At 42.7% G+C, this 72,089-nt stretch overlaps 2 protein-coding genes across 4 annotated transcripts in view; both read left to right on the top strand.

The window, feature by feature from the left end:
* Positions 1 to 15,985, top strand: part of LOC310865776 (inactive phospholipase D5-like) — a gene marked incomplete at its 5' end in the record, with an annotated part of 107,127 nt that extends 91,142 nt beyond the window's left edge. Inside the window, 7 exons of the mRNA XM_083774982.1 lie at positions 3,039 to 3,147; positions 3,445 to 3,572; positions 4,820 to 5,017; positions 10,789 to 10,925; positions 11,367 to 11,532; positions 11,672 to 11,762; positions 14,257 to 15,985. Coding sequence (XP_083631108.1) covers positions 3,039 to 3,147; positions 3,445 to 3,572; positions 4,820 to 5,017; positions 10,789 to 10,925; positions 11,367 to 11,532; positions 11,672 to 11,762; positions 14,257 to 14,765 — 1,338 coding nt within the window. The 3' untranslated portion in view covers positions 14,766 to 15,985. The remainder of the gene's footprint in view (positions 1 to 3,038; positions 3,148 to 3,444; positions 3,573 to 4,819; positions 5,018 to 10,788; positions 10,926 to 11,366; positions 11,533 to 11,671; positions 11,763 to 14,256) is intronic.
* Positions 15,986 to 22,402: 6,417 nt separating this feature from the next.
* On the top strand, positions 22,403 to 45,004 carry cfap36 (cilia and flagella associated protein 36). 3 transcript variants are annotated; one of them, XM_083774738.1, is made up of 12 exons: positions 22,403 to 22,798; positions 24,519 to 24,583; positions 25,609 to 25,710; positions 29,506 to 29,620; positions 29,740 to 29,827; positions 35,423 to 35,582; positions 37,971 to 38,069; positions 39,524 to 39,647; positions 40,968 to 41,119; positions 41,408 to 41,572; positions 42,766 to 42,852; positions 44,266 to 45,004. In XM_083774738.1, exons 1-12 carry the CDS (start codon positions 22,684 to 22,686, stop codon positions 44,347 to 44,349), a joined length of 1,356 nt encoding a protein of 451 aa, XP_083630864.1. In that variant the 5' UTR covers positions 22,403 to 22,683; the 3' UTR covers positions 44,350 to 45,004. The 3 variants fall into 3 exon arrangements, with proteins under 3 accessions (XP_083630864.1, XP_083630866.1, XP_083630865.1); XM_083774740.1 differs by lacking the exon at positions 37,971 to 38,069; XM_083774739.1 differs by lacking the exon at positions 42,766 to 42,852 and having other exon boundaries at positions 44,266 to 45,000.
* The last annotated feature ends 27,085 nt before the right edge of the window (positions 45,005 to 72,089 follow it).

The following is a 72,089-nucleotide window of genomic DNA, read 5'->3' on the forward strand; positions in this document are numbered from 1 at the left end:
CATCCCTACAGTAAGCAATCGATAACTCCTCCGGTGCTCCTTTACCAGCTGCCAAAATACCAGTTTAGATTTAATTTGAGGTCAATGGCAGTGAGTTATATTTGGAATGGTATTTGGCTGGCTATTTACTACTTTTACTACGGTTTACCACTCAAATTGATCACTCTCTTCATGAAAACACATCGCACAAATGTGGAGGCATTCACAGCAGCCTTGCATGCATGCACGCGCACGCACACACACACACACACACACACACACACACACACACACACACACACACACACACACACACACACACACTTTATTGTATAGAGTAAGTGGCTGCCACAAGAGAGAGAGATCACATCTAATGGCCTCAGCCTGCAGCAACCTCTTCCCAAACAGATGGCTCCAAATAAGGGCCCACTGAGATGGGAACTGCACCAGAATATAGCATCTGTGTGTGGGTGCTCTACACACAGGACGGGGTCCCTACACTGTAAAGTCCTGATTGTTCATTTAACTCGAATGTACAGATGTACAAAAGTATAGTAAACTAGATAAAGTGCCCCTCGGGGCACATGTCTCCACCAGGGCAGGTCAGGTTGTGGCCTCCTGGTGGCGCTATAATAGGCCAATGTGAAAAGGGTGCCATTTCTTCTTACGCCTTGAATGGCAATTGGATGATTTCAGACATTTTGTTCCAAAAATGGGTTTTGCAAAAATCCACCTGTTGGTGGCGCTATAACAGGCCAATGTGAAAAGGGTGGGATATATTCCTCAGCCTAGTAGGAAAGTCTGTGAAAGGTTTCACGTAAATTGCATGCTGCGTTCATGATTTGAGGCTTTTTGTTCAGATTCAAGTGCAGGTTTCATAGTACACCCACGTCGCCACGGCATTTATAAAGTGATCGCAAACAGCTGATCCTTCCTTAATTTCGTTCTGACGTTAATAAATGTGACGGCTGAAATCTATCAGGCACGCGCTCATTTTTGCGACATGAACACCTGCCTTACGTCCTGGAAACCATGGTTACAGGAAAAAGAATGTTTCCCTCGCTGGACTTGCTGCCCCAGCTCTCTCATACACACAGACGAACGCACACGCAACTTGCAACTTGTTGTATCTTAAATAAATAAACCTGCATGAATTAAATAAAGCTGTCTGTTTCTCCTCTCGCTTCGCTTCCCTTGCTGCCTCCCTTGCTCCTCACCCCCCCGCACGCACATATTGCAATTTGCAAGCAACTTTCACTGTGTGTTGTTAGTTGTATATAAAAGTATTAAAATGTTTATTCATTTAATATACAACAAGATTAGTGAACGAAAACCTGAACCTGTGATTATGTGAAGCATTAATTAAATAACATTGCTCACGTCATTGGAATGAGTTTCAGCCCGTGACAAATGCTGTTTTGCAACTCTGCATCTCCTCCTCCGCTCCTGTTCTGTCTCTCTGTCACTGTCGTGACCTGCATGCACGTTTATGACATTACTGTATATTAGGCTGCATGCCTCGTAGCCTAAACCTTATGTGGTACTGGTGGTAGGCTGTAGTGGTGGAGGTCCGTGGACCGTGAATTAAGTTGGCACCCCGTGATTTCCATATGACGGGAAAAAAAAAGAAAAGATGCGGTACCCACTTTGCTGCCTCGGCACTGTCGGCATGTCACATTTAGTGGCATTCGAGTGCGTCAGGTTTATCCTTAATTAAAAGGACGAGACGTGAGAAAGACATGGCTGTAGACTTACTTATCTGCGAAAAGAAAAGCTAAAACTGCAGCACTGCAAATGCCTCTCGATATGTCATGGGGGGGTCGGGGGGGGCTACCGGTATGCGCTCATGCAACACAGTTTAAATGGCTTAAGCATGACTTGCAGCATTGTTTTTAATTGCGCGATTTTAATAAGCTTGCACACTTGGAAATATGATAATATCCTACCAATTTCATATGACATGCTTTTACAAAAAAAAAATCCACATGTAGGCTATTATTAGTTTTATACATTTTAGGAGTGAAAACATATGTTTAGATGCCTGTGACAGCCTCTCAGCTGGTCAAACAATGCTGCTCCGCTGTTCTACGACAGAAAAACAGGTGAGGACAAAGCGTACGCCAGCTCCCGAGCAGACGTGAGTTTTGAACGTTGTCAAGTTCAATTTCAAGCTTTGCCGGAAATGTTAAATGCCGAAAATGTCGGTAATTTCGGCGTGCACCCATATTTTGGCGTACGCACGGTTGATAAATGAGGGCCCTAGTCAGGGCCGGATTAACACCTCTGAGGGCCCCTGGGCACTGAAGCTCGAAGGGCCCCCCCCCTTCACCCGCTCGCAACATTTTTGCTGTTTTTTGGAGCCGTTTTGGGGCGGTTTTATGCCGTTATATTGGCCTATTTTCGCCCCCCCCCCCCCCCCCCCCCCCAGAGTGACAGCCAATCTAGCGCATTGTTGCTGCTTTACACACACAATTTGTACTTTTCAGCTGCCCTTCTCACCAACAAATGCAACAATAAAACACTAATCTTTTTAGACACCATTTATTTCATTCGGATTAGCAGGGACATTTTCTGTAATGCCCAAGGGCCCCTGGGCACGTGCCCAAAGTGCCCATATGGTAGATCCGGCCCTGGCCCTAGTGTGTAACGAGGATCTTTGGACAGAATCTGGAGGAGTAATGTGTTTTTCAAAAGTAGGCCTCCTTGTGGCGCTATAACAGGCTGTTCTGGAAAAATGTTCAGACACACGGACGGAGTGCAAAACATACTCTCTCCCTATGCCTTCGGCCTGATGGAGACAATTAACCTTTTACTATATAACCATGGCAGTGTTAGCAGTGCACCATTGCTCTATGCAGGTACTCACATTATAATATGACATGTAGCCTACGCATACATGTGACATATTCCAGGGAGCTATACCTATACTGTATGACATAAGAGCAAAATGGCCACTATGCAAAGATAATGAATGAGAAAGATGCATAGCAGATTCACAATGAATCTTTTGATAGCGAATGTAGTATGTGTGAGGACCTTCTCCTCCTGTGTTCCCACAGGGCAGAGCTCTGCTGGAAGAGCTCCAGGGACTGAAAGCGAGGGGAATCAACCTCAAGATCTCCAGTGGCATGATCGACTCAGCCGAACTCCGAACCCTCGACAGACACAGTCAGCTCTCACTCATACACACATCTAACATGCCCCTGCCGTGTGCGTGTGTGTGTGTGTGCGTGTGTGCGACTGTGCGTGCGTGCGTGCGTGTACACATGTGCACCCATGTTTTTGGCTTTCTGCAGCATACCTCTAACTTTGTAATCCCCCAAAATATAATGCAATGTTATTTTCCCTTTCTGTCACTGTCACTCTGGTGATGTGTAATTTTTCTGGTGCAAAGGCACTGTACGACAGCATCATTTTCTGTGTCTTTCTCTTCATCTCTGTCTTTGCTTATCGGGTTGTGTCCAGGCGCTGACGTACACTATGTGAACATGACGGCACTGACCAATGGACATCTCCACTCCTCTTTCTGGGTGGTGGACAGGAAACACCTGTACTTCGGCAGTGCTAGCATGGATTGGAGGTCCCTGGCCACGGTACCTAATGTGTACAGCACACACAAGCACACACACATGCATGCATGCACACACACACACGCACAGCAGAAAGGCACAGCCACACATACAGACAGACGCATTATACTTATATACAGTTAATAATGATTCTAGACAGCTGTTTGCTTCCGGGGCGGCTGTGGCTCAGGAGGTAGAGCAGGTCATCCAATGATCCTTGGGGTCGATGGTTCGAATCCTGGTTCCACCTTGCTGTCGAAGTGTCCTTGGGCAAGACACTGAACCCCACATTGCCTACAATGAGTCGGTGGGTGTGAGCTCGCCAACATTGGTGTGTGAATGTGGGAAGTGAGGACGCTGGCATCGACTGTCCGCTGCTTCACCTCCCAAAGTATGAATGAGCACTTGAAAAAGTGCTATAAAAATGTAATCAGTTTCATAATGTGTCCCCCAGGCTCCCCCATACAGAAATGGTTTGTTGAGAGGACTGAGGAAGAACTTGTCTGGCCTGCACAGAGCCATGATCTTGATAGACTGTACAGTGCCAATAGATTGAAATAGAGCCCATATCAGCCATACAGTAAGCAATCTAGAACTCCTCCTGTGCTTCTTTACATTTCATTCATTCCTTTGGAATTAATTGGAATGCTACATGTGAGCCACGCCTAATCACCTCATTAATGGTCTTATCGCTAAATAGAAGTGGACTATGGAGTTGGTCCTACTCCTTTGCTACTGTAACATTCTCCAATATTCTGGGATGGCCCTGTTGGAACATTGCTGCTGCAATTTGCTTTCATTCAGCCACAAGAGAGGTTACCATGACCGAGGGAGACGGCCTGTAATTGGATGACTGTCGGATGACTGTCGTGTGTGTGTGTGTGTGTGTGTGTGTGTGTGTGTGTGTGTGTGTGTGTGTGTGTGTGTGTGTGTGTGTGTGTGTGTGTGTGTGTGTGTGTGTGTGTGTGTGTGCGTGTGCGTGTGGGGGGGGGGTAGTCAAGATGGCTAAACATAAAAGCATTTTAAGACTATTTGTGCTGTCTGTATCATATTCATAATGACTCAGGGTATTACTGAGATGGAAAAGGCACGACTGAATTATTTAATATGCAATGGCGGTGATTGGGATGATGATGATAATGATTATGCTAATGATGTAGATATTGACGGGAAAAAAACATAACTGAACATGTTTTAATGTATTCGCTGTTATAATAATGATGATGATGTGCTAGACACTGACGGTGCTGCATGCCTGCATCCTTCCACAGAGGAAGGAACTGGGGGTTCTGGTGTACGACTGCAGCTGTCTGGCCCTGGACCTCCACAGAGTGTTCAGCCTCTACTGGGGCCTCGAGTACAGAGACTTCATCCCCTCCTTCTGGTCCAAGCGGGTCTTTGGCCTCTTCAACAGGGACTCGCCGCTGGAGATCACTCTCAACAGCACCAAGGCAGAGGCCTACGTCTCTGTGAGTGACTATACAGACAAAGTTTTAATAAAATGTTGGGGATGTCATTTTTTTTAACCCATTTAAGCCTGACGTCGAAAAGTCTTCTGAAAGAATATATATTCAAAGATTCGTGCCGCATTTTCACGATTTTTCAAAAAGATAGCAGACCTACAAGCTCGTAGCTATGAGCTTGTAGATCTGATATTTTTCAATAGCTAAAGTATAACATAATGCTTAGTTAAAACACAAAAAGGGGTTAAACATAGTTTATTGATTTTTCTTTACAACATAGTATTTTCAAAGCAATTATTCACATGTATTTTTCCCCCCACAACCACATGGCAGCACAAATACTAAACAAAATCTTCAAAGAAACATCAGGAAATGTCCATAAATACAAAGCAAATTAACAAAAAACTAAAAAGACACATTACATACAGTTAAACAAACAAATGCACAATGTCCCCATCACAGTTCCTTTCCAAATAAGCAAGGCAAGGCTGTTTTATTTGCATGGCATAAAACCATTAAAAAACCCCAACAATCAATACTAAGAACAAATCATGACTCATTAAAGGCCTATATAAAATCATGTAAGAAACCAACAGTTCCCATACTATGATAAGAAGTACTCTAAGAAACAATGGTAAAAATGGACCTCAATCATCTATAATAACTATGACTACCTGTCAGTGGGGAGTGTTGGCTGATGAATGAATATCAACATCCGAATATATTTTCGTCAGTAGTCGTTTATGTGTATGATCTATGGAATGAAAAAATACGGTGGTGTCCAGGAAGTTGACCTCTGTTGAATGATTGATGTGTTTGATGGTTATGGAAGCATGGTGTGTGTTCAAAAATTGTAGAAATGTGTCAAACTGTTGAAAGGCCAGAGCCCTATGATGTCATATAAAAATCTGAAATACATTGTAGTACATATGTGTATGTATTTGGTTAAAATGGGTAGGGTTTAAAAAAAGGCAAAAGCATGCTCTGTTGCACTGGCCTAAAAGTGGGTCCTTAAAAACTGCTTCAACTTCTGAGATGTATGTATGTATGTATGTATGTATGTATGTACAGTATTTAAAAGGGGGGCTTTTTTGTAAAATCCCAACCCGCAATACCTTCATATATTTAAAAAGAATACCAAAATAGGGTTACCAGTGAAGGGCAACATGCCTATTCGCTGGGGACTATGCAAGGCAGAGGCGTCCACCCCCCTGAGTCCAAGTTAGACTAGACCGCATACCATAAAAATCTGAAATACATTGTAGTACATATGTATGTATGTATGTATGTACAAAATAAATGTAATCAAATGCACCCTGGTTACATTTCTATTCTCTCAGTTAAATGAACACTCAGGATTGTACTGTGTAATGTTGGACCTCTGACTCCAGGTCCATCATTTAATAGCTGGCCTTAATTGGCTCAGTGCCATCACATTTCTCCTCCTCCTCCTTCTTCTTCTCCTCCTCCTCCTCCTCCACCCCACTAAGGTTTTTGAATAATTGTAGTGCAGTAAAAAGTACAATATTTGCCTTTGAGATGAAGTATTGAAAAATGGAAATAGGCTACTCCATAAAGTAATAGTAGACTACCTCAGAATTGTACTTGAGTAAAAGTACGTAGTTACCCCAGACCCATCTGCTGGGTCTGCTGTCGTCCAATTCGGCTGCTGTGGGGCCACTGCTTGTCCGACTGGCATTTGACGTGTGGCCGCAGACGATTGGGCGCCATCTGGACCACCACCCTCGTAAAAACGTCTGAAGAGCAGGTTCATGTCATTGGCCTCCCTGTCACTGTAGTGCTCGCTGAACTGTACCCAGTAATCACCTTGAATCTCCTTCACACCTCCCTGGTGTTATTCTGCTGTAAGCAATTTAGGCATTTAGCAGACAACCCTACCCAGCGCGACTTACAAGTGAGAAATCTAATTAAATAGCATGAACTCTAGTCAAGAAACAACAGTGTCACATAAGCAGAGCGACAGGAAAACATTTTTGCACTTTTACGGATGCACACATTTTCTTAGCAACTGTCAAAACATCATGATCTAATTCAAGTAGCATTCTTAATAGTACAGCAGATAATAGGAACGATCTTTCACTTGGTGATACAAGCGTGACATTTGGCATGAACATGCCTCTGGGTCACCTCTTTAACTTTTTTAACCGAGCCAACGAAAAATCCAATATGGCGGTCATTTTTCAAGATGGCCGCCAAATAAAAAAGGCCTTTTGTGGCGGTTCTGGACAACCATGGGTGCGGCCGACTCGAGACCGGGCACTGCACTCCCTGTGGGTGTGTGGAACGTGTGTGTCGAATTTGAAGTCGGTGGGGCGAACGGTTCTCGAGTTACGTGGATTACAGATGTACACACGCACACAAAATTCGTGCAATATAGCAGATCATTGGAACGGTTGTTCGCTTGGTGATACAAGCATGACATTTGTCATGAACCTTCCTTTGGGTCAGCTCTTTAACTTTTTTAACCGAGCCATCCAAGAATCCAATATGGCGGTGCTATTTCAAGATGGCCGCCACATCTAATTGTTAGCCTATGTCTACATTTCTTACAAATTTTAGGAAAAATTTCACCATTATCATTATTTTTTTGTTATTATTTTTAGTTTTCATACTGAAAATGGTAGCATGCTAATGCTAACTTAATGCTAACATTGTAGCATGCTAATGCTAACATAATAATGCTAACATGGTAATATGCTAGCATGCTAACATGATAATGCTAACATGCTAATTAGCGTTAGAAAATGGTAGCATTAGCATGCTACCATTTTCAGTATGAAAACAAAAAATAATGACAAAGAAATACAAAATTAATATAAAGAATAAAATAAATATATAAAAAAATTAAAAAAATTAATTAAATCTATCTATCTATAATGGTGAAATATTTCCTAAAATTTGTAAGAAATGTAGACATAGGCTAAGATTTAGATGTGGCGGCCATCTTGCATAGCACCGCCATATTGGATTCTTGGATGGCTCGGTTAAAAAAGTTAAAGAGGTGACCCAGAGCGAACAACCGTTCCAATGATCTGCTATATTGCACGAATTTTGTGTGCGTGTGTACATCTGTAATCCACGTAACCCGAGAACCGTTCGCCCCACCGACTTCAAATTCTACACACACGTTCCACACACCCACAGGGAGTGCAGTGCCCGGTCTCGAGTCGGCCGCACCCATGGTTGTCCAGAACTGCCACAAAAGGCCTTTTTTATTTGGCGGCCATCTTGAAAAATGACCGCCATATTGGATTTTTCACTGGCTCGGTTAAAAAAGTTAAAGAGGTGACCCAGAGGCATGTTCATGCCAAATTTCACGCTTGTATCACCAAGTGAAAGGTTCTCTCACAATATGGCTGTTAGCCGCTGTACTAGCATGCATGCAGGACATGCAAAACTTTGAGGCATTCTGTTCAACAAACTTTCAAAGACAATTAGGAATATGGATGGAATATGAAAAATCTGATAGATCTGTCTTGATCAAATTAATGACTGTAGAGATAATGTGTAATTGGTATGACAAAATCTGTAGGAGTAATTCAACGTAGGTTCAGGAGTGGAGACCACCCTCTGCTTATCATCCACACCCCGTTCTCAATCGCTTCCCTATCTACCACACCTGCCCTCACTCATTAGCGACTCCCCATTCACAATCACCCGTATCCACTAACCTGACTCCATTCACCACAGCCAATCCTTGCTGCAATCACCACAGTATAAATACACCTGTGATATCTCGGCCAGCTTGTTTGTTCTGCTTCACAACAGACCAAACATGAGTCTTGAGTACTGCTCTTGTAGATTGGCTATTTCTGCCATTCATTGCTTTCAATTTGTCGTCCTCCTCCACCCCAACCTCCTCCTTCCTCCTCGCTCTTCCTTCTGTCTCTATTCCTTGAGGAATCGTCGTCGTCAGCTCCTGAGACTTCGCCCCCACCCTGAGTCTTGCCCTAACCTTGGGTTCCTCATCCCGTTCCACATTCATCTCATTTCGTTTCAATATACTGTCACACTTAAGTAGAGGTGAAAGTACTAGTACTAGTGAAAAAACAATTATGCAGAAAATGGACCTGCTGATGGTGCTATAATAATAGGCTGTGTGAAAGATTTGGGACAGAGGTTCTTCCTTGGCCTCCATGCAGGGAGTGTGCCTGCAAAGTTTCATGATTGGTCCAACGGTGAACGGAGATTAGCTCTCAGCCTGCTCACAGAAATCTGCCTGTTATAGTGCCAATTTGAGGCCAGCTTGAAAAATGTAGGGTAGCCTAGTGGGAATGTGTTTGCAAAGTTTCACAGCAATTGGACATGATTTGAGGCCAGGGGCTATTTGGTTGCCTCACACATATGTTTTGTGCTCAGTCATGATGACATGAGCGTGACATCAGAGATCCAACTGCCAGCCAGCCGCCTGGCCGGTTTTCCCTTAAGCCAATTTTAATGTAGAATGTCATATGCCAAAGTGTATAGGGCTTAAGTGTGGTTACACTGACGAGTGAAATCCATAAAACACTAACAGTAAACAGTGACATTTCATGTTATGACAATATCGTAAGGCTGCAAATCAACTTCAAAGTCCTAACAAAACAACTTTCATATGATATCCACCATGTCAGACACATCCCATTGGGTCTGGGATATGCGTTCCTTAATATCCACAGACTAGAGTTTATGTTTTTAATACAGATTTTTTGTGCTGACATGATCTGGGTGTCTTGGTTTTTCATTAGGTGTACAGTATAAGCGGGATGTAAATCTGCACAACACCCTCTCAAGTATAGCAATCACTTCCAGTGGAGATGACAGCTAAGTGAGGGACAATTTCTCTTAAAGAGCATACGTTTTCTGTTTCTCATAATTATGTGCCTGCATATGAGATGAGACATCATTCTGCCTTGCGTGCAGAGGTTGTGAGCTACACTCGCCCCCCTTTTCACCTCCTCCCACAGGAATTTGGCGGAAGTAGTGGGATCTTGGCGGAAGTACCGCCCAAGAGGCCAATAGCAAGAGGGGCCAACTTTGCATTACTTCCTGTATCTGCGTGAGGTGGGCGGTAATATTATTAGGAGACGGGAAGAATGTTGGAGTCTATTCATTTCCAATGGGAGAGTGACCGTGAACACAGCTTATGATCCATTCCTTAACTCCATGGTCACTGAACTAAATACTGGACGCAATCATCACAAGGCACACAATATTTCCAAGATAGTCATACTAAAATGGCTTCTTTTAGCCAGACAAGGAGAAAATCTACTTTGTTATCGACCTTTCTTTATTCCAGCAACAAACTCTCCCGAGATTTGAGAGGAGTCCGGAAGAGTCTCTCTGTCCATCTGCATATAATGCACAATGCTCATCCACTTGTCAGCCTAGGAGGGGGGGGGGGGGGGGAGGGTGGTGGTAAGGTCGGGAGAGAAACAAACCACGCCTACTTTATTTAGGTTAGGACACCATTTGTAGGCTTTGTGTACCATTTTGCCTCTAGTGGCTCCAATGAAGTTCGAGTTTGCCCATCTTTATGAATTAATAAACAATCAGAACATTTAAAGACATACAAATATACACTTCTATGCAAAAGAAAAATAAATCTTCATATACACGGTAAATAAGGGAAAATGTGTACAGCATGGAAAAAGGGCGAGGGGGGACTTTTTTTTTACAGGGGTCAGCTTCGAATTGCAGCCGTCCGTAAGTGCATGCCTTTCCTCGAGGAGTGTATCCTCAGCATTTTGACCCTTTTTTCCATTTCATGTCAACAGAGCTCTCCAAGTGTTCTCATACCCAAAGACCGAAGCGCTGACCTGGAGGCCATTTCTAGGGTCATTCAGGAGGCCCGCCATTTCATCTACATCTCCATCACCGACTACCTGCCACTCCTCAGCAACAACCCTCACAGGTCAGAAACCCTTTTCTAGTGTTCTATTGTGAATTATAAATGCAAACCGTAACTTAAAAGGAAACTATGTAACTTTTAGGCGCCTCCCATGGTCGAATGTGGAATTAGATTTTCCAACTGACTTCAGTTCAGTCGACATGCACAAGCACACGCACAACTTCCTTGAAAAACATGGATTGCAACTTTAAAGGCCATACACTAGTTGCTTTAACCACTTAAACCACCCTGCATCCCGATTCTATGGGGAACGTGTTATGTTCACCACAAATAGCAGATTCACAAGCTCACGTTGCAACGTGTTGTGAGCTTGTTGAGCGGCTATTTCTAGCGAAGAGATTTGTGACGCGGGATTTGAGATTCATGGCCGTTCGAATGTGAGGTGATGAACTGTGAATCAACCACAGCCTTCAGGTTTGAACTGGTATCCGTCTCCCTGCCAAGGTACTGGTCTCGTATTGACGGTCTGCTGCGCGAGGCTCTAATCCTCAGGAAGGTGCGTGTCCGCCTGCTGGTCAGCTGCTGGGAACAGACTGACCCTCTTACCTTCAACTTTGTGTGGTCACTGCGCAGTCTGTGTATGGAGCAGAATAACTGCTCACTGGAAGCTGTGAGTGTCTGCATATCTATCTATCTATCCATCCATCCATCCATTCATCCATCCTTCTATGTCTGTCAGTCTGTCTAAATATATGTATGTATCAATTTTGTGTTTGTGCGTGTGTGCATGTGTGCATATGTGTGTGTAGAAGTTCTTCAGTCCCAGAAAGCAGGGGGATGGCAGCTTCCAGCAAATCAACCATAACAGGTTCATGGTGACAGACAGAGCTCTTTACCTAGGTGAGCTGTATTGTTTACTGTCTCTTTTCTCACCCACTTCCTGCAGGTCACAACTTGAGTGCATCGGGATAAATATCATTACTTGCGCAAGCAGAGCGCGCAAGTAATGTGATCGGCCTGGTCCATTTGTCGTGACAGCCGTTCCGCCATTTCAGGACCCCCCCAGAAAAACATCAAATCTGTGCCCGTATTGCTGGACCAATGATGACGAAATGACCATATTTCTTACGTCATCATTTAGAGCTAGTCATACACGTATTTCTTACGTCATCATTTAGAGCTAGTCATACACGTATGTGTATGACTAGCTCTAAATGATGACGTAAGAAATATGGTCATTTCGTCATCATTGGTCCAGCAATACGGGCACAGATTTGATGTTTTTCTGGGGGGGTCCTGAAATGGCGGAACGGCTGTCACGGTTTTTGGACCAGGCCGATCACAGAATACCGCTAATCAACTTACAACTACACACTTTATACAGTATAGAGTATAGAGTATATATGTATACATATATAGTATATGCCTATATACTATATATATACTATATATATTTCTTACGTCATCATTTAGCTCTAAATGATGACGTAAGAAATATGGTCATTTCGTCATCATTGGTCCAGCAATACGGGCACAGATTTGATGTTTTTCTGGGGGGGTCCTGAAATGGCGGAACGGCTGTCACGGTTTTTGGACCAGGCCGATCACAGAATACCGCTAATCAACTTACAACTACACACTTTATACAGTATAGAGTATAGAGTATATATGTATACATATATAGTATATGCCTATATACTATATATATTTCTTACGTCATCATTTAGAGCTAGTCATACGTATACTATATACATAATCAATAAAAAATAATTTACCAAATTGTGCCTGATCTGCTGGGACCAGAGTACGTGGTGTGTATGTAAGAAATATGGTCATTTCGTCATCATTGGTCCAGCAATCCGGGCACAGATTTGATGTATGACTAGCTCTAAATGATACACACCACGTACTCTGGTCCCAGCAGATCAGGCACAATTTGGTACATGCGCACTCTGCTTGCGCACTAGTTGGCCATTTATGGCCTACTAGTGTGCAACAAGCAAGTATGCACTCGACAGAGTGCAGTTCTAGTTATCATTGTATCCAACTGGGAGAAACAACAAAATGTCTAAGTGATCATTTCTTTCTGACATATCCTTATTTATTGACTGATATTATTATCGTATGTATTTACATGTACACAAAATATGCAAATGTGTATCACATTTGTGTCATGTTTTAATGTAAATAATTGTTATTTATTTTATTATCAGTAATAAAAAATAGCATGTATTAAATGAATAGTCATATTTCAACCGTTACTGGACCAAAGTGACCAGGTTCCATCCGTTGTTTTACAGCTGCAAATCAGTAGTGATGGCCCAGAGGTTCCCAACCACTGGTACTAGTACCACTGGTGGTACTTGAGCCCCTCTCTGGTGGTACTCTGGTGGTACGACTTTTTTGGGAGTCGCCCCAAAAAAGGGGAAAAAAGACAAAAGTGGAACGAAATATTTATATTACTAGTACTACAGGTAGTAGTTCTGACCAAGCAATTGGTTGTAGCTCTCCAGCCGTGCTGAAATGAGCACACCTAGCCGTTATTAGAAGATTTGAGAACGGATTAATCACATTAGAAATATCATCAGTTGTGCTGCTTAGTGATTAGACAGAGTTTTGTCAGATTAGCAGCATTATTGGCTTAGGAATGGAACAAAAACGGCAGGTCTACGCTCCTGTATTGTAACATCACTTATTATGGTGGTACTTGGAGAGACAAATATTTTCTGAGGTGGTACTTCAGTATAAAAAGGTTGGTAACCAATGGCCTAGACAATGTGGAGCCAATGTCGCTTACCACAAGTTTTTCTCAGTTGGGAATAAACAGGCCCAAAACTCCTGTAGTGTGAGCCTAGCTTAATTTGGTCACAGTTGTGTGCCCAGTCCAGGAATGCGCACATAGCACTCTCTCATGTGGACACCGACAGACACACGAAGAGGGCCTAAAATAAATCAGGTAAAAAACCTTTCTGATGGCTCACAGGCCACCGATGTGACAGCCCAGCAGGAGCTGTAGGCTGCCCTGATTGCCAAAAGGCCACTACTGTCCTCGTCATCACTATAATCAAATACTGTCAGACACCTGTACTTCTTTGGCTTCCTGTTGATTCGAGTTCCTTAACCCATTTAGATCTGAGGTCTATTGACTTTCCAAAAACTGTTGACACAGACAGACAGACAGACAGACAGACAGACACTTTAAACCTCCTGTCACCTGTTTATACAACTCTTTTTTTCTTTCTTGTCGTTTCCATCATTGAGGCATTATGTTTTTCACTTGTTTTGTTGTTTCCTAAAAGCAACTTAAACTTCAGAAAAGAAAGCTGTGTCTTAGACTGTGGTAACAGCTGACTTGGTCATTGTCTTACCTTTATTTGTTTTTTTATCCTTACAGGTAACCTTGACTGGGTAGGGAATGAATTCACCTTCAACGCGGGAGCTGGTCTTGTGATCAGCCAGCCAGAGGGCATAGAGGAGAAGAACTCCACAATAGTGGAGCAGATAAAGGCTGCATTTGAGAGGGACTGGTTTTCATGTTACACCCGCACCCTGCAATCCAATAAGGTCTGTAATAAGGTGCCTGTCTGCAAAAAACGCCACTTCAGCGGTCTGCTGCCAATCAAAACTAATCAACATGGCAACGGACCTGCTCCAATAAAAAACACACCACGGGACAATACCGATCTCCATGGCAACGAACAGGATCGAAGCAATATTAGTCCCTTGGATAGAGGTAGTGGACCAGTGCCAATAGGCAGCTACCAAGATAAAGAACCCAGTCACCTAGACAACAGACAGGTGCAAATCAAAATTAATTACCACAATGACAAAATGGCAGAACTGCTACCCAGCCAGTCTATTGAAAGCAGCGGCAGCAGAGAGCTGTCCACTGTGTCCCTGTGAAGTTGTGGGCTTTGCTTTTATCTTAATGTTTGGACATGGAGAATGACATTCGTCTGATGATGACAATGGACTTTCATTTCGTTCTTTGTAGCATTTTATTAATCTAATTTTATAGAAGACACAATGCTAAGAAAACATAATGTCTGATTCAGACCATATCTCCCGCAGAGAGACAAAGATGGACTCCTAGGAAGCCAAATCCTCCTGCTATTCTTGCACTTTTGGATTCAATAAAGAATTAATCCAAGCCTTTTTATTTTTTGATTGTTTAAACTGAAAGGTAGGACAAAGTTGAGGTAGATCTTAAAATGACAATGTATACTAGGAACTTCTTATGATGTTCAAGGGCGGCTGCTGATTATTCAGTCTTCTCTCAGTGAATTTGTCTTGACGACATGGAACAGATGAAGTTTATTGATTTCCTAAACATCAACAGATGCCTCTTTGTGGCAGTCATGATTTATAACCCTTTACAGACTGATCGACCCATGCCTCGTACAGTATGTGAGGAAAGGGAACTGATAAATGTCTTATGCCAAACTATGCCCTAGAGTAGCATAATATTATACAAGATGGACATGCATGTTCTGGTTCTTTACTGAAACCATTTTGTGTAAAGTTGCCCATACGGTACAGTTAATGGCTCTGCAGATAATTCAATCTCTGCTGTTAGTGACGAACACTGAGCACACTACTAATCATTTCTAATAGTCTTGAAGGCTGTTTAATGTCATCCTTTAATTCCCACCTGTTTGTAGTGCAGCTAAAGAGAGAGTTGTGGCTTTGTCTTATTTTAAAATCTGATCCAAAACAAGAAACTTCTTTCACTTCCAGTGAAAGAAGTCAGACCTTAACCTGTAGCTCCTGCCCTGACCCATAGTTTAAAACATACTGAACTGCCCATGAGCAGTGTGTTCTACACTACTGTCATTCAGTAGCCCTGCATGCGCTGAGCAAACATTCTATATTCTCGTTGGGCTGGTGACATAATCTACTATGGGACTAGATGTACTCGTGAGCTAGGGTGCTGTACAGAAAACATTTTTACTTCATGGTCATCATGCCTATCACACTTCCTTGTCTGACTTTTCACTTGTTTTGTGTGCTAACCCTCATGTTGTACTTGTACTGTGTTTAAGCTATGGTACACTAATGAGATGACATCCACAGCATAGCCTAGGTGTGGCAGCCACTCATCACAGTGTAAGATACCGGTAGATGCAATATTACTTTTCACTAATAGAATATTTATTATTATTCTGAAACGATCCTTATAGAAAATGTGTTTTTGTTCCAATGCCCACAGACAAATTGGGAGAAAAAAGGGCCACTAGATTGACATGTTAACTAACTATGGCATTCGTCTGAATGCGGTGTTGTGACTTATTGAACAGATGTTGTAATGAACAGTTAGAGGGAGGGGCCAGATGGTCTGCTTCTGGACAAGTCGATATACTGAAACTTTTAACAGCATCTGCCATTCACCTCAAGGACATGGGGGCTTATACCATAATAGGGTATTATAACAACAGTCACACAAGATTGAACATGTACTTATAAATACACCCAGAGGCATGAACAATGTTATTTAAAGCCATTGCTGTATGTTTCTCATGCCTCTGGACATCTTTTATGTGCATTTCAACAGTCTATGGGTCTTCTGAACCTGGTGCACACAGAGAAATAAGTGTTAAATAAGTGTCATTTTAAGTGTTACTTAAAATGACACGTTTTACAGTTAATCTGATATTCTAGGATTTACTGTGTATGCACCTGTGAATAACATTTAGTTATGCTTGAAAACCGTTTTGGTAAGGCCTGCAGCCAGCAATACCATGCACCAATGTAGCCTGTACCTGTATGTGCTACTGTACTTCTAGCATGTGGACAAGTTAGAGATAGGCCACTGTAGGGTATTCATATTTGTTTATTGGTGAAGAGTGCTTGCTCTGAACTGAACCGTTTGCTCTGTCATGAAAATGCAGGACTTTGACTTCTGTTTATCAGCCCTCACGTTTCTCCAGGCATGTTCTTTGCAATGCTTGTGTTCTTCATGTCAAATGCATTTATTGTAAAAGTGAGACACTTCATCTCTATGCATGTTTTCACAGTTTTATCTTAATCATCCGAAAGCACATATCATTTATAAAATGTATTGTGAGACAATGGGTAGTAACCCACAGAGCAATCTATCCAGGGCATTATTGTGATACAGGTCTCCCCCCGGGACAAATCAGATGCAACCTGCTGTCTAGACTGGGTTGGCATACAATGGGTCAGGACAAGATGTCAATAATAAGCACAGACAGGATGTATGTGGCCAAGGTACTGACTGAAAATCTATATTCTCCCTGTCAGACTACATTGTAATGTGAACTGTTCCGAATGGCTAACTCTTGCCACCTAGTGGATATCAAAATAAAGTGTTTTATTATTTTATCATGTTTTAAATTTGTATGATCTTTGGTGTAGCCTATATAGATGGGTCTGGAAGGGGGTGTGGAGACGACCCACAGTGTCATAAAATACTATCTTCAATTAAGCTAGACCCACCTTCCATTTCCATGACATACTTTGCATTATTGATACAATAGGGATCATCATTATTTTCCTTTCAAGATTGTTTAATTATTAGGCAATCATATAATGAATCTCAATCTGCTATATAGTACTATCACATAATAGAATATTCTACAACTTTCTTCAGTCGATATATGACATATGATTGAAGAGCCTTCTTTTGGTCTCTTTAAATGTCTCCTCAGTTTATAGTCATTGGTGCTGCAATAATGTTCAAAATAATGTTAAGTGTTACACTGATGTCAGAACCACTATAATAGCTAAGTACTACTAGCCTACCTATACTAATACTATGACTGCCACCTAGAGGGCACATGGGTAACATACAGCCTTTTCTTAATTCAGTTATATTAGTTATATTCTGAGACTATCCAGGCAACTAAATGTGCATGTTTACTATTTGAAATAGATCGTTACCTTCTTGAATCTTACTGATGTTGTCCAGGAAATATGGAAGCAGTATGACTGTTTACCTAGTGGGGGTGGGGAATATATTACTGAAAATGTTATTTCCACAGAACATAGGCCTATTTTGTAATAAATTTGCCTTCCACTTGTTCCACATGTGCACGGCGCACGCCCACCTGTATTTCCCTCTCGAGAGGATAAAGTCATTTAAGCCATTTTCATGAAACCCTAACTCTAATAGGCTACTGAGGAAAACATCACATATGGACTTCGGAGTTCTGCAGTATTCTGTAAAAGCTTTGTAAAGTGCCCTGCCTTTACAGCATTTTGTTGTTTTGGCATGACTATCGCTTGCATGTCTTGCCTTTATGAATTGTACACAGAAGAAGACATGATTATAAATAGAATAGTATATATTTCAAAAATACAAAAGGAATGTATATTTACTAGTGTCATTGTTGTTGCACTCGATCTGCAGAATTACCGAATCAGCACATTTTATTTTTTACTGTTAATAAAAACAAAATTATAATTTGTCTCCTGGTTTGGTTTGTTTTGTGTGTGTGTGTGTGTGTGTGTGTGTGTGTGTGTGTGTGTGTGTGTGTGTGTGTGTGTGTAGTCGCGGGATTGGCTTTATCAGACCAGAATTATGACAATGCCATTAAAATGCTTACCAGTCGTTTTGGACGCAAAGATCTAATAATGAATGCCCACATGAACAAACTGTTAAATCTGACTCCAGTTAAAAGGGCCACAGATGTGATTGCATTACGCAAACTGTATGATGACATTGAGATACAAGAAGCCTAGATTCAATGGGAGTTGTCTATGGACTTTGTATGATGTCATGTGTGTGGCTAAGTCTCTGAACTTTGTAAGACGTAAATGCTTCTGTACATCAACGTCAATTGCTAAATCAATGGCAAACGATGCGTTGAGTGCTTGTAGATAACGAACATTAAATTCCATAGACTTGGTTGGCAAAAACAATCATAACTGCCCTAAACAAACAACTCATTATTGGATCTTAAAACTATTTTATTGCCAGAATAAAAATGTAGATGAGAAATGCTGTGCAAATTGGTGTTGTTTAGGCGTGCATGGTAACAGTTTGTGTTGCGTGTGATTTCACACCAGGATATATAAGATGATGACTTGTGTTGATACTGACTGTTCACGTCGAAAGGGAGAGAGAGACTGGGAAACACAGAGTGAGACATACATACAGACAGACAGGGTGATGTTGCGTTGGACCATCTCCAAAGCAGGAGGACCAAAGCGAGTCCATCATGCTGCTGTAGCATTGAGGAACAAACTGTATTCCTTTGGAGGCTACTATGATGGAGAGAACAACATGGAACAGATGGATGTCCATGTTTTCAACACAATATCTTTATGCTGGGAGAAGTTACCTCCAGTGAGTCCTGGAAGAGGAGACGGTCACCTTGAGGTTCTATCCAGGCGCTTCAACCACACAGCTGTGCTGATAGAAGATAGTCTACATCTGTGGAGGCTGCTGGGGAGTGGAGTACTACAATGAGCTTTATGCATTTGATGTGGACGCCCACATGTGGTTGAAACCCAGCAGGGTTTCTGGAGCTGTTCCAGAGGTGAGGACTCAGCCTATGTCTTGGGGAAGGACATGTTTATCTATGGAGGATTCAAGATGACTGGAAGTACTAATGACATGTACAAGTTGGACACCAGCACAATGGTCTGGTCCTTAATTAACACCAGAGGAACTCTACCTCCTGTTTCATGGTGTCACTCTGCTACCATCATTGGGACAAAGATGTTTGTATTTGGGGGCTATATGGGGGGTCGGTACCACAACACCATCAAAGTGTTTGACACAGAAACCGACCTCTGGATGAGCACACCTTCTGCACAGCTTCTTCCAGAAAGACGCTGGGATCATTCAGCCTTTACCTACAATGGAGAGCTGAACATATTTGGTGGCTGCAACCAGAATCAGACCTTCAATAATCTATGGAAATTCAACCCAGAGACCTTCTCCTGGAAGAAGGTTGAGCCCAAATGGAAAGGTCCAGGTCCAATGGTTGGTATGTGCGGTTGCATGATGGGAGATCGTATCATCCTCTTTGGAGGTTACTCCAAACTTGGAGATATCCTACCAATAGACGACCTGTTCATCTTAGACTTGAGTCCTACTCTTAAGACGTTATGTAAGCTAGCAGTTATCCAGTACAGTCTGGATCAGACCGAACTCCCACACGACATCAGGTGGGAACTGGTAGCCATGACAACCAACAGTGTGCTCACTGCCAACAAGGTCACTAAAAGAAGGAAAAACAGAAAACATTGAGTCAACTAAACCAGACCCCATGTGACCAGTCTATGACATAGGCTTGGGCAATATACCGCAATATACCGCTTAACGCAATATTTGAAATCAATATCGGTAGTATCGCGGAGTATATAAATAATACTGAATACCGTCATAATACTAATATCGTAATTTTACCGTCATGTAAATATGGACGTTTTAATAAACGTCTACATTACTGTATGTGTGTGTCTGTGTGATGAATTTACGAGTATTTTATTTTAAACAACTATAATTTGCCTAATAACTTAGTGACCATGCATTGACTGTCACTGACGCTAAATTACGGCAACGAGGCGACAGCAGCATTGTCGGACCGCCTCCGCCCAGGAAAGCAAACAAAACATGGCGCCGGTGAGAGTAACAAGTCCTAGCAAGTTGGTTCGTAAAAAAACATCTGGAAATACTGCTGTTTGGCAGCATTTTGGGTTCCAGCCAAATGAAAAAGGCCGATAATCGTTATCGTTATCATTATCACACATACTTACAGACATATCTACACAAAACACATAACGTCATAGGGATGGATGCAGTGGAATTAGGAGTCCTAATTGGCAGAGACCAATATTGGAAAATGGTCACAGGAAAAATGGAGAGACTGGAAAGTGTATTTGGAAATCGAATCCCTTGGAATCCACATGAAAGAAATGCATTCTGAGAAGGAAGACATGGCAGTGTAACCCAATCCGTGCATTTCCACGGCTTCCCAAGCCGTGCATATCTGCTGTGAGTTTGCATATCTGCTATTTTCCAGCATAGGACCGTTGCACAGTGAAGTATAAACAAGGCTTTAGGATTTATAAGTCGTTTTTAGAATCCTCCTCCTCAGGAGCATATCCACGGATATCCCAAGCCGTGCATATCCACGGATATCCCAAGCCGTGCATATCCACGGATAGGCTATCCCAAGCCGTGCATGTGTGCATGCGTGTGCGTGTGTGTGTGAGACCCAGTCTATGGTGAGACCTCAACCATCATGATTAATATAAAGTAGGATCTCTACGCAATTACCAAAACCACTGACCACTACTTTAGAGGTCCTGAAATAAGATGGCAATGATAGGCCTATCTGTTTTTTTTTAGTTTTTTCAGGTTTGAGAAATTTTATTGAGGGATATTTGCTACATCATTTTTTATTACAGACAGCTATTATTCCTTGTGCAAACTCTCTCTCTAGAGTAGACCAGAGTAATATAATAAGAGAGTGGCGACACTAGCGTTGCCTCCCATTGTAACAATGGAATGCGGAAAAGCTCTTTCTATCTCAATGGGATAGTTCCAGCCATAGGAGCAATGTTGGCATTAACTATATAGCCCATAGGCACCCGCTTTGCGGTGAGTTCAAAGCGTGTCGCTAGAGCACCGAAGTCTGACATAACTTTCTGTGTCAGACTGTATCATATATGAGTGACTGACTGTTGCAAACGATGCAGAGACACCTCCCTAACAATAACGCAGAGACAGCTTGTTTATTTTTGGACCACAACGCTTATAGTAGACGATATTAAAGGACAACTTTAGTTTTTTTCAACCAAGGTTCATGTTTTAGGTTGTTATTAGAGAAAGTAAAAGATGAGTGTTAATTTTTCTTCATTTGCTGCTTTCTTTGGTTTTAGGGATTTTAGCGGTTTTTGACAGGGGGGCGGGGGCATTCGAGCATGGGGCTAAATATGTATTTCTTTACAAAATATTATGGCGATTTATTTTTTTATTATTTACTATAGTCCTAATAAACCCCAAGAAATTACATCTGGCCACAAAAGATCACAGGATCTACTGGATGTGAAGGTAGCCTAATGGGGGGAAGCCACACTGTGTGTCATAGGCTCAATATGTCAATTTGACACATTCAGTAGATCCTGTGATCTTTTGTGGTCGGATGTAATTTCTTGGAGTTTAGTAGGACTATATTAAATTAAAAATTAAAAAATCGCTATAAAATCTTGGAAAAAAATACATATTTAGCCCCATGCTCGAATGCCCCCGCCCCCCTGTCAAAAACCGCTAAAATCCCTAAAACGAAAGAAAGCAGCAAATTAAGAAAAAATAACACTCATCTTTTACTTTCTCTAATAACAACCTAAAACATGAACCATGGTTGAAAAAAACTAAAGTTGTCCTTTAAGATCACCCCATGTTATTCTCCATAGAGAAATTACTTCCGCGAACCAGGGGAATCGTCGGGATGAGCGAGTTACGTCAGGACTTCGGTGCTCTATTCTCCTACTCTACACTCTGGAGTAGACAAAGGGCTGCTGACGTCACAGTTGCCTTGGAGACCGATTAGGCGTCAGCAGCGGGCCGCGTTTTCGACACCCAGATCCACGACCGCGACTGCTTGCGTATTTCTGCCTCCCTGCGTGGAGTCACAACTGTAAACCGACTAGCCGAGAGTGTTGGAATTGCAGTAGCGGCTAGCTGCCATCAAATGTACAAATGAAGTAGTTTAAGAAAGTAGATCAGTTCGAACCAAATGTCTGTTTACTGGGACTGGAGCTGTGCATCATCGTCATTGGAGTGGAGGAGTGGGACGTGCCGCTGATCCAGTGTTGTTGTTGGTTCTAAGGTTCCACAGCAGCCAACATGGCTGAGCCTGAGGAGGATGACAGGGAGTGGGTGGTGGAGAGCATCGCTGGCTACCTCGGTAGTCCCGAGTGGGTCATCCCCGTCACAGATTTCATGGAAAACAAATGCACAGGTTAGTTAATTAATAGCCTTTTCACATGACGCTCGCACGTACATCATTGTGACAGACAGTCAATGTTTCAGCATTTTGATGACCATCATTATTCCCTTTGGACAGACATCCATGGTCTAATAAATGCGCCCCGGGTGATGGGTCCGATACAACCGGATTGTTTACTTGGATCGGCGCGTCGCATGCGAAAATAGACGATAGCCGATCTAAGCTCACGTTGGATTTTCGGTGCGCGACACCGCCATACGATACGACATGGTTTGGTAGCAGCTATCTTCAAAACTAAACGCCCCATAGCATAGGATAGGCTATGCATGTTTTTGCTAAATCAAAGAATACGACGATTAGCAGAAAAGGATGTGCTGTGTTGTGTGTCTGTTGACGTCTGTGACATGCATCATGGCGATGTACGTTACATGCTTACCGTATGTAAAATCATTTACATGGTATGGCGGCTAGCCTAACGCTAACTTGTGATTTGGTTATGTTTCCAGTCAGTTTCAGGTAACTTACATAACGATATCTATACTTGATTAGGAACACTGCAATCCATGCGAGTGTTTAGACATATAAGTATACAGTCGGTATTTAATCCTCATTTGCGAGTGCTTTGATTACACTTTAAGATCAGCCAAATTGAAAGGTGATTTGAAAGGTTTTGATTCACAGTAGCTACACGTCTGTGAGTTTAGGCAGTTAGCTCTAGAATGGCTGCAAATGCAGTCACTGTCAGTCAGCCATTGTGTGTATCCTATACTGTCAAAATGCATTTGTTGGATTTGCGCTGAATGTCTAACCATGACATTGGGAGTGGGAAACCTTGGTTTTGTAACTTTTCTATTAAAATATTGCTTGTTATGGACCCGAAACAATTACTAAATAAAATAAAACTTTAGCTGAATAACATGGATTGATACCCCGGGCCCAAATACATGTAGGCTATGCTATAGGTAGTCAGCAGTTATGATGAATTGAAAACGGTGGATCCTCTTGTAAACAAGTGTATTATGCTTTATGGTGTCGTCCACTCAGTTACGTTTTTGGAGGTGTGCTTGAAATGTAGCCTACTGTAATTCTGCAAACTGTTAATACATACTTCAATCAATCAATCAATCAATCAATCAATCAATCAAAAGCATAGTTACCTATAACGCAATATCGGGTAGCTGACGTGCCAACACTGGTTTTAATTATTTATTTGATGTGGGGGGTTTTTTCAGTAAGAATTGAGGCTTGAATACCTGCACGTATAGTGGCGTAAGCGTAATCTATTAAAGTTAATTAATAGGCCTATTAGCTATGATTCACTGTTTTGCAGTGTTGGGTCAGCTACATGTGCCCAACACTGCAGATAACAATGAATCATATAATAGCTATTTAGGCCTATCAATTCACTTTAATAGACCTATTGCTTTAATACTCTACTATACAGTATGTGCAGGTATTCGAGCCTCAATTGTTACTGAAAAATCACACCTGTGTGAACTCAACTGAGTGGTGCAACTCCCCTCTCCCCCTTCAAAAAACATAAAATAAATAATTAAAACCAGTGTTGGGCAAGTTAAGCTACATGTAGCTGACCCAACACTGCATGTTACAATCTATATGGTTGCAATATAACAAACATTTGTGATTTATGAGACAGAATGGATGCTGGGTGCATAGTATATTATATTAAATTGAATTTAATTATTGTTGCCCCCCCCCCCCCCTCTCACAGTTTTTGATGATGAAGATGAAAACAAATTGACATACACAGAAATTCATCAGCAGTACAAGCAGTTGGTGAGTACAATGCTGATGATACTCAATAAGTATACGTTCAAAGTAGTGATGGGCCATTATGTGCATATATCACAATACTTTCTTTTTAAAAGTGATATTATTGATATTGTTAAATGATGCCTGTAATGACGATTTCCTGTATCAGTACGGAGCTCAAAGGGCTGGTGTAAGTTTGGGGGAGGGAGTCGAATTCTTGCGCCCAGTGTATTTAGGGTACCTCTTTTTATATTGCTTGAAAGTATATTATTATATTATATTATTGTAGATCTTCTTTCTATTGCTTCTGACTTGGCACTTCTTCTGTCTTCTGAGCCATACTTTATAGGGTGACGTGACGTCGTGGCCTGACGTCACGCCACCGACCGTTTCCGAGACAACAATGTCATTTTCAATATTTTAGAAAGTTTTGGAAAGTATAGAATAAGGCTTAAGTGATCAGAACCAGGAAGGAACACTTATACACTACACTTATATTACGATATTCCAACTCCCAGACGATATCTAGTCTCATATCACAATATTGATATACTATCAATATATTGATATACTATCAATATATTACCCAGTCTTACAGTAAATAGGGCTGTCACCATTATTTCATTTTACTTGTCACTCAAATAATTGCGTTGCTGTTGTTGAACATTTGGAACATTGTAAAAATTACATTTCTGTTTGGCTTTTGGGCTTTCTAAACAAAAGGTGCACAGGGCAGATATGGCAAAAACTTACAAATGTAATAACTTTAAATATAATACTATAAAAAAGATATCTGGAAATAGTTTTGAACTTGTAGATCTGCTATTTCAACTATTATCTTTTTATATATATTTTTACATGGAAATCTTATGACGATTATGCTAAATATTATTGTTATTATGTCACATAATTATGATTAGGCCTAACAGTAAAATTACCCTTTTTTGTTTTCTGTGCCATAGTTGGCATCCATTGCCTCCCCATGACTCATCGTTTTTGCTGGCTCATTAAACAGTGTGGGATAATGTAAGCTGCTTTACTTTGTTCAGGTGGAGAAGCTATTGGAGAATTACATGCAGGAGGTTGGCATCAATGAGCAACAGTTTCTGGAAGCCTGCACCTCTCCCTTTGCCAAGTCAAAAACCTTACAGGTACCCTGAGCTTTGTTCCACAAAATACTGTTTGTTGTCGTAAATAACAAATGAAGGATTGAGGATTGGATACGTTTATGTTATGTATCTTCTTTTTTTTCTTTACTATGCTGCATAATACTTTTTAGTTTGAGAAAAATGACAAAAGTGTTGACATGACTCACTATTTTCAGGTGAAAATGCTAAACAATATTTGTAATAAGAGTCAAGAGTCAATAAAAAAATCACACACGTGTGAACTGAGTGGTGCAATTCCCCCCCCCCCCCCTCTCTCTCTCTCTCTCTCTCTATCTCTCTCTCTCATTAGAGTCACTACCTCTCTCACTCTCTCTCATTAGAGTCACTACCCCTCTCACTGTTTCTGGCGCCCCCTACTGCTATTTTTAAGTCACATACTCATGCTCACACGGACACACAAACAAGTACGAGACAGACACACACACAGACACACACACAGACACACAAACACGTACGAGGACATTGCAAGCTGGTTGTAGGAGTGGTTGCACCACTCAAAAATTAAGCCTTAGACTGACTGTCAGCACTACTGTATGTCTGCTGGGTTGTTCAGGATAGATCACACAGATCTATCTCCCTGAGTCCTGCTGCACTATGACCCTGTCACTGTATAGTTATGGCCCCTACAGACTGTAGGAGTTTTAAAGTTGTCGGCGAGTCATCAGATTGTTATGTATTTCACACTACAGGAGTCTTTTTTTTAAATCGACTGTCATATCTTTGTGGCTTTCGCAAACGATTGATCGCCGACTAGGGATAACACACTGCAAGAGTTCACCAAGATGCGATCCAGACCGGATACATACAGTATAGGCTGCATAATTGTCTCCACCAGGCCGAAGGCATGGGGGGAGAGTATGTTTTGCACTCCGTCCGTCCGTCCGTGTGTGTGTCCGTGTGTGTGTCCGTCCGTGTGTCCGTCCGTCCGTGTGTCCGTGAGCAGCTAATCTCGGCCACCGTTAACCCGGTCGATGCCAAATTTTGCACACACACTCCCTGGATGCCAACGATGAACCTCTGCCCCAAACTTTCCAGAACGGCCTGTTATAGCGCCACCAGGAGGCCGCTTTGTGCAAAACAAGTTTTTGCACAGTACACCTACAGATTTTGTCCAAACATCGCGCAAATTGGTACACAGTCTCTCTAGAGCCATTCAACGAAACGGGTCTTTCAGATTTCTCAGACTCCATCCTGATTGGTTAAGATTGGCTTCCAAAGTTCACAGGAGTGCTCAGTTTCAAACAAAATGCTGCAAATCATGAACACATCGCGTGATTTCCGTGAAATTGTGCACGCACATTCCCACTAGGCCGAGGAAGAAATGCCACATGAACAATTTCAACTCAGCCTCAAGGTGGCGCTATAACTGGCCGAAAAGTGTTTTTACCTCTAACTGCACGGATCTGTGGATAACCAACTCCCTAGTTTACTTTTGTTGCCCTTTTATCCAACCACCAGATGAAGGCAAGCTGCAATGTCCTTCATTCCTATCCTTGTGGAGACCTGTGCCCAGAAGGGCACTTTTTCTAGTTTGTTTTTTATTCAAATTCATTTTGACATCTCACGTACGTGTGGGATGCCGTGTAACAAACTGGCTGTAATACAGGCCTTCTCAAACTCGTAACTCGCAGGTGTATTTTTACTGTTGTGATTGTGACGGGGATTGGCCGGCTGATAAGAAGGCAGGTGATGTTGATAAGGAGATAGTGAGCGGGGAGTGGCCATGATAAGCAGAAGGAGGCCTCTACTCCTGAAACTACGTTGTATACAACTTTCTTATTTGATGATATCATCCAATCAGGAGAGAGAACCTATTTATCAGCTTGATTGTGTTCCATTTCCAATTTTGTCCGCTCAACTCTTGGTTTCATTACTTACAATTTAAAGGTTTATTGTCACAGCAACACCTGATGGTAGTTGAGAATCTACCGGGGGGGGGGGGATGTTCTGATTAGATATATACAGTGTAGAGAGGGACAGGAACATATATTGACACACATGGTCCGGCTGGGAACTGAACTGTAAGCTTGCTGTCATTTGAGCCCTTGTAGTATGCAGTCTATCCAATCGGCTATCAAGTCACCCTAACCATCCTAATATTTAGAACATGGCAACTTATTTTGTTCTGAGTCTTTTGTTCAACTATATCAGTAGTGAGAGGAACAGAGGAAGAAAAGGCAGATAGAGTATGAATGATAACGCCAAATGTCTTTAATAGCTCATATCTTACAGGCATTTTTGTAAAATGAGCCCAAGCAAAAGAACATACAATTTTAAATAGATCTGCTAAAACATCACTAGTGGTATTGGTGTGTGTCTGCTGAAGAGGTAGTGAAAGTGAAAGACTGGAGTGGATCTCTGTGATGATAGACATGAAAAAGAGGCCAGTGAATTCACATGACCCATACGATGAACCTACAGTAGTTGATGGTGCCAGGAAAAGCTCTCTGCTGTGATTACGTTACTCAGACAGGATGTAATGTAGGCCTAGACTGAAGCATTGGGAGATTGAGAGAGGGGGTGGGAGATGAAAGAGAGAGGCAAAGGCAGTGGCTGAAGAGCACTAATATACACTAGCTTCTGCAAGAATGCAAAAAGTACAGTATGTTAGATATGGTAATTTACAAATGTCCAGAATAGTTTGGTTAGCATTATATTTTATCTAAAGATTTCTAGAAGCTGATTTTAATTAATAAAACATTAACCAAATATGTATAGTAGAGTACTACTGCATGTTAATCCAATTATGTCTGGAATTGGGCCTGGGGTGGACTGTGGGATATTTCTGTGCAACTCTGTTATATCGTTTGGTTATGTATTTCTTTGGTTGTGTTTTGTCAATGTCTTATATACAAAATAAAATTAAGAAAGTACAAATCATAAAAATAAAGAAATCCAATATAAATAGCCCTGCAGTGGTTGGAGATGGTCTGCTTACACTTCCATTGAGACATTTTTCTGAGCCACTGCCTATACGTATACATTTTGTAGCCATTCTGGCAATAACCGACTTGTGTTCTTCCCCCATCCAGATAGGGCCACACACAGGTTCTCTGTCCATCTTGTTTGGAACATTTTTTGGATCTATCAACCACCAGACGACTAGTTGCAGAGTGGTTATGGGATGTATTGGGCTGGTCATTCTGCGTTAATTGCGGTAAAACCTTTTTACGCATTAATTCCATGAATTAATTAACACAATTAATTAACAAATTTTAACAGCCCTATTTAGAAGATAATATAACCCTAAATAATATTGGGTGGTTGCCAGAAGTGCCCCCTGCCGAGGGTTGTCAGTGAGTGAACCATGTAGGTTTGAATCCTGAACCATGTTGTTCCGTCAGAGGAACTTATGTGAGTCTGTCAGATAATCCATTATAACACACTCATCTATTTATCCAATCCACAAAATGTTGGCATGCTTGGCACACTTATATTAAGAATGGACTGCAAGGTTCCCCAATTTTCCCCACGCCTTGTCTACCCCATAATAGAATGCTGAATGACGCCTGTACTGTTCACGGTGAAGTGCTTTTGAGCAAGGAGTGCTCTTAACAATAGAGACAATCTGCCTCCTTATCTATGAAGTATCAGAAAAAGGGGCGCTGAATGAGACTGGAGTTGTCCTCTCCACTGTCATAAAGTACAATAGAATCCTCAGTATACCCACATTTGGGTACACTTGGTCATGTTGAAGTCCAGCTGTGTTCTACTTCTAACCATGGTGGTCATGTTTAAGTTCAGCGGTGTTCTAACCATGGTGGTCATGTTCTGTAGATGGTGTTTCAGCCGGTTCTGGCCACAGATGACTTCCAGATGTTCCGCTCATTGATGGTCCAAAAAAACATGGAGCTACAGATACAGGCCCTCAGGGTCATCAAGGAGAGGAACGGTAGGACACACACACACACACACACACACACACACACACGCACACACGGCACATATGCACGCCCTATACACCCAAATACAGTGCTGTATAACTGTGTGTGTGTGTGTGTGTGTGTGTAGGAGCTCTTCCAGAGTGTCTGACAGATGGTGTGGATGTCATGTCAGAGCTGGAGCAGCAGGAAATGAAGATCTTGCAGGAGGTTCTCAGGTGAGACACACACCTTATTATACCTCATACCATGTAAGGTAATTTCCATGATTCAGTAGATTAGGTTATATACCCTTAAGTGGCTATATTGTGCTGCATGATGTTGATGCACTGCCTTCTTTTAAGTTATTTTTTTGATTGTTGATTTACCAGAAAAGCCAGTCCCGTGCCTGTTGTACTTTATGTTGCTGCATTCTTATTGCAGCTCATTTGTTGTCAAGCATTTGAGGATCCCCATCACTTCAGCAGCCCTGCTGTGTAATGGGATTTTGCTAGGGACAGCCTTGTCAAATAGAACACGCCATGTCTATCGGCACCGCAGAAAGCTAAGCTTCTTAAGGGCACCGCTAAATTTGGCTTGAGGGATTGACACTAAACAGGCAGAAAAATAGTATTTTTATCCCCTTTGTCTTACCTGACTGCTTTGGCTACTAGCCAATGGTGAATCATCTCCTGGGGATCTGGACTAGTGCAGCCTACATGGGCTTAGTGGTGTATTTGCAAGGCTTTAGATCGTGGTATGACAGCTTCAGTTTGAATTAGAGGAACAAGCCTACACGTTGATCTGAAACAGGAAATTAGCAGTTCTAGGCTGTGGAGGTTGTATCAGGCCACACTTAAATTAGTTGCCTGCATTAGTTTAGCAGTATGAAATGGGATGAATTCATTAAGCAAACGACAGCACATGGGCCATGGTGAACCTGTATCCTATTTAGTGAAGTTAAAGCTTCCTTCCTGTTCAAGCTTTAAACAGCTTGTTGCTGTCTGCAATGCACTTGCAGTCAGTGTCCTCTCAAATACAAACCGAGCAGAAACCCATTGATCTAATTCATGACAAATATATGTGATGTTTAAAGGGAAATGAATATAATAAATTATTATTATTATTATTATGTAACCAAGTGGAGTCGCTACGTACTCCTAATGTCACAGTATTACTACGCCACTCCCAATTACAGGGTGGGAGACCCGGAATATACAAGGTAAGTGTTCAGTTTGAGTGAACAATAACTGTCGGTTGCTTCATGGAATATAACTTTATTCAGAGAAAATACATAGTATTGACATTTCCTTTAAAACGTAGATTCACTATTCATAGTATTGACATTTCCTTTAAAACGTAGATTCACTATTCATAGTATTGACATTAGAAGATTATCAAGTCATCCACCAAACAGATAAAGAATCGGATCAATTGCATTAGTTTACACCCCTTTCCTAGGTCCATAAACACAAGATAAAGCACTGCAAATAAGCACACCATCACTCTGAGCCAAATATGGTTGGCATTAAAACACTGCAAATTAATAGTAAAGGCTAAAAGCCCAAAAGAACACTGCACTGTAAAAGGGACAGTAGTCCTCGAGTGAAACTATGCAATAGTCCTGAAACCAATATATCCGTCGTTGGCGGTTAACTAGTTAACTCTTTGGTTAAAGTAATAAAAGTGAGGACCCGTGTTAAAACGCCACTTGGGCTATATGATATCATACGACAAGATAAAGTATAAAAACTATAGCAGCATAGACTTGAATTCAAAACAAAAAAGGTAAAAAGAACAGCGGTTCACAGTATGAGGCCCAATCTGTAATGGAACATAAACCTTGATTAGCCCCACAATTGACCATATAGCTAAAGTGCTTTCCCGGTTGTACTCAGAATCAGATTCTGAATACAACACTGATGTAGCCAAACAATCATACAGCAATCAATAAAGTGCATTAAATGTACTTTGCACTGCTGCTTATTCAGACTAGCACATACCCTGTTAAGGTGGTCAGGGACTCCAGGTGGTTGATACAACCGTGTGTTTGCTCGGTCAGGACACCGTCTGTGTAATATAAACATATAATGAGGACTCACATTATATTCGTAAGACAAAGACTGCTATACTGTCGCAATATGGACGCTAGCCTACCTCTAGACTCGGTGTGCAGGCTTACACACGCACACAACGGACACCCGTTAGTCAGGCTCTTGTCAGTGTATTGCTTCTTTCGGAACACCGTCTGTGCAAACAAACATATCATGAGGACTCGCACTCATAAAAGCAAAACTGCTATACTGTTGCAATACGGACGCAAGCCTACCTCAAAGACTGTTGTGTATACACACGGACACACACATTAGCCAGGCTCTCGTTCGCCGCTTGCCTCTGCGTCTAACAACGAGACAAGGGTTTGCATAAATAACTGGAAGACAGTTCAACATGAACTAAAAGCTTGTTTGTGCTGTTGCACTATGAAGCAAGCCTACCTTGGTTTCTCTGAACTGTACACACACACTGACAGGGCTGTCGCTAACTCAGAGCTCCACAGTTTCTGATGAAGAAAAATAAACATAAATAAACCGGAGGTTGTTGACATATCAACCTAGGGACAGGTAACCCTATATTAGTAAAACCAAGAGCTTACCTCGATGCTACGAGCACAAACAAACGCCACTCAACAGCCTGACTGGAACAGGAAACAACCTGGGTAAAACACCGCCTATTCCCTATGCCTGGCCGGCTACCTTATATGCTGAGCTGAGGGGGGGGTGGTGCTATGACACCTATTGGTTCCGTCCCACTGATTACAATTATTATTATTATTATTATTATTAAAAAGACACAAAGTGTCTTTAAAACAGAAAACAAGTCATTTGAATGCGTGGTGCTATCGGAAAAGCCATGGGCTTGGCAAATCAGTAAACTTTATAATCTTTAAATATCTTGTATGTCTGTAGTTTACATTTTCGCCTGAGGGTGGCACTAGAGGAAAACATTCATCCAAATGGCAATCCACAAATGGTCCAACAGACCGACCAGCACAACCGTTCTTAGAACCGTGCCGCTAGCAGTGTTTTCACTAACAATTTTCACAGGCTGTGCATCTACCCTCTCACACTTTCACATTCAAATTACACAATTCATGTTCTGACATCTGTCATCACATAGTATTTTGTCCTGCAGTGAAGACAACTTACCAAAAGCTATTGTGTTGCCAGACAAAACAGTGTACGGTAGACTCCACATCTCCCCATACCCCAGACCTGCCTGTTGAAAACTATAAGCGTAAACATCCCTTATGCAGTATGGATTTTCAGTGTTATTTTTTGACAGTTCAGAAGAATTGGGTAGTTCAATTCATGGTAGAAAATGACTAGCAGATGTATTTGCTATAGCACCAAAAATCTGGACTATATCCACTTAAGCCCTACTCAGAAAGTTAAACATATATAGCCGAAACCTTTTAAAACTATTTGCCTATAATGACGTATAGCTGCAACTATTGATAATTTTTGTAGGTTATCAATACATATTTGATTAACCGAATAATTAAGAAGCAATTTTTTTTACATATTGTTTTTTATTAAACGCTTTTACCAGTAAGACGCCCTGACTGCAGACTGCTGGGCGAGCGCTGGCGCTTTGGCATGGGGTGGTCAGATCAACATATGGAATGAATTCTGTACTGGCCGTACATGGAGCGTGTCTTGAATATACAGGGTTTGATGAGGCCAGATCAACGTATGGAATGTCAGAACAGGTCAGCTCCATATATGGAGATCTAAGGGTGGCAGCGGGGGCAGTGTCTTGAGTGTACAGGGCTTGATGAGGTCAGATCATATATGGAATGTCAGAACAGGTCAGCTCCATGGAGATCTAAGGGTGGCAGCGGGGGCAGTGTCTTGAGTGTACAGGGTTTGATGAGGTCAGATCATCATATGGAATGTCAGAACAGGTCAGCTCCATGGAGATCTAAGGGTGGTAGTGGGGGCAGTGTCTTGAGTCTACAGGGTTTGATGAGGTCAGATGATGTCAGATCAACATACACTGTATGGAGCCATACTGTATATGGAGAGTGTCACGAGGACCGACGGACTGACTGACAGGAATTGCGACCTACAGTTACAATTAACCACAATACGTACACTTTGATGCACAATAATGTCATGCAAAAATAGTGAAAGTAGCTCTCGATGTGTTATTGAGAGCTTGTAGATGCTATATTCTTGCCATATTCTTGATTATCAGTTATTGTGTTTATATACTTGATTAAATGGATAAGTTTGATTAACTCTTGCATCCACAATGACATACCCTAAATAGGGATGTGAGGTTGAACCAGATTAAGCTGGTTTTGAGCTGGTATTGGTGGGCGGTCCATTTGTTTTTAGAGCTTCGGTTCCCTCAATTTGAATCTAAATGCATCAAACCTTTTAGAGTCTAAAAGGGGTTCTCAACCACTGGTGGTACTTAAGCCCCCTTCTGGTGGTACATGGAGGAGTCGCCCAAAAAGGGAGAAAAAAGACAAAAGTGGAATGAAATATTTATATTCGTACAGCCAGGCAGTTCTTCAAGAAGCATTTGGTTGAAATAGGCTATGCAGTCATGCTGAAATGAGCACACCTAGCCGTTAATAGAAGATTTGAGAGCGGATTAATCACAGTCGGTACAAAGGGAGGGGCCGTTCTGCCATTCTGCGCTGCAAAACCGAGGACGCCAGTATAGGGGTTTACAGCAGAAAAGGAATGACAAATAGCCAGTGGTCATGGAATCAATCCAATCATCCTCAGGTGGTTAGATCATTTCTTTTACCATTATGTTCTGCAGGGCAGGCTCAGTGCTAATCAGTGTTACGGTAAAAGTGATTAGTGTTCGCCAATCCATTGTGTGGGAACACAATGCCTTTTTTGCATTACCTTTTCAACAATCACATTTACCGAATCTTACCTCAGTATTTGGACAAGCTTCTTAAATACATTTGAGATGATATTTTCCACTGGCTTCATTAACGTCAAGGGTCCAGGAAGGGTAATTACTCCCAGTCAATGGCTCTCTTAATGACTCGCCCTCTATGTAAGGAATTAAACACTGTTGCCTTTAAGGAGGTGAAAATGTATCCAAACAAGGGAAGCGTTTGTACTTTACTTTGATCATAGGCATATATTTCAGATTTTGTCCATTTTACTTTATTCAGGCCCTATTAGGTGAGAGACCACCGCTGTTTGATCTACCATCAGATTTGGCTATTGAGGGGATTTTTAATCAAAATGTTGCTGACAGCAAATGTGCATAAAACCCCTTTTCCCAGATAGTCAGACTCAGAATATAGCTTTTTCTATTGTTCAAATTAAATTATTGACTCATTCTTTGTTACGTTTAATTATTAAATTATTGTCTTATTTAATGCTTGTAGTATTCTTATTAGCAGCCTATAATAAGCCATAATGCAATGGTAGTTTTCACTGTCTGGCACAACATGGCTAAGTGATCATAGATTTGCCCTAAAGGGTTGCCCACCCCTGGTCTACAGTACTGTATGCCTATCAGCTACCGTACACAGTCCTAGGTTTGAGTTTCCTCTCAATTTAAGCTGGTATTAAATCAAATTAAAATGCCACTGTGTGAGGCAGCGCCCTGCTGATGACGAGCAAGCGACAATAGAGCATATCTCAGTGACTGGGTTACTTTGAATGTAGCACTGAGCCAACTCTCTGTCTAGCCTCACCTATGGATAACGAGGTGATAAGCATTAGTTATTGGTACTTTCACTCTGGTCTTATGCTCTCTGTTCTCCGTCTCTATGTCTGTTATTGCTTGCTCTTCAGGAAGTCAAAGGAGGAGTATGACGAGGAAATGTCCCGAAGGCTTCTAATGGAGGAAGAGCTAGGCTCTGCATCTGCCAGTGGCTCAGACAAGCCAGTGGCACAGGGCTGCGGAGGGCAGAGGGCCACTTCCACTCCCAGCCAACAGAGTAACGCTGCCCTGGTAAGTATACTTTTTTTTGATTGATTGAAATCTTTATTAACAGTTTGTAGAATTTACAGTACATTTTAAGCACAAACTCAATACAAAGACTGTCAACTGTGAGTGGACGACCCAATTAAGCATTACACTTGTTTACAACAGGGTCCACATTGTTCAATTCATCAAAACATTTAAAGACATACAAACATTTAGAGACATACAAATAGACATTTCTCTGTAGGTAAAGAACAGAACAGGAATTCATCATATGGGAAGCAAAAAAGGGAAAAGATACTATATACAGTGAGGGAAAATGGGGTGGGGGGGTGGGGGGGATTCAGATTTTACAGAGGCCAGTTTCGAATTGCAGCCATCCGTAGGTGCCCTTTGAGAGCGGTTTTGAAGGAGTCAAGGGATTCACATGTCTTAATGACTGTTGGTAGGGCGTTCCACATTTTGGTGGCATAGGAGCGAAAAGAATTTAGTCCCTTGTTTGTGCCGAATCTGGGTTGTACATGGTTTGTTGCACTCCCTCTGGTGTTGTGGGTGTGGACTTCGTTTACATTAAGGAAGTATTTAGACAGGTACATGGGTATCTTGGTGGTGTATCGAATCTTGTGGACCAGACCCATTGCAAGATGCTGTACTCTGTCGTCGACCCTAAGCCATCCCAGCCTGTCAAAGTGGGCAGGGGTGAGGTGGGTTCGGGGGGTGAGGCCAAGTAGGAGCCTGACCAGTTTGTTTTGAGAGGTCTGGAGCCTTGTTTTAAGGGCCTTTGAGGTGCTGTGGTACCAAGAGGTGGATGCATAGTCAAAGAAACCTTGTACGAGGGCTCCTGTTAAGGTCTTCAAGGTGTTTTTGCTGACCAGTGAGGAGATCCTGTAAAGGAATCTTGTTCTTTGATTGACTTTTTTGATTACGTTGGTGGCCATTTTATCACCGGAAAGATTGGCCTCCAGGATGGAACCTAGGTAGGTAATTTCATCTTTTCGTGTGATAATATTGTCACCCACTCTAACCAAGAAGCCATCTGCCTTGCTGAGTTTACTATTTGATCCGAAGAGGATGGATTCAGTTTTTCCCAGGTGTAAGGATAGTTTGTTATCAGCGATCCAGGTGCAGATTCTACCGAGTTCAGAGCTGAGGGTCTTTTCAACCTGCAGTTTGTTCCTGTCCGAGACCAGCAGTGCTGAGTCATCTGCGAACAGGAACAAGTTGCAGTCACAAGCTGAAGTCATGTCGTTAACATAAATTAGGAACAGTAAAGGCCCTAGTATGCTTCCTTGTGGGACGCCACAGCTCACTGGGAGGGGAGGGGACAGTGTTCCGTTCACCTCCACCATCTGTTCTCTCCCCTCCAGGTAGGATTGCATCCAGCTCACTGATGTGCTATCAAAACCAATAGCTTTAAGCTTGTTAACCAGTATGGAGTGGTTCACGGTGTCAAAAGCCTTTTGGAGGTCCAGCATGACCATGCCGCAGTATTTTCCAGCATCCACCTCGTGTTTGATGTGGTCGCTCAAATAGAGGAGGCATGTGTCAGTGGAGTGGGATGTTCTGAAACCAGATTGGAACTCGTACAGCAATTTATTAGTGGCAAGATACTTTTCAACCTGTTCATAGACTATTTTTTCCATCACTTTCGAGATGGAGCTTAGAATAGAAATAGGGCGGTAGTTGCCGGGTTCTAATTTACTCGCAGAGTCGCAGGTGAACCCGCTTTGTAGTCGTTATAACATGATAGCGAGATCCTTCCACCATTCCACAGCCCTAACCATTGCACGTTTCCTAAGGAAAATGGGCTCTCTATCCACCGTCCACCGCGATGTTCATAGCCACAGGTCGACGTTGCAGCGTCAGTGATAAAGAATGTTACATAGTTGTCATAATTTACTTTTAAGTCAAGTTTATGGGGTGTGGGAGTCTTGCCTGCTGCTCTGAACCAACATGGTCTGTCTCAGTCTCAGTGCATACACACACACACACACACACACACACCCACACACACACACACACACACTCACACACACAGGCACGAGGCCGAGCATGCACAACACAGACACAATTGGTGGCACCGACATCCATATGAACTTGCCAGTGTGCAGTGGATGCACTCAAACATTATTGTTGAGCATGCGTAACGTGATAAAAGCATTTGTTTTCACATCAAGTCAGGAGGAATAAAAAAAGGAGGAGGAATAAAAAAAAGAAAAAGATGGCAATTTCAACAATCGAAGATTATAAAAATTTGACTCCCGACAGCCCTTAATCACATCTTAACTGTCTGAGACCCCAACCCTGCGGTTGAGGCCTTTTGCAGCTGCCTTTTATTTTAGTTTGTCAGTTTCCTGTGAGTAACTTTCCCGCCTCCTTCATTACTCTCAAATCTCTCATTCCTTTGGTGTGAAGTCCTCTTCTGTGCTCCTCCATGCGAAGACCAAACCCGAGGGGAAGGCAGAGGGTAGCAGTCAGAAGCAACCCCCGCTAGTCAATGGAAACGCTCCTACGGTAATCATGTTTGGCATGCACACAGAACAGCTGATATAACCTAAGCCTATTGTTAAATAGTGTGTGAGAGCTTTAGACACAAACACAAAAGTAGACTTAAAATAGTCAGACAAACATCTTTACTGCACACTATAGCGAAACTAAAAAGTTTGCTTTGGACGAATTAATCTGTTCTTTGATGAAGAAGGCATTCTTCTTGTGTGCAGTCAGTGCAGAACACCTCACAGCAGCAGTAGCCTACTGGAGCCATAGCCTACTGCTGTAAGTGTGCATGCTTACGGTACTTGACACGATGTGAAAAAAGGCGGGTGGAGGGTGCCAGTAAACGTAGAACACTGGGTACTTGGTGCGTCTTGGAAAGTCTGGTGACGCGAGGTTGATTAGGTGCGTCTTCTCTTGAATCTAGGGGGACACGTTCTAGCGTGCACGCACATGCACCGGTTCGTTCCATCCCTGCGCGTGCACGTCAAAAGATTACTGGTACCACGGCGTGGTACTGTGTTCTACGAGCATGACACCCGGGCAGAGGCCTTTTGGGGGGGCGGTTCTGGACAACCATGGGTCCGACCGACTCGACACCGGGCAGTGCACCTCCTAGAGTGGTGTGGAACGTGTGTGTCGAATTTGAAGTCGGTGGGGCTAATGGTTCTCGATTTACGTAGATTACACACAGACAGCTCAGTGGCCTTGTAACCAGCTCAGTGGCCTTGCGGTTAGAGTGTCTGCCCTGAGACTGGGAGGTCGGGGTTCAATCCCCGACCGGGTTATACCAAAGACCCCGGCCGGGTCATACCAAAGACTTGCCTCCCTGCTTGACACTCAGCATCAAGGGTTGAATTGGGGGTAAGTCCCTGCGACATACTAGCGTCATGTCAGGTGTACTTGTACATCAAGCTGCCTCACGCTACAGAAACAGCAGATGGGCTCCTGCCCTATGGGCCTCATGGCTCAGCAAGCCTTACACACAGACAGACAGAGACTTGGTGCATTTATAGATAGATTATACATGTAACTCAATATCTGAAATTCTGAGATATGGTTCTCTAAAGTCAAGAAGGTCAAATTATTGGTCATCACATTGTTGTATGCTGTTTTTGAACATTGTAGAAGGATGAGACTGGTTGCATTTGAAAGTTTGTGTCAAACCATTCTTTTTTACACTGCGGTCATGTCATGAAAAAAGAATTTGAACATGTGAAATTTAAATGAAAGGGGTGCCATTTGTAACTGATTGGAAACTCAAAAGTAGACAGATGTATTGTTTGGTAGAAGTGTTGAATTCAGCTTAGACAAGCACTCACTTTGAGTCTTCCTGAGAACCGTTGTTTCCAGGTAGCTGTACATGTAGAAACCTGAGCAGCAGTGACCAATAACTAGCCGCTAGTCCTTTTTGTTGTGTGTCTGTGTGTGGTACTGGAAACAGCCGTTTGAAAGACTGCTGGTACCTCCTGCAGGGCAGCTGCAAACCTGCCAGGACAGAGGAGGCCATGGCGCCCGTCACACGGGGAGGAGAAGGAGGGCAGAAGAGTCCACCCAAGACCAGCTCCTCCTCCTCTGCTGCCTCCAAACTCACCGCAGGTGAATCACCTCTCCTGGTCTCCAACTCAGTCTTTGTAACAGGTTATGCACGTGTTCCTTCCTATATCATATTTGACTTGTTTCATGGCTTGACATAACACAGAATAAGCACCTATCTTGTGTCAACGACTAAATCCGTAATTTTGGGATTTAGCATTGCCTGAGAGGCGTTTTCCCGTACAAATGGCTATCTACCCATTACATTATGCATAGGTGTGGTTTGGGCGACAATAATGAAACCAATCACCGTGACACCTGCCATTTCCTTTAAGAGAAGACTGCGCATATACTATACATTTACAATTGATACAGAGGGTTGTTTTGTGTGTCCAGTAGGCTAGCTCCTCTATCTATCATCCACTCCGTGACCAACACAGTCTCACTCGCAATAAAGCAGGGACTTTGTGCCCCCCCCCCCCTGCCATTGTTTTTCTTCTTCTTTTTTTCCACCTCGCACAGAACCATATTGATGCATTACAGACAAAAACACATTTCATTAAGCTATAACTCGCTAAAATCGGAAGCTTTTTTTTAAATTCAAAGCTCTGTGTAATCTATAAAGTTCCAGTTTTCATTTGGTATATAGATTGTGATTGTATTGTCTCTATGAAACGGTATCAAGCGAGAAGCAAAGTTTGGAAAATCGCATTCATTAAACAGACTTGCACTGAACTGAGGCGAAATAACATTGGAAAGGACACCTGTTGCTTCCTTACCATCTAGCCTTTAATTGCCTTTCAATAAAACCACATTTGGTTGACACAAGTATCATATACGTGTTACTGATTATGGGGAATTTTATATTACTGTAATCCATTAAATAATTGCGGCGCAATGGATGGATGGGTGACACTGAATGAGCGAGTACAATGAACGGCACAAATCAAATAACTTCTTTGAATAGACAATTATATAAACACAATGGAAACAAGGTATTGATTATAGTATTACAATCACAGAGATTTGTGGAGAATTAAGACAGAACGAGACCTCTGGCGTATCGGAGCGTCGGACGCCGCCGGTGTGGGATAGGTTCATTGAAAATAACGGAGGCGGCTGTTTTGACGTGCGGCGTTCGCAGACGGTGTGAGTTGGGCTTAAGTATGCACTTCCAAGACTTCAATCAACTATGTGGAAACACTGGTAAAATTTTACCTTGAGTCTAAACAAAGAAAAACTAAGAAATATATAGTTGCTGTGTTATAAATAATGTAATGATTGTTTTTGTTTGTTTGTTCTTGCTTTACTGCTTGCTCTGGATACTTGCTCTGGTCATTGTTTAAATGTTTGCCTTTGCCTTTGCCTGTGTGATATATACAGAACCCAAAGTTCTTCCTGCAGTGAGGGCTCCAGTAAAAGGTGGCGAGCTCCCAGTCAGCCCCACCAAACTGCAGAGCAGTAACAGTCAGACTGCTGCTGTGCCTTGGCTGGATGAGGCACGCAAGGAGGCTGGCATCTCAAAGCCATACACTGTGAGTCGGATTTCGGCTGGTTCTGCCCGTGTTTTGTCTCTGCATCCTAATATGGCTGTGATGATTAATTGTACTTCACAGGTACTAGAGAACATCTTATAGAAGTGCAATGCAAAGCATTCTGAATCTGAACCACACATTACAAAAATTGAGCCACACGAATCATACATTTTTAGTTTACGGTTTTGGTCACTTTACACGTGAACGTGCCTGAATACCTTAGTTTGACAATAGACATACATCTTGTGTGTGTAATGATTCTCTGTGCCTATCTCCTTTCTCCTGCAGGAGTTGACAGAATCCCAGCAGGACCAGCTCCAACAGAGGGCTCTGTATCTGTGTCAGCAGCGAGACAAACTGCAGGCCCTGAAGAAGGAACAACAGAAAAGTAAACAGACGGTGATGGCGGAAGAACCACAGCCTGTCAGCCCTACGGCAGCACCTGCTATCCCGGTAAATACAGCAACCTTTTATAGAAAATGAGAAACAAAGAAAAGCAGTTAATGAAAGTCAAAGTGAATTGAGCACGCTGTATCCAGGCCGTATATACCACAGGAGGTGGTATATTGTACTTGTATAATACTGTTAGAATTCATAGTTAAATGTCAATTGGGGTTAGATTCGTCCACGGGGCCTCCAGCTAAAACAAACGCAATTGTCTGTGTTCGTGGTTGGGAAGCCGGCAAGGGAGGAAGTTCTCTGCCGCTGCACTAGCAGCAAATCCTGTAGGTTTGTAAGGGCGCCTGTTCAGCAAGGAGCAGGTTTGAAGGGATACCATGTTCCTCGTGCGTGTTCATATGCCCTCCCGGTTGAAACGCCTCAGGTGTCAGGTGAAATGAAGCAGCTGCTGACCCGAGAAAAGATATGTGATTGTCTACCAGTATTCCCAATACTGGTAGACAATCGCATATCTAACCAAAGTAATGCATTGGTTACTGTAATGCAACTACTTTTTGTGGTACTGTAACTATTAACAGAACTATTTACTCTTTCCATTTTGATAAAGCTGTTACAGTTACTGGCTGATTGCTTGCTTTATTCCTTTTTATGTAAAAGCTAGCTAACAAATGCAGAGGATTGAAGGTTTATTATATATGACCCAACTACTCTCACACCAGCCCCGTCTGTGACCTCCCTCTCCACACTGCAGCTGTGGGACTTGGTCCCACTCCCGTCCGCATATGAAGATAGGACTGGGTACAAAAATATCAATGGGTAGAAACAAATCAGGTTTTTATCCAGCTTAAAATTAGCAGTAATAAACAATTACATATTTAAATGTAACCACACACCCACTTAACCCACCTTTTGTACTGATTAATGTTAATGTTCAATTAGCTAAATTTTGAAATGTACAGGTAACAGTCAACAGGGCATACAGTAATACATTACAACACAACAGCCACAGGCTCAATCACTGATTTTAATTTAACTTTTACTTTCACTCAAATATGTATATCATTTGTGTGGTGCTTCTGTCTTTTTCTTTTCTTCTTTTAATTTCATATCATTCTAGATTACAATTGATTTCTATCTCTTGTCGCACTAATATTTTGTTCCCAGCTTGTCATTCTTATTTTGATTTCTTGCTTTGGGTTCTTGCTCTCCATTCTCTCCCTGCCTGTCGTTTGGCCTTGTACGGTCAGGTGGAAATGGGCCAGACCCAGAAGAATGGGTTCTGTACCCCACCTCCGCCACCAGCACAACATGCTGCCCCACCTCCAAAACAGAAGGTGACCCATCAGCTGCTTTGGAGTGGTGTGAATAACTATAGTTGCGTACTGTAGTTCTATGAGCACAGGCTTTGCACTCTAATGGAGCTCTATGGGTTCTCAACTTCGTCCAGAAGCAGGCTTCATTAGAAGTGTGAAAATTGTGTGAATGGTACATGTAGACATGCACATGTGTCGCCTATTTTATAGTGCTGCTGTAATTAGCTTTTTTGCTGCTCCCTTTGACTTACTCCCACACACTTCTAACACTAATGTACAATTCCCTGTAGAAAAAGTTCTCCTTATTAGGACAATCCACAGCTTTTCCATGAAGTGTAAAGAATGTTGGCTCCTTTTCACTGTATCCCATGTTAAGTTATTTTTATATGTAAAGCTTTTCTTATCACATGAAGTGGCATGTAAATGTATCCAGTACACCTCCAAAGAGGCACTCCAAAATGAGTGTGACACTGTCCAAACAGAACAGTGATATTGAGTCCACTTGTCTCTAGAATAAAATGCTTGGAGTTGGCATTCTATGTCTTACCTAATTTGTTGGTTACCAACCTAGTGTCCATCTTCGATAGGAGAAAAGCTGAGCCACCTAATTTCTACAGCTGGGGAGTAACAGACTTCGGGGACAGTTTTCGGTTAATTAAAAATGATTCCATTATTTCAAATCTTCAAGCTTTGGTTTTCAGAAGACAGCTGTTGCAATTATGACTAAAATGACTAGGGTTGTGGGCGACGGTTCCAGAAAATTCTGATTGGGGTGAACTCTATGGGGGGGCTGCTATTTAGAGTGGGGGCTAGTCAGTCAATTGGGTTTGTGGGGAAGGGGGGCATCGGAGGGGCTAAGCCTCCACCAGAGGGGGCTAAAGCCTCCCCTAGCCCCCCCACCTACTGTAGATGTATTCAGGGCACTACTGTTCATGATGTGAAGTTTTGGGTTACAAAGCACTTTGTAACACATCGAATTGTGGACATTCAATGCTTCACCACAGCCACACTGTATGATGAAAACACAAGCTTTTGATAACTTTTACTTCATCATCTTTGACATTTTGTAGCAGGTGCCATTGAGCCATTTTTCCCCACCAAGAGTCAAAGGAAATTATACATCTTTCACCACTTCTGATGTGAGCGCTTAAGTCCCCTGGAAATGCTATTGTTTTGGACAAGCAATAGTAATTCCTTGCATTACATTAGGACTTCGCACTGTTGTAGTGCTCAGGGTGCTAAAAACTAGCAAACAGCATTGAAAGGTTGTTGAGCTGCTCTGTGCTACCTGGGCCATTCCTGTGCGTGTTTGTTTCAGTGGTCTTCTCTATGCATCCCAGTATCAACTAGTGATGAGGCTCAGAGGAGCTCAGTTCGGCAGGTGAGACTCTTGTTTGTGTCTTGACTGGTTTTCCATGTCCTCCATCTCCATAGGAGATCACTGCTGAGGAGAGGAAGAAGCTCCAGAAGAGAAAACACCTGGCCGAGAAGCTGAAAGAGGAAGTCATCAAGAAATAACAACCCCCCACCTCTCTGTCTCCTACTGCAAAAAATGATATTTATTTACTGTTGCTGTACTGTGGACCATAACTCCACGACCTCCCTTCCACCGGATCTTTCAGACCGGCCCTTCCCTCCCTTCTGTTGACAACCAACGAAACGGCCATGGCGTTTTCATCACTGTCTATCCTGATGGGGCGGCAGGAAGGGTTGGTTATTGGGGATCATTGTACTTGTGTCCGCATTTCCATCACTTTGGGCAAGAATTAAGAGATCAGATAAGTGGACCATGTGGCGTTTAGATTTGAGGTGTCAATGAATCCTTGGAATTTCATAGAATAACCATGTGAAGCAGGTGAAAGGGCAGAATGTATGGGACTCTTCTGTCAGCATAATGGTACCATTAGACACAAGTTCACAGTCTTGTATCGCACTGTCTTTAGTGTTCCCAAGAAAAGGAGTCAGCCGCTGTCAGTTCTAGTTCACTGTAGTCAAACTGCACTGTGAAAGGCAACGCGAGGAACGGACTGGACCAGAAGACTGCTGGCAAATGTGGTCAAGGAATGCAGTAAACCCAAATTAATCTAGTGTCTTCACTTTAAATAATGTTAATAATGCACCGATTCCTATTAATTAATCATGTATGCTGTTTAATAAATACAATTTTATACAAACTCAATCATGGTTATGGTTTGGGGTTGTAGTCAGAACATGCAGCAGAAGCATTTGCACTCAAATTGTTCATATTGTGGTTGTTTTTGCCAGGTGAAGCTTAGCCTGGCCTATTTTCTCTTAGCCTCGGCCCCAGGCTTGGGCTTCACCTGGCAAAAAAATCACAAAGCAAGAAGGGCAACTTTTGAAAATGTCAAAGCACGTATGACGTTATACCGTGTTTAGCCAACAAGTAAGATGCGCGAACGTGGGAAGCAGCTCGTAAATTGCAATAACAACAATTAGAATAAATTACGTACTTTTAAGATTTTTTTTTAAGTTACGTTTTTTTTGTACGTTTTTTCTTTTTAAGTTTTTTTAAGGGTTTTTTTAAGTTAAAGGTATATTCAGTGATTTCACTTAATTCAAATATCACTTATTTTTTTGTTTTGTTGTGATAATCCTCCCTACTATAGAGTGTGCTGGCCATATAAGGAGTTCCTCCCTGTCCCCAGTTAACCCCTGGGGGTCAAAAAAAACTTAGGTTTCGTTTTTTTACTCTATCCTGATTGGACGAAAGGCTGGGTCCCACAGCCAAAAACGAAACCTAAGGTTTTTTGAGTGAAATCACTGAATATACCTTTAAATTGTGTGTGTGTGTGTGTGTGTGTGTGTGTGTGTGTGCGAAAACTGTCAGCGGTGGACCTGCATGTGAAGTGAATCGTGAACGAGGAAGTTAGCCCCTCGATTCGAGTGTGTTCCGTGTCGTTTTGCTCCGTAAAGTGGCGTAGCCTCGGGCGTGACCGTCAAACCTGAAGAGCTACAAACAGCCAGTTCAACGGACAACAATAAACCTACGGCCAACTACAACGATCCCCGCAACTTGACCGGTCTCTGTCCCTGTCACCTATCACACACGGAGCAGTGGTATTTCCCCCTTTATTATTTCAAGCCTCTTTTGTTTGTTATTTTGTTGTTTTGGAGACGATTAAAGAGCCGCGCTGCTCGGACAGACGGACTACACTTTTGTTTCATAACACTCACGTTGCGTCTGCGTTGCGTGGATCTGGAACAATAATATACCGTTTATTTATTTATTTATTTGTTATGCAATGAATTGACGGGTGCGTACTTTAAGTTGCTGACGACCTGTTTTTGTCTAGTTTATTTACAAACATTGCAATTTGCAAAGCATTGGGTCCTGTTTCATGAACTGTTGAACTGTTTGTGTTTGGGTTGGTTGAAATTGCAATATATTCTAACTTGAAACTGAGTTGACAAGGTGTTTTGTGTGATTTATTTCTTGGTAAAAGGGTTTACATTTTGAATATGTAAGTCCTGTGTCGGTTTCACATTGGTTAACCCAGATGAGGAAGAACTCATACAAAAAGGAGAAACATCTCTCTGGTAGACTAGATCTACCTGGCACCCCTAAAACAAATAACCAGCGAACTGTGGAAACCGTTACATAAAAGTGGCACCCCAGATGGGACTTCTAAAACACTGAGAAAATAAAACAAACATGGATGTCAACCAAACAAACAATTCAGTCAATCAGTCAAATGATTCAGTCAACCAGGCACCTGATGTTCTCAATCAACCAATCAATTCAGTCAATCAACCAATCAATTCAGCTGATCAGTTACTTGCCGCTGCCCACCAACCAGTCAATCATTCACTTGCCGCTGCCCACCCACCAGTCAATCATTCACTTGCCGCTGCCCACCAACCAGTCAATCATTCACTTGACGCCGCCCACCAACCAGTCAATCATTCACTTGACGCCGCCCACCAACCAGTCAATCAAACACTTGGCGCTGCCCCCCAACCAATCAATCAATCGCTTAATGCTGCCAATCAACCAGTCAATCAACCAATCAGTGGAGCTCACAATGTTCAGGAGGAAGGAAGCCACACCAGCCATTCAATTCTTGATATGGAGCTCATTGACTTAACACACTTTGATCTTCCACCTGTACAATGCCTAATGCCACCTCCACCTCTTTTCCCACCTCCGTTACTCCAAATTCAGGGAGAGGTACTCAGTCTGCGTCAGAACCAACAAAGATCACAGAATCTCATTCATGACCAAATCACACAACTCAGAGAGAAACAGGAAAGAGACACATTGGAACTCAAATATGCCATTGACACACTGTCTAACCACATCACACAACTCCATGATCAGGACAAAGGGGACATGAATATTGTTATTGACAAACAGTTCGATTACCACAGAACACAACTCATCACTGGCGTTCAGTGGCGCTTACAGATCCACCACCAGGAGCTTCTCAAAGAAGTAAACGCAATCACTACTCCTCTAATGAATTCAATAACCCACTTACAAATGGAGCTTTCACAATGTAGCAAAATGTTAAAGGACATGTCTGTTGAGATGACCACTCTCAAACAACAGTCACTACACACAGCTTCTGTGTTATCCTCCACTCTGCCACCCCCTGAAAAACAAACCACCTTCTCCAACCCATTGGCTACAGGTCATGCCACACCCTCCCAGATGCACTCTACTATGCATCCTGGCCCTCAGAATCATGGTCTCATCAACACTTCACCTATCACCTCTACCCATCATTCTTGCTCTCCTGATCAAACGTCTGCTCATACAGATATGTTTCGACGCCCTGTAGGGAAACTGCCAATTAAGTTGGAATTTCCTACTTTTGGGAAGAAGGACGACAGTTCTGATCCACTCCTTTACCTTGAAAGGTGTCGTGATTTCCTTGCTCTCAATCCTCTAGCAGATGACGAATTGCTTGCCACATTACGCAATGTGCTTGATGGAACTGCTAGGGATTGGTGGAACGTGGCACGCTTGAACACGCACTCTTGGGCTGACTTTGAGACCAAGTTCTCTTCTGCTTTCTTGTCTGAAGATTACACGGATGAGTTAGCCGACAGAGTCAGAAACCGTGTTCAAGGCGAGAAGGAGAGTATCAGGGACTTTGCTTACAGCTACTACTCGCTGTGCAAACGCTGGAACCCAGACATACAGGAGGATGAGGTCATCAAGATGATTCTTAAAAATATCAACCCTCTTCTTGCTAGCCAGCTCAGAGAGAGAGCAACTACTGTTGACTCACTTGTTCGGCTGGGGCAGCAGTTCGAAAAGGACAGAGAATGTCAACAACAATACGACCTGCGCACCAGACCTTCAAACAAGCAGACAAACAAACAACCCAACCAAACCAACCAAAGCCAACCCTTTCAGTCAGAGACCACATCCAATGTTGGACTATTCTGTTGGAGATGTAATAAGAAGGGACATGCGCCGGACTCTTGTTACTCTCTGTTACCACCTGATCACCCCAAAAACCGGAACAGGTCCTCAAATAAAAATCAATCATCCAATCCTCACTCTCAGCAACAGACAAACCAACCGACACTCAGTGCTTTAACACAACCAGAAAGACCCAGAGAAAACTCTTATATCCATCCTTCCATAGTCCCTCCCCATCGACCAATACCACGTCAGCTGGTCTTACCTCTGGCTGTTGGGCTGTGGACAGGAAAAGCCATACTGGACAGTGGGTCATCCTACACCTTAATTAATGAGCAGCTGTGGACCGAAGTGAAGACCAAAAACCAAAAACTTCACCCTTGGGTTGAAGGTCCTTTATATCTGGCTGATGGTGGAGCCAAGCAACCACTTGGATGGAGTGAGGTTGAGCTTCGACTGCATGATCAGTGTTACACGATCCCTTCAGTGATTCTACCTCCCGAAACTCTTGCTTTCCCTGTTGTGTTGGGACTTGACTTCATGTACATCAGCGGTATCCAGATGAATGTCACCCACAACTCTTACTGGTTCCCTCATAACCCCGGTAAGAAGTACTCTTTCTCGTCAGAAGGGGCAAAGCTGCAGGATTGGCGTCCTACTGTCGCATTCTTTTCTGCTGTCCCTCCCTTTCTACCCACCCATGACAACCCAGTTGAGGATCTACTTGAACTTGCAGTAAAGAGAGCTCAGCTGGAACAGTCTGAAGAATTCAAACTGCTGGCACAGCTACGCCGAAATTCTGATGTATGTACATCACTGCTGGGACGCACTGGGCTCTTGAAGCACAAAATTCATCTTGCACAAGAAACTGTGCCCATCAAGCAAAAGCCCTATCGGTTGTCTCCAGCCAAGTACAGCATTCAACATGAACTTCTGCAGGATATGCTGGCCAAAGACATTATTGAACGGTCCATGTCTCCCTGGTCTTCGCCTGTTGTCCTTATCCCCAAGAAGACAGGAGATTACAGGTACTGCGTGGACTACAGAAAGCTAAACAGCGTCACCCAAAATGATGCGTACCCTCTGCCTACCATCAACGAGATCTTGGAGTCCTTGTCTGGCTCTGTCATCTTCACCACCCTTGACCTTAACAGTGGATATTGGCAGGTTGAAATGGATCCACCTAGCCGTGACATGACTGCCTTTGTCTGTGCGGAAGGCCTTTACCGCTTCAAAGTTATGCCGTTTGGGTTGAAGAATGCGCCAGCCACCTTCCAAAGACTCATGGAGACCGCATTGGGTGAGCTGAAAGGGAAAAACTGCTTTGTATATCTTGATGATATAATAATCTATTCCCAGGACAGAGAACAACATTTCCAGGACCTCCAGGAAGTGTTGAACAAATTGAGGGAAGCAGGCTTAACTGTCAACATTAAAAAAAGCAACTTCTGCCAGACTTCACTGAAGTTCCTTGGACACATTGTGTCAGCCCAAGGAATTGAGGTGGATCCCGGAAAGACCAGCGCAGTCCAGGACTTTCCTGTACCAACAAACCTCAAGGCTCTACAGAGATTTCTGGGCATGGCCGGCTGGTACCACCGGTATGTACCCAACTTCTCGCACACAGCCGATCCTCTGAATGCCTTGAAGCGGAAAGGGGCAAAGTTTAAATGGACGGCTGCGTGTCAGACTGCCTTCGACACCCTGAAACACCATCTTGTCACCCCTCCAATACTTGGACACCCAAACTTTGACTTACCCTTTGTGGTATACACCGATGCCAGCGATGTCGGTGTGGGAGCAGTACTCGCTCAACGGACTGGACTTGGTACTGAAGAAGTGCTGGCATTCGCCAGTAGAACCCTGAACAGAGCTGAACGCAACTATTCAACCACCGAGCAGGAATGTCTTGCTGTTGTGTGGGCTCTGGAAAAGTGGCGATACTATCTCGAAGGCAGGTTCTTCACTGTCGTCACTGACCATTCGTCACTTGTGTGGGTGTTCAAAACGCACAACCCCAGTACCAGACTTATCAGGTGGGCACTCCGCTTACAAGAATTCACCTTCGCAGTGGAGTACAGGAAGGGGAAGTACAACACAGTCCCGGATGCACTCTCAAGAGCTCCGGTAGATCCTGTTGACCATTCTAAACCCACTTGTGCTACAGTCTTGTCCAGCCACCGAGACTCGCCTACGGATGACTTCCCTCTCTCAGACGAGACTATCTGGAAAGTACAACAGGAAGATCCTGACACACAGGTCATCTACCAGAAAATTCTGGATGAGGGAGAACAGGTCATTAACCCTACCACAAAGTTGACCATCATCGAGGACAAAGTCTACCGTATCTTGGAGTTGCCCCACCGAACCCTCTACCAAGTATACATTCCAAAACCTTTCCGTCTATCACTCTTACAACACTTCCATGAACACCCAATAGCAGGTCATCTGGGCAGATTCAAAACATACAAACGACTTCAGTCAGTACTGTACTGGCCAAACCTCAGCTTGGATGTCAAGACCCACACCAAAAACTGTCCGGTTTGCCAAGTGTACAAGCCTGAAGGCCGGAAGACTGCTGGTATGTTGCAGCAAACCATTGTCTCCCAACCGTGGGAAATGTTAGGAGTGGACATAATGGGTCCATTCCCAAAGAGCTCCAAACAAAACGAGTACTTACTTGTCTTTGTAGATTACTACTCCAAGTGGGTAGAGCTCTTTGGTCTTCGTCAGGCCACTGCAAAGACCGTCTCCAACATTCTCACAAGGGAGATCTTGACACGCTGGGGAGTACCAGACTTCATCCTTTCAGACAGAGGTTCTCAGTTTGTCTCAGACCTCTTCAAGGAGACCTGCCAACGGTGGAACTTGAAGCATAAACTGACCACAGCTTATCACCCTCAAACAAATCTCACAGAGAGAGTGAATCGAACTCTGAAGACGATGATTGCCTCTTACGTAGGGACCCAGCATAAACACTGGGATCAGCACCTTCATGAGTTCCGCTTTGCTCTTAACTCAGCCGTGCAAGAGTCTATTGGCGTGACACCTGCAGAGTTGAACTTAAGTCGTCCTCTTCGTGGACCCTTGGACCAGGCTCTTCAACCTCAGAACGCTACGCCAGACTCTGCATGCTACGACCAGGTAGTTCAGCTTCACGACTTGAAAGCTCTTGTCAATGAGAATCTGACAAAAGCCAGAGTGAAACAGAAGAGGAACTACGACAAGAAGAGACGGGAAGTTCAGTTCCACGTTCGTGACCGGGTGTGGTTAAGGACCCACCCGTATTCAAAGAAGGAAAAATCCTTTACAGCCAAGCTAGCCCCAAAATGGCAAGGTCCATATAGGATTGTGGAGCAGCTGGGCCCTCTGAACTATCGAGCGGTTAAGGAAGAAACGGGTGAAGACATGCGTGTTGTCCATGTCTCACGCCTTAAGGCCTGTTACCCCTCGGCAGAGGAAATGGAGGAACTGGAGCGCCGTAAAGTTCTGGATATCCTGGAGGAGGAAAGCGACGAGGAGACCTTCCTTGGTTTTCCGGACTCTGAAGTCTCCCCAACTAAAATTTCTGTCCCCTCAGAGAACCCTGTGACGACAGAGGAAGAGGAGGATGAGAAGGAAAGTTTACTGGAGACTAAAGCCCTTACTGGTCGTTACCAGTTGAGGAAAAGGAGCCCAAAACGATATGGGAAGTAAATGGACGTAAGGATAGGACCTTACTTTTTTCAGGGGGGGGGGTGTGTGACGGCTCGAAATGGTCCCCGAGCCGCCTGTTCGTTGACACCTGTCACTCACCCCTGAGAACCGCCTATTGTAAAATGCCCCGTTGTTTGCGCCGGTGCGAGTGTGGAGGAAGACAGGCAGTGTGAGAGCGAAAACTGTCAGCGGTGGACCTGCATGTGAAGTGAATCGTGAACGAGGAAGTTAGCCCCTCGATTCGAGTGTGTTCCGTGTCGTTTTGCTCCGTAAAGTGGCGTAGCCTCGGGCGTGACCGTCAAACCTGAAGAGCTACAAACAGCCAGTTCAACGGACAACAATAAACCTACGGCCAACTACAACGATCCCCGCAACTTGACCTGTCTCTGTCCCTGTCACCTATCACACACGGAGCAGTGGTATTTCCCCCTTTATTATTTCAAGCCTCTTTTGTTTGTTATTTTGTTGTTTTGGAGACGATTAAAGAGCCGCGCTGCTCGGACAGACGGACTACACTTTTGTTTCATAACACTCACGTTGCGTCTGCGTTGCGTGGATCTGGAACAATAATATACCGTTTATTTATTTATTTATTTGTTATGCAATGAATTGACGGGTGCGTACTTTAAGTTGCTGACGACCTGTTTTTGTCTAGTTTATTTACAAACATTGCAATTTGCAAAGCATTGGGTCCTGTTTCATGAACTGTTGAACTGTTTGTGTTTGGGTTGGTTGAAATTGCAATATATTCTAACTTGAAACTGAGTTGACAAGGTGTTTTGTGTGATTTATTTCTTGGTAAAAGGGTTTACATTTTGAATATGTAAGTCCTGTGTCGGTTTCACATTGGTTAACCCAGATGAGGAAGAACTCATACAAAAAGGAGAAACATCTCTCTGGTAGACTAGATCTACCTGGCACCCCTAAAACAAATAACCAGCGAACTGTGGAAACCGTTACAACACACAGACAGACATGTTCTGCTAGGTCTCATAGTTAGTGCTCATTGCATTCGCAATTACTGTGTCTGTGTTGCTGCTTTAATGCAACTGTCCAAGACTCCAAGGCAGCTGGCCTTCAGTAAAATAATGATTTGGGGAATTCTGCCACATCGTGTTAAAATGTCCTTATCCTTATTTTCCCTTTTAGTGTATAGTGAGATTTAGGTTATTTTACACGACGGGTTAAACAGTAAATGGTGCAAACGCGAACACAGTTTAATTCAGCCACCTGAAGTAAATTAAAAAACTATCACGGACATGCACGGACGGAGGCCAGACTCACGTTGACATTATTGGTAAGAACAAAGTGGCTGAAGTGATGAAATTAAGGTCTGCTATAAAATCCCTTTTATGGGGAATACGATTGATTTTGAGTGTTCAGACTTGTTAGGTTTTTTTCATAGGACATTTGACACTTTCTTCAATTGTAGCTATAGGCTATTTTTTACCATGTAGCTATTTTTGTATTGCTCGGTTGGATTCAGAATGGCAGCTGCTGGATGAAAACATCTTTGGTAAGTTTCATATTCATTATTTGTGATTTAAATCATAGATCTTGATGTTTTCGAGAGAAAACAGCTTGGTGGCTGTACGTGTTGTATTGTAGACCGCCGGGTCTGATTGGTTATTGTTTGCATATTGTCTGTGTTCTAGTCACAGTGTGTGGGTTAAGTGTTTGGCTTGATTGTGCTGCGTCTTCACACGGGTAGATAGTGATACAAGATACAGTCTACCATTCATTTCAATCCATCCATTCAATGCAAGCCAGCGACATGAAGATACAAAGATATCCGACGTTTGGCTTTAACTACATAGAAATGTCTATTTGTATGTCTCTAAATGTTTTGATGAATTGAACAATGTGGATCCTGTTGTAAACAAGTGTAATGCTTAATTGGGTCGTCCACTCACAGTTAACAGTCTTTGTATTGAGTTTGTGCTTGAAATGTACTGTAATTCTACAAACTGTTAATAAATATTTCAATCAATCAATCAATCAATTGTAGCTGCTATAAAAGCTACAAAGCTATACAAAAAAAGTTGGGCTGGTTTCAACTTCAGCCAATACAAACTACGCGGCGTAGCTTTGAATCTTTTGCATCATGCCAGTGTGAACGCAGCAGCATTCTGTCATACTGGATTTATATCATTGCCTGACATGACTAGACCTGACCTGTGCCCGTCCTGAAATAGCCTATCTATCAGCAGCAGGTCAATGTGTATAAGTACAGTATACTGCTATGGCGCTGTCCATGGTTCTGAAATGGCTCACTCAGTCCATACTAGTAGTGCTTCACTGCTTGGACCAATCAACGTGTACAGCAACTGCAGGGCGATTTGTGTTGAAACTTACTGGTAACTGATTTGTGTCCTTGTGTTCGGAACAAGCTTGTCTTGCATGTGTCTTGCTTGTCTTAATAACTGACCATTTGTGTTCATGATAAGATATCAGCTCTTTTACAATTGTGATTTGAGTCTAGCTCCGTGTGACGTGTCATGGGCCTGTATAGTGGCTGCAAATGCAATAGGTACCTCAGGCTTTGGCAGTGGAGTGCAACATTTGGAATGTCTAGAAGGAAGCAAGCCATCTAGTGTGTGTCTGTGTCCATGGTGGATAATCTCATAAAACGACATTTCTTTTGCCAGCTGCCATTAGTCCAAGGAAGTAAATCCCCTACAAATGAACATTTAGCAAAAGATAATCCCGATTCCCTGCCTACCTTCAACATATCAGGAAGAAGGATGTAAGAAGACAAGATCACGTGCTGCCATAAACAATATAAAGTTGAAATTATATTTTATAAAAAATGTATATGGAAAACCCAAATCTCTTTAATCTCTGCTACAGCGGCATATGGAACAGACGCACTTGCTTTTTGTCTTGTTATTTCTTATTTTAAAAGGAAATATTGTTATTAATGACTACTATGCCTACAGCCATGGTTTATGGGCTCACACAGTCCCCTTACTACACCTTTTATCATAGGGGCGCAACATCTGTGAATGTGGGAAATGCTCCTTCAGCCTGCAGCTAGTGTTGATTTTGACAGCAAATCTTCCTATACTGCCTGGTATCTGTGATGTTGATGTTGCACTACTGTTTTATAGTATACTTCTGTACTATTTACATTCTACTACCTTGTAGCTGCGCTTTTTAGTTATTCCTAGATTTGTTGTTCTCAAACGATTTAATTTCAAGGACCACCATAACTCTGAGAGTGTACAGATGTGTACACTCAGAGTTAACAGACCTGTAAGGGACCGATTTGGAACCCCCTCAAGGAACCTGAGAGTCCCTGGGCCCCATTTTGAGAACCACAGCAATGACTTTTACTTTCATCACAAGACCACATGATGGCAGCATAAGCCTAATGGAGTGCATACAGTACAGATTCCAGACTGCCATATAGTCTAGTGTTCTGACAGACCATGCATTTTCTATAGAGATTGTTTGGTGCGCTCGCTCTCTCTCTTAGAAATTTGCTATACTGTTTTGAATACATTTAGATAAACTAATATATCAATAATGGTTGCTGTATTTCGTACTGTTGTGTTTTGATGATTATTGTTGGATGTTGTACAGATACTGCAGGTATTGATTTATCACATAATAATGAATAGATGGATAGCTATCTGACCTTGTATTTTCTTTTTCTTTACATTCTAAAATATCAGAGGCTGTGGATATACATGAGTATTTATTAGACAATAAGAGAATGAAAATCTTTAGGTATGAAATCTTGCTATGCCATTATTAATGTTCAACCGAACAGGCCAGATATTAAAATTAAGCCAAGTCCAGAGTGGGACAAGCCTTTGTCACACCTCTATATACCGGGAATAACATTGTTCCCACCTCTCTGACTGTCCATTCACTTTGCTTGTGATGATGGCTGCATCAGTAGCATTGTTGCGGGGTTGTCATGGCGTCTGACTGTCGTGTATCATGTCACACACCCTGTCACAGCCGGATTCCCCTCTGAGCCTTCAACTGATCCCATGGTCACCATGACATTCACCCTGGCAACACGGTGGGGCTGGGAAAGAGGTTAGGACTCAGACATGTTGGTCCTAACCATTGGAGGAAAAAAGTACTCAAATGTTTTACTTAAGTAAAAGTATAAAATATTGCAATGTAGAAACAAGTAAAAGTCTGGTATTCAAAATGTACACGTGTAAAAGTATACAAAAGTATCAAAATATACTTTTTACTTAAAGTACCAAAAGTAAAAGTAGAATGTCCGATTTCACAAATCACAATGGTAAATGGTGCATTTATATAGCGCCTTTATCCAAGGAGCTTTGTGCATTACATTCACCCATTCACATACACCGATGGTGGTGGAAACCATGCAAGGCACCAACCTGCACATCAGGAGCAATTAAGGATTCAGTGTCTTGCTCAAGGACACTTCGACACTAACTCTGGGTGAGCCCGGGTTCGAACTGGTAACCTTGCGGTTGCCATCCAGCCACTCTACCCCTGAGCCACCGCCGCCCCTATGCACATTGTGAGCTTGTAGATCGGCTATTTTCAATTAGCCAAAGTATATAAAGGCCTGGTTAATGTATCATTTACCAGTTACTTTTACTAGCAACTAAAGTTTTCAAATAGCCTAATTGTAGTTTAGTAAAAAAAAATTGCCTCTGAGATGTAATTGTAATTGGGTCTTAAGCGTTCACAAAGTATTTTTTCAAAAACGTAACTTACACCATGTCACAAATTAAGCAAAATTGAAGCATTAAGCCCTGCATTATCAGCTTACATTTTATAGTGTTCCAGTTCCATTTTTGTCTGCTCATTATCTTTCTTCCAATTTCATGTTTGTGATGTACAGTATGAGTTTCTCACTCCTGATTGGATGTAAATATTATATTCTGACTTGAAAATGTATGTTCTGTTTACTAAAGAGCTGTAAAGACAGGGTGGGTGACCCCTGTTCCTGAACAGTTGGCAATGATTCCAGAGGGAATAACACTTATTTTAACACTTTTTCCCTCGTTTGTGAACAATATACTGAAGGACATACTCACAAGTCACAATTATGTCCATTATAGACTCTAATTTTGCAATCTATACAGATTGCAAAATTAAGAACTGCATTATATCTGCAGCACAGGGTATGATGCAATTATTGGAAACTGCTCATATTCAAATCACAATTGATCATTTTCTTTCCTTTCATGGATCACATGGTGAAGTCACATGGTTTACATAAGTACAATATTTGTTAGTGAGATCAGTCACCGGCTTCTCCGGGACTCTGGGGCCTCCCGGGGGGGAGGGGGGGGGATCCAAGCCCAGAGGGCCACGGGGCTGAAAGAGAAAGCCCAAAGAGGAGGCTCCGAGGGCAGGCCAGCTAGCAGCGTAGCGGGGCTTCTCATCACTCTCTCCACACTTCTGCTGTCAGGCCTTTTGTTCCAGCAACATTACTCACTCACCAGGGTCCTGGCTCCCAGGTAACTACTGCTGAGTTAGTGTGTGTGTGTGTGTGTGCGAGCGCGACTGTGTGCATGAGATCGAGAGAGAGAAAAGTGAGGGTTTTGAAGAGTTGGATAGAGAGAGCCTGCAGGGTTTGTTAGTGTTTGTTCACCAGGGAACAGTAAGGATAATGTTACCTTGCTTTTATCTAAGTTCACTTTATGTTTGTCAACTGGGAGTTCATTATCGGTGTGGATCTGTGATAAAAATATAGTATGTGATGCAGTGTTTAAGTGTTGATATAAAAGGTGTGTGTGTGTGTGTGTGTGTGTGTGTGTGTGTGTGTGTGTGTGTGTGTGTGTGTGTGTGTGTGTGTGTGTGTGTGTGTGTGTGTGTGTGTGTGTGTGTGTGTGTGTGTGTGTGTGTGTGTGTGTGTGTGTGTGTGTGTGTGTGTGTGTGTGTGTGTGTGTGTGTGTGTGTGGTCTGTATACAGTATATTAATGTATTTGTTCATTCAGGGATTTTAATTAGAAAACAAAACCACTGCAATATGAGAGAAAAACGAAAGCTTGTTGGCCTGGCTGTCTGCTGTCTGTCTGGACATAATCAGAGAAACAATGTTTCATGTTGTGACATTATCAGAAGATATTGAAAAAATGCCACCTCAGCTCCCGGCAACGTCAGAATGGGTCAAATTTTCTGCAATACAGATTTATATTATTCTGGTTTACTACTTTGTCAAAAAGGAAGAGAGGGAAGCACTCAGTTGAGTATAGTTCAAAGTAATTATGTGACGGGTGCACAGTTCTGGTAGATACAGTCCATAGAAAAGAATACCAACACTCACATTATATCCAATAGGATTCTTGTTTATTTTTCAATTTTCCCCCAGCAGCAAACAACACACGCTGAGGAAGGCCTCCGGGCCGAAACGTCCATGTGTTGTTTTCTGCTGGGGGGGGTTTATTTATTTATTTAAATAAACAAGAATCCTATTGGATATAACGTGCTGGTATTCTATTCTATTTCTACTTTGTTAAGCATCAGTTTTTGTGAGGTAGACAGTTGTACCATACTCTCTGCTCAGCTCTTCTGTCAAACACCTCGTAACAACAGACCACTGATACCTACTGTTTCACCTGCATCGTAACACGTCTCACACACAGCTATTTACACCGTTTTCAGTTCAAATCCCTCAGGGACCGTTTCTGGATTTAAATGACTTTGTGTCTACAGCCTTCCTTCACCCTTGCCTAGTTCTATGATTGTTCAAATCCTAGTAGCATGTTGTTGATGTCGGGCAGGACCTTGTATCTCCATTTTCTTCAGTTCTTCCATAAATTGATACCCTATTTTATTGTTTAATTATATGAAAGTGGCTTTTAGTATTAGTAAAATATGTTTTTGCATGATGACATGCCCAAAATAGGGATGCCAGGTTGAAAGTGGATACAGTTGGTCTGATTATGGGTTTTATAATTATAATTTATTTTTATTTTTACTTTTGACAAAATTATGCATTAATTGGAACACTTTTTTCATTTACTGAAACACAACGTTTCCACCCGACAATAGAGAATACAGCATACATTAGTAAGCATAATTCTATAAACAAATAAAAGTACAAAGACATGTTCAAACATTCTTACAGACATCATACTGTGTTTTTTAAATGTTTTATTTGCTGAAGCATTTCTATTTTTTATTTTTGCTGCATGGTAATTATGCCTTCTTCTCAGTGAGCAATTCTGTGATAGCCCAAGTACATATATTATGATTCATCGCATTTGGCTGAAAATTTAATCAAACATTTCATAAACAATTTAGTCTTTTCCATGAAATATAAAATAAAAATAATAATCATCTTCCTATAAGAAAGTATTGGCTCAAATTGAACTGTTTTTCTTCTCAAAACACAGGTCCGCACCTGGGACCTTAGGGCTCAAGAAGTCAGTATTGTCACTAAAAGTGACATTTTTATGTGTTCTCCTGTTAGAGGTGTCGTTCTGTAATTGCCCCGAGGGACAAGACCTGGGGGTGGGGGGGGTGTGTGTGTGTGTGTGTGTGTGTGTGTGTGTGTGCGCGCACCTATGTACAGTGTGTGTGTGTGTGTGTGTGTGTGTGTGTGTGTGTGTGTGTGTGTGTGTGTGTGTGTGTGTGTGTGTGTGTGTGTGTGTGTGTGTGTGTGTGTGTGTGTGTGTGTGTGTGTGTGTGTGTGTGTGTGTGTGTGTGTGTGTGTGTGTGTGTTTTTGTGTGTTTTTCCCCCTCAGGGTTGTGTGGGCGTACTGACATGTCATCCCCTCCATTTCCCCTCTTAATGTTAGCAGTCACTACAATGCCTTGTTAGCTTAAGGGCGGGAGGGAGGGAGGGCAATCATTTACCCAGGAGATGTAGAGCGGTCAGGCAGTGGGAACGACCCCCAACCTTCAACCCACCGCGACCTTTCGCTGTCAGACACACCATCAGGTCAACAGGCCCTCAACAGAACCGCAGAGGCTGGACACACGGAATCGAAGAAGAGAGTGTGTGTGTGTGTGTGTGTGTGTGTGTGTGTGTGTGTGTGTGTGTGTGTGTGTGTGTGTGTGTGTGAGAGAGAGAAGGCTAAATGTATAAGTATAGTACAAATTGAGAAATTGACGTTGCAAGGCCAATATTCCTGGTCATCACAAAATAAATGGTTGTTTTATGGTTGAAAAGGATGTTGGGGAGTTGCGTGAGGGTGACAATAGCCAATCTGCTGTAACAGTACCGGTACTAGTTTTGCTCACAATGCGTCACGTTGTTGTGAGCTTGTAGACTAGCTATTTCCAGACACCTTCGCATAATTAAGTTTAACCCAGGCTTTAAGGTTATATAGGGTTAAAATGGCAAAACTTTACACAAAAATGGTAAACGGTTAAAATGCTGTCCTCTCAAGTATAGAAATATATTGCGTGGCTGCGTGCGTGCGTGCGTGCGTGCGTGCGTGCGTGCGTGCGTGCGTGCGTGCGTGCGTGCGCATGCATGCATGCATGCATGCAGTGATTGGCCCGAGGCCCTCAGAGGCTGGACAGCAGGTCAGTATAGACATATAAATCATGGTGATGGTTCAAACACTGATTGTGGACAAAGTGACATGACTGAACCAAGGGCCTGCTTGATCCCATAGGGTGTGTTATTTTAACGCATTGTTAGCCTGAAGATCGCCTTTGTCTGCAAGCACCGCAGACGTGCAAAGGACTTTGAATTTAGATTTGCTGTATAACATTTGCTGTGCTAAAAATGAGTGTTGTGCTTGTGCATAAGTCTGTGCATTCTTACAGTACATGACACAGTATGTATGGCTGTATCTCTAAACAATCTAGATGCTTACATTAATGATCATTGTACGCATGTGGTCTTTTCAAGTGTTTGAGTGCAAGTACCTAGTGTGTGTGCGTGTGCGTGTGCACATGCACTCATGTATGCTTGTCCGTCCGTACTGTATTTGTGCGTGGTCGCATCTGTGTGTGCGTGTGTGTGCTTGCGTGCGTATATATCTGTGTCTGTTGCCAGTTAACTTGTGTCTGGCTTCTCTGCCGTCCCAGCCTGCATTGTGAGCCTTCAAAGGCCTGAGCAAAGAGACATGGGCCTTAATTGTCGTGCATTATCGGAGGGATAAAGGCGGGTTGGGCATCAATTTACAACGCCTTTATTAGACTACAAAGAGGCACAGACTGACAGAGGGATAATTGGCAGAGGGGAGGAGAGGAGCGGATGGAGAGACGGGATGGAGCGATGTGTGGTTCATATGGAGTATAGCTACATAGTCTCCCAATGTTTACAGGTCGAGAGTAAATAAATATCTCATTTCTTTTTGTCTTCCATTAAATGTGTAAAATATGTAAAATATGACGTCAATTAAATGAATTCAAAAGTATTTCATAAATAATTAAAGCGTTTAAAAAGTAGTGAAAATGACCGATCCGTTAGTGAACTAATGAAAGTATATCTACAAGCATCTGCTACTTTCATTAGTTTGGGTCCTCAAGGAGACATCACATTTCTCTTTTGGGTCTCGAGCTAAAATGTTTGGGAACCACAGGTCTAGAGAACCAGGGGGCGGTGAATCTGAAACATATCACCACTCTCCACAGTCACATTTACCGATGGTGAATTAAAACGGATGTATCGCCTTGAGTTAAAGTTGTCCATGTTTGTTCTTACGGCGCTGAATCAGTCTCAATAACAATTCAACACTATGAAAGGTTTTATTAATAAATATGATGAACTCGGTATGTTCAGTTTTGGGGGATATATAAACTTCAGAGCTTATTGGAGTATTTTAATTAAAGTAAAAGATGGCATCTTCTTGGATATCACAATTTGGCAAGATAGGTCATATCTCAGAATCCTTTTGTGTGGGTGGGGCGTGGGCTCTCTCTGGTGTGATATATATTTAACTTTGTTAGTGTTTACATATATTATATGGGGAAGGGATGTCCGATATTGACTTTTTTGCCGATATCCCGATATTGTCCAACTCCTAATTTCCGATACCAATATCAACCAATGCCGATATATGCGGTCGTGGAATTAACACAAAATTATGCCTAATTTTATTGTGGTGCCCAAAAAACGGCCGAAATCCGCGTGATCGTGCGCTATCGTGCACGCGCGCCGTCTCTATGTGCGTCGCTGTAAAAAAATTGATATTTTGCGATCTTTTGGGGTTGATTTGAGGATAATTTGACTTAGTTATGAAAAATATAGCATTAGCTTAGCAATCCGGACCAGCCAAGCTATTGACTAGGGTCAAAATAGTACAGGATGTTGTTGATCGTTCAACCGGAAGTGACTTAGGAAGATCCGTCTATTTTAGCCAAAATCAGCATAATGATGCTTTCCCGCCATCTGGTGGCGAATCGAGAGAATACATTTGCAATGAATGAATGGAAAAAAAACATCTCTTCAATCCACCAGATCTTTCTTGTATGTTAAAACGATGAATTAAAAATATGCCAATTTGTTACCTAAACAAAAAAATTGGGACTGGCAGGGCAAGGGTTAATATCAGGAGGCCGATAATATCGGACATCGCTAACTACAACTGTCACCTCTGTTATCTATGCAATGTAATGCTCCTCCATAATTTGTGAAATCCTGGCTGTAGAATCACTTACATAATCTGATTCAAAAACTTGTTATTTCTGGACAAAACAGCTGAATGTAAATGTTTGAAGACTGGTGAAGAGTTGTATATTTGTTGGGGAAATGATAGTCATTTGAAGGCATCACAGGCCATTGGGATACAGTCGTTGCTTACCCCTCCTGCATCTCACAGCTTGATAATGTGACTGGGTAATGTTAGCCTCTTGTCTATTACATCTGAACTAATGTGTTTGTGTAATTTTGCTGTGGTAATCTCAGGACCATGAAACTAAAGCCTATACCTTCATTTCCAATCTGTCCTGTGCACACCACATGTAGGCTACAGTAAGACACTCATTGTACTGTGTACTTTTAACACATTTTGACAAGTGCAATGGTAACTATGCCATATAGAGCTTTGTTCTATTCCAAGTTAATCTATTTGTACACTCTCAGAATGCAGGATTTGCAGTTGTGCACACACTTTTATTTGCAACTCCTGCCAGAAGAAAGCTACTGTTGCTCTCCTCTCCATCCCTGACATGAATATTTTGAACCAGCGACCGCCCTGCCCCTGTTCATTGAGTTCAATGGATTGGTGGCACAATGGACAGGTGGCGCCATCTTGCGAGGTTTTCAGCTATTACTTTCAATGATGTGATGTCACGTTCTCTTTCTATATAGGAGAGGCCTAGTTGTGTTCTGTATTGGCTTCCCGGTGGTGAGGGGGTTGTGGTTGGTAAGAGGAGGGTGGGTGGGGGTGCATGGAGGAGAGGCCTGCAGCACCATGCCTAATCAGGCTTTCTCGCCAGGGTCAAGACTTTCTGTCTGGGTCCGCGGTGCTCCCTGCCATGGAGGACTTGCCCATTCAGGCGCACAATGTCCCTGTCAGTCCCGACAACACTTCCTGCCTCCGCTGGCTCCAGCCCTCGCAGGGATACACAATATTTCACAGCTCCCAACAATGGCCTGTCTGCCTGCACCCACCATATGGTTACTATGGGCTGCAATATTGACACACATCACTAATTATTCAAAGAGTCAGGAGAGGGAGAGGGGGCATAGGAAGGTGTGCATGCGTTGCCCCCCGGGTTCTCTCTATGTGTGGGTTCCAAAGGTTCTCAGGAACCTTATATATATATATATATATATATATATATATATATATATATATTTATATATATATATAATATGTGCTTTGATTTGTTTAGGCTTGAGTGAAGGATAATAATATGGTTTGAAATGAGACCAGGGAAAGTCCATATTGTCTGTTTTGTGTGTGAACAGACAGACATCTGGGTACTGGTCTGTCCAACATATGTCTCTTCTTATTGTGGCCGGACAGCCCTCATGACATGGCAAAAACAATACAATATACACGCGTGTGGAATTGTGTGTATGCACAAAACGACAAAAGTGTTAATTTAACTCAGATTATGCATCAGAGCCAGATGAATCAGGGAGTGGATAAAATATTGGATTAATTTCATGTTGATAAGCAGTGTGATGATTAATATATTTCTGCCGCTGCCAAATTGATATGTGATTATTTAAAATTAACCTAAAGGAAAGCTCATGCTGATTAGCAAACCCCCAGTATGACTTCATGAGTAATGGTTGCAGTGTGAATATGGTCAATAGCTTAGTCTAATGCAGTTTTAATACTATTCCAGCAGGAAGTAATCTTGTAAGGCATGTGCATGTAATCCCCTTTAACCTATATCCACATGTGGCTTTTGACATTTACAGTATAGTATAAATACTGCATTGTTTGATTGACTCATTATTAATTAAGGCCGGGATCATTGAAGGATAATGACAAAACGTGCCCGTCTCTTTTTCTTAAGTCTATTAGTTGGGGATACTTGTGCAACATTCCTTTAGTTGTATATGCACACCCCAAACCCTTGAGAACAGATATCCACCAGGCCCGATTGCAGTACCTAGTACCTACCCAGGTCAAAGGGCTGTGTCAGTTGTGGGGTGCAGCCACCACCAGACACAATGGTACAACTGTTTGTGTTGACACACTATGGGCAGAAGTGAAAGCACCTTTGGAGGTGTGCTCTATCGAAACTCCTCAACATGCGATTCCAATTTGGTTATCACTGTTGGATGTTGTGTTCATGGTATGGTGTTTTATACGAATTAAGCCCTGCACACAAATTGGGAAGGCAATTACAGTGACATTTGTAGCATGGCATGTGTGGCATCCATATGGGTGGAAGTAAATTTGCTTTTGTCTCTGCGTGGTTTAGAGGCCCCTCAATGTGTGATTCAAATTTGGGGTAGACATTTTTGGTAAAAAAAAGGGCCCCTCCCACAATTCTTGGAAGCCATTCATAGCCATTTGGAAAATAATATGACAAATCTGACACATGTTGATCACGTGACTCCAGAGATAATGTGTGCCTATTTGTGTGTTTTGGGCAAAAAGGGTGTTTTGAATAAAACGCGATTGCACGACCTATGACGCAAGGCCTGCTATAGCACGTTTGGCCTGTTATAGCAAGTTTGAGGTGGAGGTTCTTCCTTGGCCTACTGAGTGAGTGTGCATGCAAAGTTTCATGCCGATCTGTCCAGTGGTGCCTGAGATTGGCTGCACACAGAGAGACGGACTGGGGCGAAACCAATCTGCTGGACCCGGCCATTCCAGCCTGGCGGAGATTGCAACAAAATTGTGGGTCGAAAAAGGAGAGAGGTTCATGACTGGAGGGAAAAGTTACATTTTGTGTGAAGCCTATATGGTAGCAGAAACATTAGCATAATGCAGTCAGTATCCATATTCAAAATAACGGATTTAGTTCACAACGCATCGCAATGTGACAAGTTTTGAGCTTTGCAGAACATTAACCTATTGACATACCCAGAATATGGATGCTAAGGTTCGTGTGGTTAATTAGATTAGTGCGTGTGCGTGTCCAGTAAAGATGATAGCGAATGCCTTCACCAAATGTCAGTTTCTTAGCTTGATAGACACATTTAGGCTTGTTGAAGCGGAGGCGTTTGGCTTAGCAACAAAATAAATCCCCTGGGGAGAATGTACTGCAAACTCCTTTTCCCACTTTGTATTATCTATGGCTAGTATTTTGTCTCTCTCACTGCTTCCCCTCTCTCTCTCCTGTTATGACTCCTGGCCATCTTGAGCAGTGGTGTAAGCAGTGGTGAAAACTTTACTAGTTATAGTTACTTTGTAGATTATTACAAAACATATAATAACCACTTCAGCACTATTATACATTTTGGACAATTGAAAATAGGCAATCTACAAGCTTGTAGATATTTTCAATTTTTTTTTGATTTTCAATGATTATTTTTGGTACTTTAAATACTTTTGTACTTTTACTCAAGTAATTTTTAATTCCGGACTTTTACTTGTGACAGAGTATTTCTACACTGTAGTATTGATACTTTTACTTAAAAAAAAATGTTGAGTAATTCTTCCACCACTGATATTGAGTGGCTACTGGCTATCCTCTGTGCTGTACACTAGCATGTGATACAAACAAACTATCTCTGCCTCCTTCCCGGTAGGGAACGTCAGCTAATTAACTGCTGTCTGCTCTACTGTGAAATTGTTCTGTGATTGTTTAATTGAGCTTTGCAGGCTGTTATGTTATTATGTCTTAGCTAATGCTAAATATTATCCGTGAAATCCATAGCAGAAAATTCCATTTTGTCATCAGCCTTGACAGGAGGGGGCCTTGTTTTTCAAACTGACTCAACCATACATTCACTGATTCCAATTTTGGAATTGGTTTCATATCATTTGGATATTCCAATCTTTTTTTTATTTAAGGCCTGTCTCTGTGTCTTGCTTGTGTTACAATAACAAATTCATAATGTGTTTAAGCTGATTAATACACATTTTCTCTGATCTGAACCCTGCCTTGCCCCAATCCTTCCTCCTATACTGTAGAGTATAGGCTACCACCCAGTCCAGTCCAGTCCAGTCCAGTCTGCTTTTCTCCCACCCTCCTCCCAAGCAGTGTTGCCTCGCAAATTCCCTCCCACCCTGTCTCAACCCCATGCACTGGTCACAGTTTTTACTTAAGTAAAATTATCAATACTGAAATATAGAAATACTCTGTTACAAGTAAATGTCCGGAATTCGACACACTTGAACAAACGTATTGGCTTCCAAATTTATGAAAAGTAAAAGTAATAATTGTGCAGAATATCCCATTTAATGTTTTCAAATGTAACAATCTACAAGCTTAACTTGTAGATCGGCTATTTTCAAATGATCGAAATGTATATAGGGCTGAAGTGATTAATGTACTGTATGTTTTGTAATAATAATCAAAATAAGTAACTAAAGTTTTCAAATAAATGTAGTGGGGTAAAAGTACAATATTTGCTGAGTAGAAGTAAAAGTAAAACTGTTGGATTCCTCAAGTAAAGTACAAATACCTCAAAATTGTACATAAGTACAGTACTTAAGTAAATTTATTAAGTTACTTTCCACCACTGCATATTCCATCTCTCCCTGTCTCAACCCTTAATGTTAGCCCCATCCCATCCCCCGGAGGCTGCGCCTCTAATGTTAGCCCCATCCCATCCCCTGGAGGCTGCCCCTCTAATGTTAGCCCCAACCCATCCCCTGGAGCCTGCCCCTCTAATGTTAGCCCCATCCCATCCCCTGGAGGCTGCCCCTCTAATGTTAGCCCCATCCCATCCCCCGGAGGCTGCCCCTCTAATGTTAGCCCCATCCCATCCCCCGGAGGCTGCCCCTCTAATGTTAGCCCCATCCCATCCCCCGGAGGCTGCCCCGCTAATGTTAGCCCCATCCCATCCCATGGAGGGGGAGGCTGCCTGCCCCCCCTGCATGGTGGGAACGTTCTCCTGGGCAGCAGGCCGTGACAGTCCCATGAAGGGACGGGCCTCAACTCTCCACACCATAGATCAGTTGATTGACAGGCCTCACCGAGGGGGGCGGAATTCCCCACCTATCAATCAAAGTGGGCAGGGGACATGAAGATGCCCTGTTTGAGTTTTAAAGTGTAGACATGACTTATGTTTGCGTTTGAATTTGGAGAGAAATTCTCTTTTCCTCTCCTCTCCTCCCAGGTTTCTAGCAGCTAGGTAAAGTTAGCTTGTTGGCTGGGGGTGAAGGTTGCCACAGGTCCAGATGTTCCTGAGGTTTCCAATCCCTCTCGCGGCTCGCCGTGATGTTCTGTGCCACATCTGTCTGGGCAGAGGTACGCCATATTGCCTCCCATCTGCCGTGGCATGGCCGCGCTCGTCCACGCGCGCACACACTCTATGCACAGCGACACATATGCAGTGTGCCCAGAAAATGCCCATTTTAACCAGGGCCATAAATAGCGTAATTCATGGGTGTGAAACAGCGGGTTTTTAAGAGCGCTCAGAGGAGCAGAGCTGGAGCCTTTGGCAGCTGACGGACATATTCTGCGCTCCTGGCGTCCACATGAAACACTGTGCACTGTACCATACACTAAAAGTCACTGTGAAGGCCTGCTGGTGCAGGGGAGTGGAAATAAGACCATCTTTATCTGTCCCTGCCTTTCTTCTCCTCTCTTGGTCTGCTCCACGTCTCTGGATGTTGTTCTACTCTTGTTTGTCTTTCTCACATATACTGATGTCTCCTTCTCTCCCCATGGTGCCTCTTTATTTATCTCCTTATACCACCCCCCTCTTACGCTCTTACACCCTTTCCCTCCCCACTCTTCCTTTCTCTGTCCTTTTTTTCCTAGCCAGGGGGGTAGTAGTGTGGGAGTGAATGTCACCCCTGTCCCAATGTTACATCGGGGAAATTGACTCCTTAGCCTCGGTGCTGTCGGCGGCCATATGCTGATGTTTTCATATTCCAGAGAAACGAGTAGAGGGAGTCATAAAGACAGCTAAAGTCAGAATTACAACCGCAGCTACCGCTGGCGAGGAGAGCGCGAGGCCCCTTCTGTCACACCGGTGGCACTGTTAAAGCCTCAGTCCCTAAGTCCTGAGAAGTGCCACGGGCTTCTGAAGTGCACCATTAACACAGACGTTCCAATGAACGGCAGGCAGTTTTTATTTATTTATTAATTTTTTACGTTGGCAGTCTTATTTACCGCTTGCATGATGGAGTGACGCAGAGCAGAAACGTTCAAAATGCGGGTGGGGTCAGGAGGTAAGGGCTGCAGTTTAGTTTTTCTACTGACTGGGGCCTATCCCTGTTCCTCTGTGTGGGGCTGTTATAGAGCTATGAGCAGTGGCTCCAGCTTATCTATATTTTATGCATTTATCTCCTCTCATGGTTTAATTAGGCAGTTAGCGGCTCGGTAAATTCCAGTGAGAGACAACTTTTACCTCATTGCAAAGTTGTGCTGATGTTGCGCTTTTACGGGCGATGGTGGAGTTTTGATTAGCTTGCATTCATGGTGCCGTAAGTTCGGTTGCTGTTAGAGTTATGTATCTGTTATTTGTTTTCACATTATTTCATCAAGAGGCTAGCCTTCTCTGTTTTTATTTGTATTGTTTTAAGATCATAGGGATGAGCCGCTAAAAACAAACAAACTGGGTTTTGACTTTCCAAGGCTGCTACTTGTAGTATGTATGCATAGTAGTAGGCTACTGCATGCATATGCACGTTCACACCTTTTAAACTCTCAGTTAAATGAACGCTTACAGACAGTGTATGATGTTGTTGCTTTAGGGACTTACAATTACAGTATAGAGTCTAATACAGAAAACATATTGACAATACGCCAGGTCTAGCCTCTCATCTTTCAACCAGATAAGCAGCATACATTCAGCTGTAACAGAGTAGTGATGTGAACATGGTATTGATACCATAAGACAGTGGTTTTCAACCAGTGGGCCAGGGTCCACCTGTGGTCCTTGAAGGGATTCAAGGTGGCCCTCAGATAAATTATGGAGAGTTGGTAACCAACTGGTACACTTGAGAAATGCAAAAAAAAAAAAAATATATATATATTTTTTTTTTGTACCCATTGATGGTTTTCAGTATATTATTGAGAGTATTCTTCCTGCCAGTGGCGTGCGCAGACATTTTGAGGGGCAGGTGCTCAAGTGAAAAAAGGGCACCTTGTGCGGCGCGTGTAACCAGTTAACTGTGTGAGATTTTAGATTTTGGGACATAAATAATATATTGCAAGCATTTAATCCAGAATTTGTCGATGTCACCATGTGTCACATACTGTACACTGTATAAATCAAAAATAAAATAATAGCCCAGGCGGTGGCGTAACCGTCTGGGCACCCGACTGGTAATCCAGTCGCAGTGTGCCGCAGGTTCGACTCCCGAGCCTGACACGGCATTTACTGCATGTCTTCCCCCATCTCTTCCCCGTTTCCTGTCAGCCTACTGTCTGTCCCTTCAAAGAACCAATAAAAGGCGTAAGCCGCAAAAAATATATTTAAAAAATATATATAAAAAATAAAATAAAATAATAAAACAAGCACAAAAACAAACACAAAAATATAAACTTTTCAAAAGGACACTTTGCTGTTCGGAGGGCAAAAGGGCAGGTGCTCTAGCACCACCTAGTGTCTATCTGTGCACGCCCCTGCTTCATGCCTGGAAGAAGCCCAGCAATGTTACAACCAGTCTCCCGCTGGCCTACAGTTTATTATAAGGGCTGGATTCTGTAATGCACAAGACAGACTTGTGACTTTCTACTGTGTTGTGTCAGGGTGTGCAGAAATGCTAGAAAATGTTTCCCACTGGTCCTTGGTACAGACTGTTGTACATAAATAATATATACATTGGTGTAAGCGGTCATCTCTCAGACAGCATGGTGCATTTTTAATTCCATTGACTGAAAAGGCATCTCTTTACCTTCCTCACCAACCTGTCAACCTGCTGCCTGTGACAAAATGACACCATGACATGCTCTGGCTAGTGATATACCATCCAGGGTGTATGAGAGAGAGAGCTGGGACTGGCTCTGCCTCCTCCCCTGCCCTCCCGTCCGGCTGAGTCGACCGGCTGCTCCGACACCTTTGTAACTTTACAACGTTAAGCTTGTGTCACCGGTCCAACGAGTCCCCTGTGAGCCAATCTAGGCTGTTATGTAAGTGTTAGGTTTTCGAGAACGGCGGCGGCGTCCGGTCCACTCAGATATGGCTTGTCGCTTATAATCTGTGGCGTGGCGGGGAGCAGCGTGCGGCTGACAGATGCCCGCTCCAGCTGGTACGGGGTGGGGGGGGGGGGGGTTTATCGCCCGGTTGGAACGCGGGTCCTCACACCCCTCCGCTGCCACGCTGGCCACCATCGCCGCGTTTAATGAGTCACGAATTGCCTGTTTGTCTTCTGCTCCCTGCTGTTTCTGCACTCTCCCTTCCAGAACAATCCCTGAAACACATGCTGCCGTGCTCCGCAGAGCAGCCAGAGAGGCTGGGCACAACCGAACTGTTACTTGCAAAGTACAAAGTTGTCTTTTTTTACACCCCTCCACCCTTCCTTTTCTTTCTTTTCCTCGGGTCTTCGACTGAAGTGAGACAAAACAAAAAAAAAAGAAAAGCCCACCTTTTCTGATGTTCGGCCTGACCTCGTCAATATGGCAGCCGCCGAGAAAGCCAGTGGCTCATTCCGAAGCTTCTGACAAACACATAAATGGCTCTATAATTGGGCCGCTTTGTTGTGTGAGGTGCTGGCTTGTCTGCAAGCGCCCCTCAACACTTTGTGGAAAATGGAGTTACATTATGACAACACATGGCGGCTGCTAAAGAGAGCAGAAACTGGCAGGCGGATGAGACACAAGCAGGTGGTGTTGACACAGAAATGGGTTGTTTTAAGTCAGTGGAAAACCATGGTTTGAAAAAAATTATAAAAAATAAATGTCTTACAATTTTGCAGATCACAGACTACTAGCCTGTGAGCCAGCGACACAATTGCATGACTCAGGGACAGGATAGATCTGTCTTTGCCACTGAAAGACACTGTCCAAGTATGCACAGAGATGCTTGGACGGCCATCAAATGGAGGCGAGTCACACATAAAACACAGCCACGCGCACAATATACCACACACACACACACACACACACACACACACACACACACACATGCACATTCATACACCAGACATTGCTCACAAATCAACACACAGATATGCACACGTACAAACAGGCTCGAGGGACGTTCCTGCAAGCCGTCCAAAGCTTTGCCTTAATCTCTGGGGAAAGCTTCTGTAGCAGGGAACAGGTGGCTCAAACAACTGCTGCCCGACAAACTTTCAGAGAAGATTCTGGGGAAGTTTTGGACAGTTGGGTAAAGCCTCAATCTGGGCATTCATGAGCGTGCTAATACTGTTGTACAATGTGAAAAGTGCTTTGATGAAAGGCAAACTTTTCACACTTTATTATCATGAAGTTAATATTTTATTTGGAGGTTTTAAGAATTTCTAGCTTTATTTAATTTACAGGCTTGGACTAGTTTATCTCTCCTACAGTATATTGTGATTTTTTTGTAAACATGGAATTTGCATCAGCCAGTAAGAAAAGTGTACATGAGAGACGCTAGACTGCATGCTCAGACACACAGATGCCGTTATATATATATATATATATATATATATATATATATATACAGTTTCTTGCTGCACACACAACACAAACGTTTGTAAAAACACGCAGTAAAATAGGATACTCGATATATCGAGTATCGTATTGA

Source organism: Protomyctophum parallelum (genome assembly GCF_964188405.1).
Source record: "Protomyctophum parallelum genome assembly, chromosome: 10".
Classification (NCBI taxonomy): domain Eukaryota; kingdom Metazoa; phylum Chordata; class Actinopteri; order Myctophiformes; family Myctophidae; genus Protomyctophum; species Protomyctophum parallelum.

Excerpts from the sequence above, each read along its gene's own strand:
- cfap36 (XM_083774738.1), top strand. The coding sequence starts at position 22,684 with ATGGCTGAGCCTGAGGAGGATGACAGGGAGTGGGTGGTGGAGAGCATC. Across the intron at positions 39,648-40,967 it reads TGCCTCCAAACTCACCGCAG|AACCCAAAGTTCTTCCTGCA; the intron begins GTGAATCACCTC and ends TGATATATACAG. Across the intron at positions 41,573-42,765 it reads CGGCAGCACCTGCTATCCCG|GTGGAAATGGGCCAGACCCA; the intron begins GTAAATACAGCA and ends TTGTACGGTCAG.